Source organism: Phyllobates terribilis, unplaced genomic scaffold (genome assembly GCF_046119375.1).
Source record: "Phyllobates terribilis strain yellow unplaced genomic scaffold, ASM4611937v1 Scaffold_30__1_contigs__length_15301838, whole genome shotgun sequence".
Classification (NCBI taxonomy): Eukaryota; Metazoa; Chordata; class Amphibia; order Anura; family Dendrobatidae; genus Phyllobates; species Phyllobates terribilis.
Window position 1 is genome coordinate 8,719,776 of NW_027362790.1, and position 72,089 is coordinate 8,791,864.

Sequence of the window (72,089 nt, forward strand, 5' to 3'; positions counted from 1 at the left end):
GGCATGCCTTTAAGGATTGTACTCGTCGTGCGAACGAGGGCAAGGCAAGGGCATACTCTGAGGTGGTCTCGAACTCTCCGAGGCCTAAGAGTGTGGCACCTGAGGCCGCAGTTTCTTCCAGGGTGAAGGTAGTGGAACAGCGTGTGCAGACTGCTCCAGTGAGGGCGTCTGCTGACCTACTGGTGGAGCCCGGGAGAGTGGAAGAGGTTCTGGCAGCTGAGATGGACATTTCTTCCTATCAGGGGGGTTTCATTGACTCCTTTTGTGAAGAACGTGAGGGAGCCTTGGAAATCCCAGGGGACCCGGCTCTCAGTTGGAGCAGTGAAAGTATGGATGAAGAGGGAGCTGGAGGTCAAGGAGACTTCACTGAGACTGGGGTGAGGTCTTCTGAGGAACCGGACCGCGCTAAGAATAAAAGGGCCCGGTTGTCTGAACCATCAAGTAGCCAATGCGTGGCAAGTCCGGTGAGTGAGCGGGATTACCCAGTGGTTTCTCTTTCTCCTGCGTCAACGGCTTACCTGGAGGAGAATTTGGAGTCCACTATCTTTCAGCTAAGTGGGAGTTCGCCGGATGACAAAGGATAAGGAAGGCATGTTTTTTTGCTGAGACTGGTGTTTCTGGTTTTTGAGCCAAAGAATGGTCTCTAAACCAAATTGGGACATTGCGTCCCTTAATGTAAGACTTTTAAAGTCTAGAGTTAGAAGATCTGTGATACTGGACTTCTTACATAACCATTCTTTTGATATTATGTGTCTACAGGAGTGTGGTATAGAAGAACCCCTGGAAGACGCTGATTGGCCATATGGCCAGCATATCTGGTCTGGCTCTAGTGGGAATAAAAATGATGGAGTTGGGATAGTATTAAATAATAGAAATTTTGTTTTTGAATATTATAAGGTAATAGAGGTGGGTCGTTGCATCTCTGCAGTTGTGTGAGGGAGGGGGTGGAAAGTTAAAATTATAAATATTTATGGTCCTACAAAAAAAGAAGACAGGTTAAGTTTATTAGATAAATTATGTATAGAATTACCTGGTAGGATCCCTGTGATAGTAACAGGTGATTTTAACTGTGTAACTGAGGGGAAAGTTGATGCCTCAGGAAAAAGATTGGCAAACATTATTTCTGATTTTTTCTTTTTTGATGCTGCTGAGGTTTATTTGGGGAAGCCACCACCACCAACCTATAAAGCTGACAGGGGTGGGATAACATCTAGGATTGATAGGATGTTTTTTTCTAAAAATATAATATGTGATGGTTTTTCTCAATTTTCAGTTCCTTTTTCGGACCATGTGTGCCTGAAAGGTGAGTTTAGAGGGGATTTAAGGCGGGTGCATGGGAGAGGTGTGTGGAAATTGAATGTGAGTTTGCTTGAGGATGAGAGAATTGTGAATGATTTTAAGAAAAAATATAGTTGGTGTAAATCTCAAAAGAGTAAGTTTGAAAGTGTGTTGGTGTGGTGGGATTGGATGAAGTATGAAGTGCAAAAGTTTTTTCGTCGATGGGGCTATAAAAAGGCTGCCATGGTTAGGAGTCAATATAAAGATTTAATGATGAGGGTGGAATGGCTGGAGAAAATGAGGATGTGTGGTGTGGATGTGGATGATTTGTTAAGAAGTGCGAGAGAGGATTTGAAGAGGACTTTGGAGAGGAAGGGAAGGGAAATAATTTTTAGGTCAAAGGTGGTCCATCTTGATAAAGATGAAACGTGTTCAAGATATTTCTTTAAAAAAATAAATGGTAAGAAGGAGGGTATGGAGGAGATTTTTGATGTGGATGGTGTTTGTGTGAGTGGGGAGGATGTAATGAAGGAAGTGGTCACGTTTTATGCTGAGTTGTTTGGCAGGAAGTGGGTGGATGAGAGTTTGAAAGAAGAAGTGCTTAAGACTTTGGATTGTAAGGTGGATGAGGATGGATGTTCTGGTCTATGTGAGGCAGTGATTGAGGAGGAAGATAAGAAAGCGGTGTTTGGTGCAAGGAAAAATGTGACGCCTGGGAAGGATGGTTTGCCTGTGGAGCTATATGTTATGATTAGTGTTGAGCCACCCCCGTAGTGTTCGAGTTCGGTTCGGTTCGTCGAACACCGGGATGTTCGAGGAACTGTTCGTCGAACTGTTCGTCGAACACCTTAGAACACCGTCGAACACCGTTAAAACCAATGGCAGGCGAACAAAAACACATAGAAACACATAGAAAACACCTGCAAAGGTGTCCAAAAGCTGACAAACTGCTCAGAAGACACTCTCTTTAAAAAAGCCGGCCGGCAAATTCAGCAGCGGCATACACCGGTACCCGACAATTTAGACAAGAAGGAATAGAGCATCACACATAGATTAGATAGATAGAAACATGTCAGTCACACATATAAGAAGCACAGTGACAGTGTTGGTTACTGCACTTGTCATTTAGTGTAAAGGATTTATTAAAAAAAATATTAGTGTTTTCATGCACCGTCTCTTTAAAAAAGCCGGCCGGCAATTCAGCATCTGTACCCGACAATTTAGAACAGAAAGAATAGAGCTTCACACATAGATTAGATAGATAGAAACATGTCAGTCACATATATATGAAGTACAGTGATAGTGTTGCTTACTGTACTTGTCATTTAGTGTAAAGGATTTATTTAAAAAAATAATAGTGTTTTCATGCACTGTCTCTTTAAAAAAGCCGGCCGGCAATTCAGCAGCGGTACCCGACAATTTAGAACAGAAAGATAGAGCATCACACATAGATTAGATAGATAGAAACATGTCAGTCACATATATATGAAGTACAGTGATAGTGTTGGTTACTGTACTTGTCATTTAGTATTAAAATAAAGGATTTATTATTAAAAAAATTGGCGTGGGGTTCCCCTTAATTTTAGGCTCTAGCGGAGGTTAAGCAGACGGCTGGGGCAGATGTTTGAAGCCTGGGAAGGGGGTAATACCCACGGAGCTTCCCAGGCTACTAATATCAGCCCCCAGCTGAATACATAGCCTTTACTAGCTATTAAAATGGGGGACCCCCCAAAAAAAATGACGTGGGGTCCCCCCTAATTTAATAGCTAGCAAAGGCTAGGCAGACAGCTGGGGGCTGATATTAATAGCCCAGGAAGGGAGCCATGAATATTGGCCCCCTCCCAGGCTAGAAACACCAGCCGTCAGCCGCCCCAGAAATGGCGCATTCATAGGATGCGCCAATTCTGGCACTTAGCCTCGCTCTTCCACGCTGCCCTGGTGCGGTGGCAGGGGGTAATAGGGTTGGGGTTGATGTCAGCTTATAATGCCAGCTGACATCAAGCCCAGGTTAGTAATGGAGAGGCGTCTATAAGACACCCCCATTACTAACCCCATAGTCAAAGTTAAAAAAAACACAAACACCCAGAATAAAGTCCTTTAATTGAAATAAAGACACAATCCTTTATTGTTCTAAATTAAACCATACTTACCATCACGCCCATTCCAGCTGAAGCCAACGATCTCCTGCAATAAAAGAAAAATAATAAAGCAACCTCATCCTTACCTTTCCATGGTTCCCACGACAGCTTCAGCTCTGCTACATCGAGATGACAGGCTGGACCGCAGCAGAACGCTGCCATCCAGCCTGTCATCCCGCAGACACTGAGAAGCGCAGGCTTGCTTGCGCTGCTCAGCGTCTCTCTGTGACGACATCCAGATGAGCCGAGTTCATGTCCAATGAACTCGGCTCACCTCATGCACGTCACTGACAGCGTGGGAAAATTCTCACGCTGAAGCGCTGATTGCAGGAGAATTTTCCCACGCTGTCAGTGACGTGCAGTAGGTGAGCTGAGTTCATTGGACATGAGCTCACCTCATGCACATCACTGACAGCGTGGGAGAATTCTCCTGCACTCAGCACTTCAGCGTGAGAATTTTCCCACGCTGTCAGTGACGTGCATGAGGTGAGCCGAGTTCATTGGACATGACCTCGGCTCATCTGGATGCCGTCACAGCGAGACAGTGAGGAGCGCAAGCATGCCTGCGCTTCTCAGTGTCTGCGGGATGACAGACTGGATGGCAGCGTTCTGCTGCGGTCCAGCCAGTCATCTTGATGTAGCAGAGCTGAAGCTGTCGTGGGAACCATGGAAAGGTAAGGATGAGGTTGGTTTATTATTTTTCTTTTATTGCAGGAGATCGTTGGCTTCAGCTGGAATGGGTGTGATGGTAAGTATGGTTTAATTTAGAACAATAAAGAATTGTGTCTTTATTTCAATTAAAGGACTTTATTCTGGGTGTTGTGTTTTTTTTAAATACTTTACTAGAAATTCATGGCGGTCATGTCTAATACTGGCGTGACCCCATGAATTTTGGGCTTGGGGCCAGCTGATAATACCAAGCTAGCCCTAACCCCTTTATTACCCAGTGAGCCACCGCACCAGGGCCCTGGATGAGTTGGGTACAGCGCCAGAAGATGGCGCTTCTATGAACGCGCCATTTTCCGGGGTGGCTGCGGACTGCAATTTGTAGCGGGGGGGGCCCAGAAAGCTTGGGCCTCCCTGCGCTGCAGATTCCAGCCCCCAGCTGCCTAGTTGTACCTGGCTGGACACAAAAATAGGGCGAAGCCCCACGTACTTTTTTTTTAATTATTTCATGAAATTCATGAAATAATTTTAAAAAAATTGATGTTGGGCTTCGTCCTATATTTGTGTCCAGCCAGGTACAGCAGGCAGGAACGGGCTGCCCTCAACCACCAGCTGCCTATTTGTACCTGGCCGGACACAACAATATAGGGAAGGCCTTTTTTTCTTAATTATTTCATGAAATAATTTAAAGAAAATTGACGTGGGGCTTCGCCCTGTTTTTGTGTCCAGCCAGGTACAACTAGGCAGCTGGGGGCTGGAATCCGCAGCGCAGGGAGGCCCAAGCTTTCTGGGCCACCCCCGCTGCAAATTGCAGTCCGCAGCCACCCCGGAAAATGGCGCGTTCATAGAAGCGCCATCTTCTGGCGCTGTACCCAACTCATCCAGGGCCCTGATGCGGTGGCTCACTGGGTAATAAAGGGGTTAGGGCCAGCTTGGCATTATCAGCTGGCCCTAAGCCCGAAATTCATGGGGTCACGCCAATATTAGACATGACCACCATGAATTTCTAGTAAAGTATTTAAAAAAAACACAACACCCAGAAAAAAGTCCTTTAATTGAAATAAACACACAATTCTTTATTGTTCTAAATTAAACCATACTTACCATCATGCCCATTCCAGCTGAAGCCAACGATCTCCTGAAATAAAAGAAAAATAATAAAGCAACATCATCCTTACCTTTCCATGGTTCCCATGACAGCTTCAGCTCTGCTACATCGAGATGACAGGCTGGACCGCAGCAGAACGCTGCCATCCAGCCTGTCATCCCGCAGACACTGAGAAGCGCAGGCTTGCTTGCGCTCCACAGTGTCTCTCTGTGAGGGCATCCAGATGAGCCGAGTTAATGTCCAATGAACTCGGCTCACCTCATGCACGTCACTGACAGCGTGGGAAAATTCTCCTGCACTCAGCGCTTCAGCGTGGGAGAATTCTCACGCTGAAGCGCTGAGTGCAGGAGAATTCTCCCACGCTGTCAGTGACGTGCAGGAGGTGAGCTGAGTTCATTGGACATGAGCTCACCTTATGCACGTCACTGACAGCGTGGGAGAATTCTCCTGCACTCACCGCTTCAGCGTGAGAATTTTCCCACGCTGTCAGTGACGTGCATGAGGTGAGCCGAGTTCATTGGACATGAACTCGGCTCATCTGGATGTCGTCACAGAGAGACGCTGAGCAGCGCAAGCAAGCCTGCGCTTCTCAGTGTCTGCGGGTTGAGAGGCTGGATGGCAGCGTTCTGCTGCGGTCCAGCCTGTCATCTCGATGTAGCAGAGCTGAAGCTGTCGTGGGAACCATGGAAAGGTAAGGATGAGGTTGCTTTATTATTTTCCTTTTATTGCAGGAGATCGTTGGCTTCAGCTGGAATGGGCGTGACGGTAAGTATGGTTTAATTTAGAACAATAAAGGATTGTGTCTTTATTTCAATTAAAGGACTTTATTCTGGGTGTTTGTGTTTTTTTTAACTTTGACTATGGGGTTAGTAATGGGGGTGTCTTATAGACGCCTCTCCATTACTAACCTGGGCTTGATGTCAGCTGGCATTATAAGCTGACATCAACCCCAACCCTATTACCCCCTGCCACAGCACCAGGGCAGCGTGGAAGAGCGAGGCTAAGTGCCAGAATTGGCGCATCCTATGAATGCGCCATTTCTGGGGCGGCTGACGGCTGGTGTTTCTAGCCTGGGAGGGGGCCAATATTCATGGCTCCCTTCCTGGGCTATTAATATCAGCCCCCAGCTGTCTGCCTAGCCTTTGCTAGCTATTAAATTAGGGGGGACCCCACGTCATTTTTTTGGGGGGGTCCCCCATTTTAATAGCTAGTAAAGGCTATGTATTCAGCTGGGGGCTGATATTAGTAGCCTGGGAAGCTCCGTGGGTATTACCCCCTTCCCAGGCTTCAAACATCTGCCCCAGCCGTCTGCTTAACCTCCGCTAGAGCCTAAAATTAAGGGGAACCCCACGCCAATTTTTTTAATAATAAATCCTTTATTTTAATACTAAATGACAAGTACAGTAACCAACACTATCACTGTACTTCATATATATGTGACTGACATGTTTCTATCTATCTAATCTATGTGTGAAGCTCTATTCTGTCTGTTATAAATTGTCGGGTACCGCTGCTGAATTGCCTGCCGGCTTTTTTAAAGAGACGGTGCATGAAAACACTATTATTTTTTTTGATAAATCCTTTACGCTAAATGACAAGTACAGTAAGCAGCACTGTCACTGTACTTCATATATATGTGACTGACATGTTTCTATCTATCTAATCTATGTGTGATTCTCTATTCTTTCTATTCTAAATTGTCGGGTACCGCTGCTGAATTGCCGGCCGGCTTTTTTAAAGAGACGGTGCATGAAAACACTATTATTTTTTTTGATAAATCCTTTACGCTAAATGACAAGTACAGTAAGCAGCACTTTCACTGTACTTCGTATATATGTGGCTGACATGTTTATATCTATCTAATCTATGTGTGAAGCTCTATTCTTTCGGTTCTAAATTGTCGGGTACAGGTGTATGCCGTAGTGTTGAGCCACCCCCGTAGTGTTCGAGTTCGGTTCGGTTCGTCGAACACCCGTGTGTTCGCCGAACTGTTCGTCGAACTGTTCGTCGAACACCTTCGAACACCGTTAAAACCAATGGCAGGCAAACAAAAACACATAGAAACACATAGAAAACACCTTCAAAGGTGTCCAAAAGCTGACAAACTGCTCAGAAGACACAACTAACACATGGAAAAGTGACAAGTACATATAGTCATGCGAAAAGAAAAGAGGTGGAGGAGTAAAAGGAGGGGGAGACACAGATATAGGCATGTCATGCCCTTCTAAAATCCAAAAAGTGAGAAGCCGAGACGGCCAGTCCGCTCCTGCCCGTGCCACCTCCGTGTCGCCGGGTTTGTGCCAGAGCCGCGGTGAACCCTGACGGCCAGCCCCCCTCTCCCAATACTGGTGCCTGTCCGCTGGTGGGTCGAGAGAGCCCCCCTGTGGTGGAGGCAGCTCTAAGCTTTTTAATTTAAATTGTCCCTCTAATTTGAATGAATACACTTTAAATCCATTTACAAGGATCTATTGGAGGGCAAGTCTCATGCCAGCAGCCGCGTAATTCCAGCTCCAGTAGTGTCCACTAAAGCTGCTGCAGTTAAAAAGCTTTTATAAGGATCGAGCTCGGCTGTCCACCGCAAGGCATCCTAGTGCCAGTCCCAGCCCCTATGCCTTGGGGTGCCTCCTGATGCTCTTCACTAAGTATCCCGTGGTCCCGAAGCATTTCCTTTGAAAAAATTAAGTGTCCAAACTACAGGTGGTGTAGCTTGCTTAACAGCCGGGATAATCCGCTGACTAGCAGACACTGCTACTAGGCACAAAGTATTTCCTGGGCTAGATGCAGTTAAAAATTTGTAAGTAGATACTCTCGTTGGATGCTGAGAAAGCATTCCATAGAGTCTCCTGGCACGCCATATATGATTCTCTTAAAAAGCTTGGGGTAGGGGTCTAGGGGACCCTTTTATAGCCAAAATCACGGCCCTGTATCACAATACGTCACCTAGGCTGAAGATAAATGGAACTGTAGCACCGAGGGCTCGGTTGCTACAGACGTATTGCACCTCACCCAGAGGTGTGATATCTCACTCTCAGATAAGGATGGAGTGTGGATCAGGACCCGACACCTGCATGCATTACACCACATTGCCGTGGGGCAGGGCGACCAATATGCCCCTGAGATGGGCACGACAGTCCCTGTCCCTGGCTGGAGTGGGGGGAGGGAACACTGAGGAAGGGGAACCCTGCAGTGCAGGAGCAGGGAGGAAGCAGTTCCTGGGTGCATTGAGAAGGGAGTATAAAAGGTGGGCACCATCTTAGTTCAGTGCAGAGAAGTCTGAGCAGAGGTGGCAGGGAGCAGGGGCTCTGCATGAGCTCTGCTCCGGAGGCGGGCCTAGTAACAGAGGCCCAGGCCTGCAAGAGGGAGAAGGAAGGAAGAGGAGCGGAGAAGGCTCCAGGAACGAGGAATGAAGGGATCCCAGGGGTGCGGACGGGCGAGTCGCCACCGCACGCCCGAATCCACCTGCGTGGAGGGGTCAGGCCAAAGGGGGAGACCGGTCCCCGAACTAGTGGAGGCAGGAAACGACCCTCAGCTAGAAACCGGAGGCTCTGACATTTTATGTGGCGCAGCCCCTTGCTCCACCCGCTAGGAAGGCACCACATAGGGTCAGGGAAACTGGCGCCAAGTTTACCAAGAGGAGGCCCGAGGCAGCCGGACAGAAGTGTTGGTAAGAAAGGCCAGACAAAGGACACACAAAGGGGGTCCTGTGAAGCGCTCCAAAGTTATCTGGGAGTTGTCTGAGCCCCTCACCTGGTGAGCACAGTACGATGTGGGCAGCCGTTACCTGCAGACGTGGTCTGGATAATAAGAACTGTGAGTAAAGGCCCTGAACTGCATCACTGACTCCGTGTCGTTACTGCTGCTGCCCTGCACCATCACCCCCATCCTCCGCATACACTGCCCTGAGGCTATACTCCTCCCGTGGGGAGTTATGCTACGCTCTGCTGCACCCACAACACCAGCCTTAGCGGTCTGCCCTGTAGCGGCGGTTCACTCTGACCGCAATCCACGGGTGGCGTAGTCGGACATTTAAACATCAAAACCACATAAATAGTTCCGCCACTGGTTTGACCGCCCTGAGCCACGGAACCGGATCGCCGCCACGAAGACTACAACCACCAGCATCCACCAAAAAGGGTCCGGCTCCGGGTGTCCCAAGGCCCAGGGGGTGCGTCAGAACATTTTCATCACCTTTCACAATCACCAATGGGACAAGGCAGGGATGTCCTCTGTCCTCTCTCTTATACATCCTAGTGACGGAGCACCTGCTCTCATCAATTCGCCATAACCCCAATATTAGGTGGATTGAGGTGGGAGGCACCGAGTACAAGTGCTCTCTATTTGCTGATGATGTCCTAGTATATATCACTCAATCACATATATCCATCCCTGCTGTTATGGCTGAAATAGATCACTTTGTTACATGGTAAAATTTTAAAATCAATGCAGCGAAGTCTGAGGCCCTCGATGTCTCCCTCCCCAAATCCATATAGGATTCCATCCAGTCCAACTTTCCCTTTGCCTGGCCCTCACAGGGTATCAAATACTTAGGAATTCCTATTCATAGAGACCTCTCCCATCTATGTTATCTTAATTTTGGGCCCTTTATTGAACAATTCCATACAGACCACGGTTGGCAAGTTAGAACTGTAAGATTCACTACGTGAACCACTGGTGTTTTGTGGAAAAGCACATGTAAGATTCTGCAACAGTCTCTGCTGATACTCCTGCATGCGTGCATCCCTTTCTATGGCAGGAATAATTTCTGCAAATTTACTTTTGTACCGGGGATCTAACAGTGTGGCAACCCAGTAGTCAGGATTATTTCTAATTCTCACAATTCGAGGGTCATGTTGCAGGTAGTGCAGCAAGAAGGCACTCATGTGTGTTGCGCATCCAGGAGCACCAAGTCCCTGTTGTGTTGGTGGCGAGGTAACAATCATGCTTCCTTCCTCTGTCCTCTCCCCCCAACCTCGCACAACAGAAATGTGATCAAGGTCTCCCTCATCTGATGAGTCTTCCATCAGTTCGTCCTCCACTTCTTCCTGGGCTCCTGCACCTTCCTCACTAGTTTGGCTGCTACCATGCGCCCTGGTAAAATCATCTCCCCCACCCTCACATGCCTGCCGCCCTGGTGCTGCCGACCGTCTGGACCTTGCAGATGTTAGCCCTTCCGCATACAACTCCTCCTCCTCTACTTCCTCCACCTCCTCTTGTGCCACCACCTGACTCCGAATTCTGTTTAACATGTGCTCCAGCATGTAAATCACCGGAATAGTCATGCTGATAATGGCATCGTCAGCACTAAACATCTTCGTCGCCATTTCAAAACTGTGCAGAAGGGTGCATAGGTCCCTGATCTGAGACCACTCCTCCAGCGTGATTTGCCCCACCTCTGAATCTCGTTGGCCCAGGCTATACGTCAGAACGTATTGCACCAGGGCTTGTCGGTGCTGCCACAGTCGCTGCAACATGTGCAGAGTTGAATTCCACCGGGTAGGCACATCGCATTTTAGCCGGTGAAGTGGCAGGCCCAACGACTTCTGTAGAGATGTAAGTCGCTGAGCTGCGGGATGCGAACGGCGGAAGTGAGCACACAGTGACCGTGCCCTCTGCAGAAGGCCATCTAGTCTGGGATAGTGGGCTAAAAATTGCTGGACAACCAGGTTCAACACGTGAGCCATACAAGGCACGTGTGTGACATTGCCCCGGCGAAGGGCCGCACCCAGGTTTGCAGCATTGTCGCACACGGCCTTCCCTGGTTTCAGGTCCAGTGGAGACAACCATTCATGAAATTGGTTCTCCAGAGCTGACCACAACTCCTCAGCTGTGTGACTCACATTTCCCAGACATTTCAATGTAAAAACCGCCTGATGACGTTGAGCCCTACTGCCAGCATAGTAAGGAGGTGTGCAGGATCCCTTCTGCGCAGTTAGAAAGCTTGTGGCATGACCAGACAGGCTTTGGGTGCAGGTGGAAGACCGAGAGGAGGTTGAGGAGGCAGAAGCAGTGGAGGAAAAATTACATAAAGAGGATTGACGCACAACTCGTGGGGACGGCAAGACTTGGACAGCAGCCCCTTGTCCTGCTGTCACCATAGTTACCCAGTGCCCAGTCAGCGACATGTAACGCCCCTGTCCATGCCTACTCGTCCAAGTGTCTGTGGTGAAATGCACCCTGTCACACACAGAGTTTCTCAAAGAAGCGGTGATGTTGTGTGCGACATGCTGGTGGAGCGCAGGCACACCTTTCTTTGAGAAGTAGTGCCGACTGGGCATCTGGTACTGGGGCACTGCGACGGACATAAGGTCTCGAAAATCCTCTGTGTCCACCAGGCGGAAAGGCAGCATTTCTGTAGCCAAGAGCTTGCAGATGGTGAAATTCAACCTCTTAGCTTTCTCATGGCTAGGAGGAAATGGTCTTTTACTTGTCCACATCTGAGGGACCGAGGGCTGGCTATTGTGCTTAGACGGGGTTGATAAGGGTGTCCCCGGCAAACTGCCGGTCTGTGAGGAAGATGCAGGCGGACATGTTAGGTTGCCTTGATCCAAAGGTGGTGCTATCGATGTCGGACAGCGCTCAAGACCAGCTGGTGTTACCACCTCCAAAGAAAATGATGACCTGCCAATCACGCTGGCTGTTGCGGGTAAAGAGGTGGCAGGTCTGCGCCCCAAAACAGGTGTGACTGCTGTCCCCCCAGTCACAGAGGATGAAGAGGCCGCGGATGCACAAGATATGGCAGACGGTGGTTGGCCCGGCCGGCTAGACCGCATTGTAGCACACTGAGCTTCCCACTGCAACTTATGCTTCATGTCCATGTGCCGGTTCATGCATGAAGTACTCAAACTATGTATTTTTTGGCCTCTACTTAGCTTTTGCTGACAAATGTTACAGATAACACGAGTTGGGTCATCTTTATCGATCTGAAAAAATGCCCAGGCTATGCAAGGCGTAGCACCCATGCGACCTGAAGAGCCACCACGACTTGTGGTGAGAGGCAGAGTTGTGTTTGAGGATGCAGTTGTTGACGTGCTTCCAGTACTACGTCTCTGTCCAGGAAGGCGCAACCTGACCTCGTCGTCACTAGCATCTTCCTCCACCTCCTCTGCTGACCTCATCTCTTGGCTGACTGTGGGTTGACAGTAAGTGGGATCTCCGAACTCATCATCATCACCCTGTGCGTTATCACACCCGTCGTCCTCAGAGCCAACCTGTTCCTGCCCTGACAAAAAACTAAAGTTGTCGCTCCAATCAGGTATTTGAGTCTTATCATCGTCTTCCTCATTGTCTCCACCAACAGGAGTTACAGTTTGGGAATGAGGGTCTACATTATGGTCAGAACCTTCTGCGTCTGGTCCTGGATCCGACTCATAAAGATTCTGGGCATCAGTGCAGATCATTTCCTCGTCTGGATTCACAGAAGCGCTGGAGTCGACCTCTGATTCCCAGGCTATAGTATGAGTAAACAGCTCTGCAGACTCAACCATCTGTTCTACCTCATACTCAGACGGGCAGCTGGAGATTTGGGAGCTGTGAGGAAGCAAGTGCGATTTGGGTGACACCTTTGAGGACTGGAGTATTTGTGATGTTGAAGTTGATGTGGAGGAGAGCCCACTTAAAGGAGCACTTGATATCCGTTGAAGCACCTGCTGTTTTTGTGCCTCATCTGGAATTTGTAGCGATTGGCGTGGCCGTAAGAAAGGGATCTTATCACATTGTCCGCTAAAAGAAGTAGACATTTTAGTTTGGCTGGAAGATGGTCTTTCTTCTGCACCTACCCCACGGACACAACCTTTTTTCCCCTTCCCAACACGCCTATTCCCCTTTCCACCAGCAGCAGGCCTTTTTCCACTCATTTTGGTGGTTAACTAATTCACAACTCTGGAGTTGTTTGCACAAAAAAACAATGGATGGTAACCGAGCAGAGCTGAGTGGCCAAACTGTGGTATTAGGCCAAAACTATTGGCTGGGTTAGATGCAGAAAAAAATTATTTTTAATTTGCAACCTGATGGAGGTCAGTATAGATGGACTAATAGACCAAGTCCCACACACCGCTAGAAGCCCAAATATTTTTTCAGAGCTAGATGCAGAAATTTTTTTTATTCAATTTGCAACCTGATGGAGGTCAGTATAGATGGACTAATAGACCAAGTCCCACACACTGCTAGAAGCCCAAATATTTTTTCAGAGCTAGATGCAGAAAAAAATTATTTTTAATTTGCAACCTGATGGAGGTCAGTATAGATGGACTAATAGACCAAGTCCCACACACCGCTAGAAGCCCAAATATTTTTTCAGAGCTAGATGCAGAAAAAAATTATTTTTAATTTGCAACCTGATGGAGGTCAGTATAGATGGACTAATAGACCAAGTCCCACACACCGCTAGAAGCCCAAATATTTTTTCAGAGCTAGATGCAGAAAAAAATTATATTCAATTTGCAACCTGCTGGAGGTCAGTATAGAAGGACTAATAGAACAAGTCCCACACACTGCTAGAAGCCCAAATATTTTTTCAGAGCTAAATGAAGAAAAAAATTATTTTTAATTTGCAACCTGATGGAGGTCAGTATAGATGGACTAATAGACCAAGTCCCACACACTGCTAGAAGCCCAAATATTTTTTCAGAGCTAGATGCAGAAAAAAATTATTTTTAATTTGCAACCTGATGGAGGTCAGTATAGATGGACTAATAGACCAAGTCCCACACACTGCTAGAAGCCCAAATATTTTTTCAGAGCTAGATGCAGAAAAAAATTATTTTTAATTTGCAACCTGATGGAGGTCAGTATAGATGGACTAATAGACCAAGTCCCACACACCGCTAGAAAACCAAATATTTTTTCAGAGCTAGATGCAGAAAAAAATTATATTCAATTTGCAACCTGCTGGACGTCAGTATAGAAGGACTAATAGAACAAGTCCCACACACTGCTAGAAGCCCAAATATTTTTTCAGAGCTAGATGCAGAAAAAAATTATTTTTAATTTGCAACCTGATGGAGGTCAGTATAGATGGACTAATAGAACAAGTCCCACACGCTGCTAGAAGCCCAAATATTTTTTCAGAGATAAATGAAGAAAAAAATTATTTTTAATTTGCAACCTGATGGAGGTCAGTATAGATGGACTAATAGACCAAGTCCCACACACTGCTAGAAGCCCAAATATTTTTTCAGAGCTAGATGCAGAAAAAAATTATTTTTAATTTGCAACCTGATGGAGGTCAGTATAGATGGACTAATAGACCAAGTCCCACACACCGCTAGAAGCCCAAATATTTTTTCAGAGCTAGATGCAGAAAAAAATTATATTCAATTTGCAACCTGCTGGAGGTCAGTATAGAAGGACTAATAGAACAAGTCCCACACACTGCTAGAAGCCCAAATATTTTTTCAGAGCTAAATGAAGAAAGAAATTATTTTTAATTTGCAACCTGATGGAGGTCAGTATAGATGGACTAATAGACCAAGTCCCACACACTGCTAGAAGCCCAAATATTTTTTCAGAGCTAGATGCAGAAAAAAATTATATTCAGTTTGCAACCTGATGGAGGTCAGTATAGATGGACTAATAGAATGATGCTATGCCCAAAAGATTTTACTTCACTAGGTGCAGTAAAAAAATTGGTATTCTATACACAGGTGGTATATCTTGCAACACAGATAGGCTACTCCACTGACTAACACACTCTGCAATAGGCCAAAAAGGATTAGCTTTGCTAGATTCAGCCAAATGCTGTGAAAAAAACTTGCACAGCACTGGCACAGACCTGCCTGGCAAAAACTGATAGGAACTGATGTAACCTAGTCCTGAAAAGGACTCCAATTACAATTAGTCTTTACTCCCACAATCTATCTATTTAAGAGCACAGACCTGCCTGATAAAAGTCGTAGGAAATGCTGTAACCTAGTCCTTAAAAGGACTGCAATCACAACTATTCCCTACTCCCAAGCTATCTGTATATTTGTGCGAAAATTGGCTTGAAATTAACAAGGTATAGCGCACACAGCAACAGCGGTGCCGTCTAACACGCAGCTGCAGCAGTGAGAAAATGGTGGCGACGGGGAAAATGGCTTGGTCTTATAGGGCAAGGACATGTGACATACACTGCCAATCACACATGCCCTTGCTTGTGTGAAAAAAAGCACTTCGCTCCGTGTGTGCGCTGCTGATAGGCTGACAGATTGCACCTCCCCACTGCAAATGCGGGAAAGAGAAAAAAAAATGGAGATCTTCATTGTTCCTGCAGAGATCCATCCCCTGCCCCTCCCCCCGCCCGGCTGTACACTCAAACTGCGTATTAACATTAATTTTCATCATTACTGAGAAAAAATCCAGTTATGGTTTTGGTGCACGAACAGTTATCGAACATAACCTCGAACAGCCGAATTTTTCTCAAATTGTTCGTGTTCGCCGACCGGCTCGAACACCGCCCAAAACAGCTCGAATTTGAGATTGGCGAACAGTTCGAGTAGAACAACGCTCATCTCTAGTATGCCGCTGCTGAATTGCCGGCTTTTCATGTTTCACTGTTGGCACTGTTCCCATCGATTTGGGCAATCACTGTAATGCCACAACCACCATGGCTGTGGCATTACAGTGAGTGGCAGACAATCCCTGCATGATTGGTGCTCTAAATAGCGCCAGACATGCAGGACACGCTTTTGGTGCACGAACAGTTATCGAACATAACCTCGAACAGCCGAATTTTTTGCAAATCGTTCGGGTTCGTCGAACAACTCGAACACCGCCAAAAACAGCTCGAATTTGAGATTGGCGAACAGTTCTAGTCGAACACCGCTCATCTCTAGTTATGATGTGGGAAGTGATGGGTATGGATTTAGTGGAAGAGTGTCAGTTTATGTGGGAGAATGGGATGCTTGCGGGTTCAATGAAGGAGGGAGTGGTGGTCTTAATCCATAAGAAAGGGGATAAAAGGTGTTTGAGTAATTGGAGGCCAATTACGCTTCTGAACGCCGATTACAAGGTATTCAGTAAAATTTTGGCGTGTCGGATGCGTGTGGTTGTAGCTGATGTGATTGGTAAAGATCAAGTGTGTGCAGTGCCTGGTAGATGTATGACGGATAATCTGTGTCTTTTAAGAGATGTGTTGTGGGATTGTAAAGTAAGAAAGCAGAAGTGTATGGTGATGGCTGTTGACTTTGAAAAGGCGTTTGATCGCGTGTCTCATGTGTTTCTATTTGAGGTTTTGCGTAGAATGGGTTTTCCGGAGAAATTTGTGCGTGCCGTGAGAGGATTGTATGGGGAGGTGGTGAGTGAATTTCTGGTGAATGGGTTTTTGAGTGAGAAAGTGTGTATTAGGTCTGGTGTGAGGCAAGGTTGTCCCATGTCACCGGTATTATTTGTGTGTGTGATTGAGCCACTGCTGTGTATGATTCGGAAAGAGAAAGTGGTGCGTGGTTTGTTAGTGCCAGGGAGTGGTGGAATGACTGTGAAAGTCTTAGGATATATGGATGATGTAGTAGTGGTGAGTGAGAGTGTGGCCTCTATGGAGAGAGTAAAATTGTTGTTGAATTTTTTTTGTGGCGCGTCAGCGTTTCGTGTGAATTGGAACAAATGCATGTTTAAATGTTTTGGTGACAATAGGATTAAGATGGATGGTGTGGCTGGTGTGGATGGTGCAATTAAAGTGTTGGGAGTTTTTTTTAATGATGATTTGAAAGGTTATGAGAGTTGGGATGAATGTGGTGAGCGGATTGTGCGGAAGATGAATTTTTGGAAGTTACGTTCTTTGTCTTTGGTAGGGAAGGTTCTTATTATTAAGGCTGTTATTCTCCCTATTTTGCTTTATGTTTCTTGTATTTTTCCAGTGCCCTATAGGAAAATTAAAAAAGTGGAGAAACTATTTTTTGTGTTTTTTTGGGGCAGTAGGATGGAAAGACTTAAGAGAGAGATTTTGTTTAAGCAATATTTGTATGGGGGACTGAAGTTTCCGAATATTGAAGTGTTTCTAACATTGCATTTTATTAAGACTACGGTCATTTTGATTGGGAAGAATAATAAAGGGGCATTTATGTGTAAGTATTTGGCTGGATGGATGCTGTATGGTCTGAATTGGGTGAAGCGTGATAAGAATGTGCCTGTTGCTTTTAAGTGTCCTGAGTGGTATGGTTTGATTGAGAAGTTTGTGAGGAAGAATGATTTGTTAGCAGTTGCAATGAAAGACTTTATGTTGGTTAAGAAGGTGATGGGGAAGATGTGTGTGAATGAGTGTGAGAGTAATGTGGTGGGATTGCGTTCTATGGAAGTTGCGCGGGTATGGAAGAAGTTAAGCATTCAAGGTGTGTCGAATAGACAGCGAGATATAGTATGGATGGGCCTTCATAATATTTTGCCAGTGAGGGATTTTCAGAAGAAAAGAGATCTCATAAGATCTGCAGTATGTCCAAGGGATGGTTGTGGAGCGAATGACACGGTGAGGCACCTTATGTGGGATTGTAATTTTGCGTATGATGTGTGGAAAGGTGTGGGTGGACTGTGTAAAGGGGTTGCTGGTGTGAAGTTTATTGATTGGAGAGTGACTATGTTTGGTTTTGGTGCTAGTCGTCGTGGCCTAGAAAGGATGATGTGGTTTATTATGGTGTGTGTGCAGGAGAGCTTGTGGGATGTGAGAAATTTGTGTGTGTTTAAAAGAGTAAATTTAACAGTAAATGATTGTATTAGGTTGATCTTAGCAAGACTATATGTAATCTATTTGTGGGATACAAGAGAAGGTGGTGGTGGTGGAACAGATTCTGAAGGTGTGTGGAAATACCTTAAGTGGCAGGATATGGTTAAATACCGTTGATATTTTTTCTGGAAATTTCTCTGGCATAGGATTACTTGTTTGTATTTTTGTTGAATAATACTTTAATAAAGAAGCCACAATGATGTTTATGAAGTGGCAGTATAACTTATGACGAAGTCTGGTTAACTGTTTGCTTATATCTAAACCTGAGTGGTTTTAAAAAAAAAAAAAAAAAAATCTGTTCTTATCAGTTTAATATCTGATACGTCCCCTATCTGGGGACCATATATTAAATGGATTTTTAGAACAGGGAGATGGAAAAAGAGCTTGCTCTGTCCACTCCACGCATTGACCTGGTATTGCAGTATCTCCAGGACCGGTGCACCCCTTCTTTAATGCAGTTTCTAAAATCAGAAAGAATTGAATTCAATGTTTTTTGTTCATTTTGTTTGTTTGTCGGATTTTGGGATGGACTCTTTGGCTTTGCTTTTCTTCTCCTCATTGGATTTTTCATGTTCAAAGTTGCAGAAGCCAGATTACAAGCTCATTTTGGTTCAACTTCAGCAACTGTGCATTGCATTGCCATGTAATGTAATGCAATGCTATCTATCTAGCTCTCCCTCTTTACTTCCTTTTGGATAAACAGACATATTAGGCAAGCATTTTGGAGCTTTCACCTAAATAACTACAGGTGGTGAGATAAGCTGCACAATATAATTGACCTTTCAGTATATTGTTGCACACACACCATCTATTTAGCAAATGCCCTTGTTATCAACAGCAGCCTTTTAAACTCACCTGAGCTAACAGGTATGTGCGCTGGTTACTCTGCTGCGCTTAAAATTTCTTTTTTGGTTTGCTACAATGCCTTTTCTGAAATGTCTCCCTCTGCTGGAACACTGACTTCTTTCATTTAATGCCTGCAGACTATAAAAGAGAACCCAACCCAAAAAGTTTGGTTGATTAGTATGTGGCATTCTGTTAAACTGTTGCTTATGGCGGTCTCTGTGAGCTTCTCAGTGACATTCAGCCAGCCAGGTATCCTGCCTGCAGTAGATGGAATGTGGCAATGGAACGCTGGCTGCGCGTGTCATAATAGGCTCTGAGCCTTTATATACCTGCGCACAGCAGCAGCCACCTTCAGTCTGCTGCTGGACAGCCAGCAGCAGCAGGAGAGGTAAGTAATCAGCAGCCCTCCTGCTAAGGGTAGACAGCTGCTCGTTCCACCCCACCCCCCGCCTTAATTGGTTCTCCTCCCTTCCAACGGTGTTGAGGCGGGTGGGAACAGCAGGGGGTGAGGGTGCTGTGTTTAAAGAGGTGGAGTTATGCAGATGTAAAACGCGTGGATTGCAGCAGCAGCAAGCCGAAAAGTGCAGGCATGTAAGGGATCTAGAGGTTGACAACATGTCTTCTTAACGGGAGTCCAGGAGCTCATCTCCACAAATGGACTTTTCAGGATCCTTGGGTGGCTCCGTAGTTCGAAACCAATTCTGGTTATCGCTTCTCGGCCTTTTGGCTAGGATCAGGTGCAGTGATCTAACGGTTGCTGCCTTGGTCTCGGCTAGGAGGTGCCTGGGGTACCCGACTTGTTGGCCTTGGGGGATCGCTCTCTCTTAACGGAGGGAGCTTCACCCCCTTGCAGTTATTGGCAGGTCGGCTTAGTCCCCGGACAACGGGGAGCGATCGCGTCTTGTCTTCGGGGCGACCCGAGGAAATAAGGGCGTTTTCCTTTGCTGAGCTTTATCGCTTAGTGGGCTGTGTAAGTTCTTGTGGTACCCCTCCCTTGGTCTTGGGTTTGTTCCTGCTTTTGTGGGATTCATTCCCTTGTTACTATTGGGGGAGGGCTTAGTCCCTGAGGTCCGAAAATGCCTTTTTCATTTGGATTTGCGATGGGGGAGACTCCACTGTGACAGTCCTTTAGAATCATGGTGGATGAATGCCAGCGCCATGAGAAGAATCTGCAGTACATCGTGCATGAGATTCTTTTTGGGTTCTTCCACCTGGAGCGAGATAAGATCCTGTGTCTTTACGATCAGGAATTCCGTGGGCGATATACCATTTCCTTTATGGCTAAATCATGCTGTGATAATATCCATGCAGCACTGATGGTTGCGGACAAGGACGATGAGAGACTGAACGGGCTGAGCTTTGACTTCCTGTACGGTGAAGAGGAAGTACCCTTGGTGATCTTCATGTACAGCCAATTCGTCTCTGAGGGCGATATCGAAACCTTTTTGAAGCGTTACTGCAAGTCAGTGCGCTTCTCACATGATATCCTCAACTCCCAGCGCTTCTGGAATGGGAAGAGGAAATACCTGGTGAAGTTCCATCCAGATCAGAGCGGCATTGGTGGTCTTCACCACCCGCCTGCTAATTTTGCCATTGGTAATGTCAGGGGATTCCTACGCTACCCAGGAATGCCCCTTCAATGCCGGAATTGTCATGAATATGGGCATACACGAGAAAATTGTACAAGGGCTCATGTAGTCTTTTGCAACAAGTGCGGTACACCTCCGCTACGTGTGACTCTGAGATCGTATGTAACCTATGTGGGAAGGCAGGTCATGCCTTCAGGAATTGTCCGAGCAAAAAGTCAAAAACATATGACATGTTTAAATCAGGTCAACTGACTATCCAAGAATACTTCGGAGGGAGTATTACTACACCTGCCCCTGGACCTGGGTTGGCGCACGCTGATGGGTCCGGACCAAATCCTTCAACGGCTCCGCCAGAGGGCACGCTGGTAGTTCCACAGAAGGACGGTCGTAGGGGATCCATAAGATTAACCGAGGGTTCGCTCTCTGTGGAATTGATCGATGTTCTGGCTCTAGATGTTGCCGTATCTCAGAGTCAAGAGGAAGGGTCCTCATCCAGCATGAATGCACCACCGGCATTATGTGGAACTGAGGAGACCTCTAGTACCCCGATTAAGCAAGCACCCAGATTCGCCACACCATCATCGGTGATCTTGGGTAAGGGCAAAAAGGGTACGCTCCTTAATCGATCAACCAGTGTGTCGGAAAGAGAGACCTCTAGGGCGCGAAGTAAAAAGGACCCGGCTAAGACCCAGTCGAGCCCTGGTCCTCAAACCAGAAGTCGCAGTAGTTCCGTGACCAGAGCAGAGGACAAGACGACACAGAGGGATGACACCCGTTCCATAGACCAGACCGCCATGAGGACTGCAGATGCACAGGACTTGGAAAAGATGGACAGCTCCCAGCCTCTGAAAAGGCAACGGGAGGACGTAAAGCAACCTGATATCCAAAGAAAACACGGATGTCGAGGTCCAGATGAGGAGCCAAAAGTGGATGATGCCTTTTTGCCTGCTTCAGATCCCGGTAATATTAAACAAATCCTGACCCTGGAGATGCGGAGGAGGAGGTGCCGTGTATTGACTTCTTCCCATCTTCAGATCCTGATTCTTCTTAATGTCTGTTCCTCTTAAAATCTCCTCACTAAATGTGAGGTCCCTAAAGAGCCCTACACGTAGGGCTGCTTTATTTTCTTATTTAGAGACATTGGACTTTGATTTCTGCTTTCTACAAGAATGTGGTATACAGAGTCATTTAAATTATAAGGACTTAAAAGAAGACTGGAAACTGGGCGCTTCTGTGTGGTCCGGTGCTAACGACTGTCGTGCTGCCGGAGTTGGACTACTTTGCCGTGGACATTCTACCATCATTCAATCTGTGACTGAAATTATACCTGGCAGAGCTATTTTAATACATCTTGTTTTTAATGGACTTTCTTTACGTTTATTAAATGTGTACGCTCCTCCTGGGAAGCAGGAAAGGGCGGATTTACTTGAAATATTGCCATTATTTTGTGTTGGGTCAATCCCCCTGCTAGTGGGAGGAGATTTTAATTGTTTACGTGATGGGGAATCCCGGCAGGGTGGGGATGTGAATCGTAAAGACCGTACCTCCTATTTGTTGAAAAGTTTAATTGATGATTTTAGATTACAGGACTGCTGGAAGGAACTCTTGCCGGCGGATCCAGGTGTTACATGGTCCAATGGAAGAGTTTCTTCTAGAATTGATTTCATATTTGCTTCTACTGCCTTTAAACCTTGTAAATGTTTTCTTTTATCTAATTTATTCTCTGATCATAACGTTTTATCTGTGTTTTTAGAGTTAGCAGGGGAACAAAATACCTCAAGAGGCCCATGGAGATTAAATACAACTCTCCTAGAGGATATTGATATTCAAAAGAGGTTTGTGCAGGCCTACCAGTGCTGGCAATCAAAGAGAGACCCCCGCGCCTCGATGCTGGATTGGTGGGAGAGCATTAAACCTAAGATTAAATTATTTTTTATTAAGGCAGGGAAAATGAAAGCAAAAAAGAAAAAGCAGTGGTTTTATGTTTTTAATATGAGATTACAAGTACTCTTTAAACTAAAAGAAGTTGGTATTGATGTGGATGATGATATTGCAAATCTTAAATCTGAAATAAAAAATGCTCTTAATGAAAAAGGAAAACAAATAATTTTTAACTCCCATGTACAGCACCTGGAGGAAGGAGAGAAATGCTCTCGATTCTTCTTCAAAAAGGTAATGGGGAGGAGGGACGCAATCCTAAATCTTGAAGGTGAAAATGATATTAAGGGTATGTTAGGAAAAGCTTTTAATTTTTATCAACTTCTTTTTAACACTAAAGTTATAGATCCATCCTTTTTAGAGTATGCTATTAATTCCCTTGATTTTAAGTTAGATATTTTAGACCAGGGTGTTTTATCTAGGGATCTCACCAGTGAGGAACTTTTACAGATTTTTAAAAGTTTCTCCAGTGGGAAAGCCCCTGGGGAAGACGGTCTACCGATTGAGTTTTATCTGACTTTTTGGGGAATTTTAAAGAACGATATGTTTTTATTGTTTAAAGAAGCTTTTAATACTAATAAATTACCCCCATCTTGGAGGAGAGGTCTGGTATCTTTAATATATAAAAAAGGGGATAGGAGCCAACTTAAAAACTGGCGGCCTATTACGCTTTTAAACCTTGATTATAAAATTTTAGCTAAACTTATTGCAGTCCGTTTAAAACCCTTTATAGCCAAATTAATTCACCCTCACCAGGTATGTGGTGTTCCCGGAAGAACCATAGCTGAGTCCCTCAACATAATTAGGGATACCATATGGTATTCAAAAGAGAGAAGTCAAAACCTTGCTATTTTATCCTTAGACTTTGAAAAAGCTTTTGACAGGGTATCGCATGAATTTCTTTTTATGGTTCTTAAAAAAATGGCATTTCCAGAGAACATTTTAACCCGCATTATGCTTTTATATCATTCTTGTTTTAGTCAAATTTCTGTAAATGGGTTTTTAACGAAGGGGGTTCCTCTATTATCAGGGGTGAAACAAGGGTGCCCTCTCTCACCACTGCTCTTTATCTGTGTTATGGAACCACTATTAACCATACTGAGAAAAGATAAAGTAATTAAAGGGGTACCTATTCCCGGGAGTAGGGGTATGCAACTTAAAGCCCTAAGTTACATGGATGATGTTACCATACTATGTCCAGATTCCACATCTCTGAGGAGGGTATTGAGAAACACACAATTTTTCTGTGAAGCCTCAGGTTTTAAATTAAATATAGATAAATGTGACTGTTTTAATGTGGGGGGATGGGACTCCTCTTTGACCCCTGGGATAGTGATACAGAAAAATCACATAAAAATTTTAGGAATTATTTTTAACCAAGCCAATGAGGGGGACCCTAACTGGGACTCTGCAATGGATAAAATAGAAAAAAAGATCTCATTGTGGAATTTAAGGAACCTTAGTATGGAAGGTAAAATTCTAATTATTAAAGCCGTTTTAATTCCCATTATGTTGTATGTTGCAATGGTGTTTCCCCCTTCCAATTTACAAATCAAGAAAGTAACAAGAATTGTTTTTATGTTTTTATGGGGTTCAAAAATGGAAAAGTTAAAAAGAGATCTGATGTACAAATGTAAATCTAATGGAGGTAAAGATGTACCCAATTTTTTTACCTTTTTCCATATAAAGTATTTCTGCTTCTGTTTTAAGGTTTTTAAATCTGATGGCATTTTTAGTTATTTTTTAAAATATGCAGCAGGAATGATTTTTAAAAGGTGGTTTAGCCTACCTTTAAGTTCTCCTGTGCTCCTGTGCCCACCTAAACAGTATGTGATACTTGAGAAAACGGTCAAACTTTTAGGTCTCCAGGAACTGGAGCCTGATATATTGGGGGAACAAAGGAAGGTATCTATTGCTTGCAGACACTCTGAGGACACAATTCCTGTCTCCAATTTTTCACAGGCAAGGTCCAAAACGGTGTGGCGAAATGTGTACGGGAAATATCTTGCAAATGTACACAAGGACCTTGCCTGGGCTATCGTCCACCAGTGCCTCCCTACCCGTGAGTTTCAACATAGGCGGGGGCTGGTGGCGAGAGCCAAATGTCCAAGAGATATATGCGGGGAAAGTGAGTCTGTATTGCATCTCTTTTGGAATTGTCATTTTGCACAGGAGGTTTGGAGAAAGGTAGGCCCACTTTTAAAATGGGCATGTGGCCTGAAAGATTTTAATCACTTTTATGTCTTTTATGGTCTTTTTAAGTGTCCAAATTTTAAACAATTCCGAGTTGCCTGGATTATTATTAATTGTTTTAAAAATGCCATGTGGAAATTTAGAAATATTTTACTCTTCAAACATGATCATATTGATTCAACAGACTGTATAAAAATTGCTTTAAGTGAAATGTATATTTACTATCTCAGAGATAAAAAACTGTTTGGAGCAAAAGAAGCGGCTTCTATGTGGTGTGTACAATTATGGAACACAATTAGTGGTAATTAAATAAACCCAAGTGCATCTGTAATTATGATTTTCATAATTGTTACAATGGTTTTATGATGGTAAATTGTGTTTTTACAAAAAACTTGAATTGATTATTATCATGTTTTATCATTTTATTGTAATGTTATAAATGTTCTTTTTTAAAACCTTTGTAAATATACTTTTGAATCAATAAAATTGCGTTGAAACCTTATCTGTTCTTATCAGTTTAATATCTGATACGTCCCCTATCTGGGGACCATATATTAAATGGATTTTTAGAACAGGGAGATGGTAAAAGAGCTTGCTCTGTCCACTCCACGCATTGACCTGGTATTGCAGCATTTCCAGGACCAGTGCACTCATTCTTTAATGCAGTTTCTAAAATCAGAAAGAATTGAATTCAATGTTTTTTGTTCATTTTGCTTGTTTGTCGGATTTTGGGATGGACTTTTTGGCTTTGCTTTTCTTCTCATTGTATTTTTCATGTTAAAAGTTGCAGAAGCCAGATGACAAACTCATTTTGGTTCAACTTCAGCAACTCTGCATTGCATTGCCATGTACTGTAATGCAATGCTATCTATCTAGCTCTCCCTCTTTACTTCCTTTTGGATAAACAGCCATATTAGGCAAGCATTTTGGAGCTTTCACCTAACTAATTACAGGTGGTGAGATAAGCTGCACAATATAATTGTTCTTTCAGTATATTGTTGCACACACACCATCTATTTAGCAAATGCCCTTGTTATCAACAGCAGCCATTTAAACTCACCTGAGCTAACAGGTATGTGCGCTGGTTACTCTGCTGCACTTAAAATGTCTTTTTTGGCTTGCTCCAATGCCTTTTCTGAAACGTTGTCTCCCTCTGGTGGAACACTGACTTCTTTCATTTAACGCCTGCAGACTATAAAAAATAACCCAACCCAAAAAGTTTGGATGATTAGTCTGTGGCATTCTTTTAAACTATTGCTTATGGCGGTCTCTGTGAGCTTCTCAGTGCCGTTCAACCAGCCAGGTATCCTGCCTGCAGTAGATGGAATGTGGCAATGGAACACTGGCTGCGCGTGTCATAATAGGCTCTGAGCCTTTATATACCAGCGCACGGCAGCAGCCACCTTCAGTCTGCTGCTGGACAGCCAGCAGCAGCAGGAAAGGTAAGTAATCAGCAACACTCCTGCTAAGGGTAGACAGCTGCTCGTCCCCCCCTTAATTGGTTCTCCTCCCTTCCACCGGTGTTGAGGCGGGTGGCAACAGCAGGGGGTGAGGGTGCTGTGCTAAAATAGTTGGAGTCATGCAGATCTAAAACGCGTGGATTGCTGCAACAGCAAGCCGAAAAGTGCAGGCATGTAAGGGTTCTAGAGGTTGACAACATGTCTTCTTAACGGGAGTCCAGGTGGCCATCTCCACAAATGGACTTTTCAGGATCCGAGGGTGGCACCGTAGGCCGAAACCAATTCTGGTTATCGCTTCTCGGCCTTTTGGCTAAGATCAAGTGTAGTATCTGTTCTTATCAGTTTAATATCTGATACGTCCCCTATCTGGGGACCATATATTAAATGGATTTTTAGAACAGGGAGATGGTAAAAGAGCTTGCTCTGTCCACTCCACGCATTGACCTGGTATTGCAGCATTTCCAGGACCAGTGCACTCATTCTTTAATGCAGTTTCTAAAATCAGAAAGAATTGAATTCAATGCTTTTTGTTGCTTTTGCTTGTTTGTCGGATTTTTGGATGGACTTTTTGGCTTTGCTTTTCTTCTCCTCATTGTATTTTTCATGTTAAAAGTTGCAGAAGCCAGATGACAAACTCATTTTGGTTCAACTTCAGCAACTCTGCATTGCATAGCCATGTACTGTAATGCAATGCTATCTATCTAGCTCTCCCTCTTTACTTCCCTTTGGATAAACAGCCATATTAGGCAAGCATTTTGGAGCTTTCACCTAACTAATTACAGGTGGTGAGATAAGCTGCACAATATAATTGTTCTTTCAGTATATTGTTGTGACGCGCCCCCTGGGCCATATTCTTTAGGGGAATACCCGGAGCCGGATCAGATGGGGGTTGTAGTCTCCGAGTGGCTGTGACCCGGTCCGTGCCCAGGGTGTCAAGCTCAGAGTATGTGGCAGTCCTACAGATGTTACAAAGTTCGTTATGTCGACTACGCCACCCGTTGGATTGCGGTCACTACGGCCGCCGCTGCAGCAGGGTCCGCTGAGGCTGATGGTGTTGGTGCAGCTTTAGATGGTATAACCCCCAACGGGAGGGGTATGGCCTCAGGGGGTCAGGTGCAGAGGATGGGGGTTGTGGTGGTGCAGCGTAGATGATAATGAGAGACAGAGTCGGGTTGTGCAGTTCAGGGTTCTTTACTTACTGCAGATGTTCCGGTCACTCCGGCCTTGAGTGACCACCCGAGCCGTGCTGCGTCCACCAGGTCCTGGATTCAGCCAACCCCCAAGCAAGTCCGGAGCGTGTCCCTGAGCTCTCCTTCTTGTCCTTTCTTCTGGCCGTCCCCACCAGGGATCCACCTAGGTCCAGCTCCCTCGGGCCTTCTGTTGGGAGACCCTTGGCCTTGGGTTCCCTGACCCTACACGTGGTCTGCCTTCAGGGTGGATGTGGTGGGTGGCCGTGGCAGATCCTGCCCACGGCCTCCGGTCTCTGGCTGAGGTATACTTTAGCCCCCACCAGTTTGGGATCCGGTACCCTTTCGCCAACTCTTCACCCTGTGGTTGTACTTGGGTTCTCAGAGTTCCTTCTGTCTCCCCCTCTGGGTCTTTCTTGCTCCTCTCTCTCTCTCTCTCTCTGGGGCTGCTCTGCTCTTCTCCTCTCTTCCTCTGACTTCTCACAGACTGACCCTGATCTTAGATGGTGCCCACCTTAAATACTCCCTCTATGTGTGAGCTCAGGTGACCAGCACCCAATGAGCTCCTAACCTTACCCAGGCTGCTCCCCCTATCTGCCCCTACACTACTTGGGATGTACCACCCCCCTCCCACTCCAGCCAGGAACAGACTCGGTCGTACCTGCACATTTCTAAGTGGGAGTATCGGTGGTCTGTTCCTCGGAAATGGGATGTGTGTAGTGCATGCAGCTGACTGAGCTCAGTTCCACACTCCATCCTTACCCGGGAGTGGAATATCACACCTCTGGGTTGAGGTGCAATACCCCTGTAGCAGCCGAATCCTCAGGGTGCTACAGTTGCACACACACCATCTATTTAGCAAATGCCCTTGTTATCAACAGCAGCCATTTAAACTCACCTGAGCTAACAGGTATGTGCGCTGGTTACTCTGCTGCACTTAAAATGTCTTTTTTGGCTTGCTCCAATGCCTTTTCTGAAACGTTGTCTCCCTCTGGTGGAACACTGACTTCTTTCATTTAACGCCTGCAGACTATAAAAAATAACCCAACCCAAAAAGTTTGGTTGATTAGTCTGTGGCATTCTTTTAAACTGTTGCTTATGGCGGTCTCTGTGAGCTTCTCAGTGCCGTTCAACCAGCCAGGTATCCTGCCTGCAGTAGATGGAATGTGGCAATGGAACACTGGCTGCGCGTGTCATAATAGGCTCTGAGCCTTTATATACCAGCGCACGGCAGCAGCCACCTTCAGTCTGCTGCTGGACAGCCAGCAGCAGCAGGAAAGGTAAGTAATCAGCAACACTCCTGCTAAGGGTAGACAGCTGCTCGTCCCCCCCTTAATTGGTTCTCCTCCCTTCCACCGGCGTTGAGGCGGGTGGGAACAGCAGGGGGTGAGGGTGCTGTGCTAAAATAGTTGGAGTCATGCAGATCTAAAACGCGTGGATTGCTGCAGCAGCAAGCCGAAAAGTGCAGGCATGTAAGGGATCTAGAGGTTGACAACATGTCTTCTTAACGGGAGTCCAGGTGGCCATCTCCACAAATGGACTTTTCAGGATCCGTGGGTGGCACCGTAGGCCGAAACAAATTCTGGTTATCGCTTCTCGGCCTTTTGGCTAAGATCAAGTGTAGTATCTGTTCTTATCAGTTTAATATCTGATACGTCCCCTATCTGGGGACCATATATTAAATGGATTTTTAGAACAGGGAGATGGTAAAAGAGCTTGCTCTGTCCACTCCACCCATTGACCTGGTATTGCAGCATTTCCAGGACCAGTGCACTCATTCTTTAATGCAGTTTCTAAAATCAGAAAGAATTGAATTCAATGCTTTTTGTTGCTTTTGCTTGTTTGTCGGATTTTTGGATGGACTTTTTGGCTTTGCTTTTCTTCTCCTCATTGTATTTTTCATGTTAAAAGTTGCAGAAGCCAGATGACAAACTCATTTTGGTTCAACTTCAGCAACTCTGCATTGCATAGCCATGTACTGTAATGCAATGCTATCTATCTAGCTCTCCCTCTTTACTTCCTTTTGGATAAACAGCCATATTAGGCAAGCATTTTGGAGCTTTCACCTAACTAATTACAGGTGGTGAGATAAGCTGCACAATATAATTGTTCTTTCAGTATATTGTTGCACACACACCATCTATTTAGCAAATGCCCTTGTTATCAACAGCAGCCATTTAAACTCACCTGAGCTAACAGGTATGTGCGCTGGTTACTCTGCTGCACTTAAAATGTCTTTTTTGGCTTGCTCCAATGCCTTTTCTGAAACGTTGTCTCCCTCTGGTGGAACACTGACTTCTTTCATTTAACGCCTGCAGACTATAAAAAATAACCCAACCCAAAAAGTTTGGTTGATTAGTCTGTGGCATTCTTTTAAACTGTTGCTTATGGCGGTCTCTGTGAGCTTCTCAGTGCCGTTCAACCAGCCAGGTATCCTGCCTTCAGTAGATGGAATGTGGCAATGGAACACTGGCTGCGCGTGTCATAATAGGCCCTGAGCCTTTATATACCAGCGCACGGCAGCAGCCACCTTCAGTCTGCTGCTGGACAGCCAGCAGCAGCAGGAAAGGTAAGTAATCAGCAACACTCCTGCTAAGGGTAGACAGCTGCTCGTCCCCCCCTTAATTGGTTCTCCTCCCTTCCACCGGTGTTGAGGCGGGTGGGAACAGCAGGGGGTGAGGGTGCTGCGCTAAAATAGTTGGAGTCATGCAGATCTAAAACACGTGGATTGCTGCAGCAGCAAGCCGAAAAGTGCAGGCATGTAAGGGATCTAGAGGTTGACAACATGTCTTCTTAACGGGAGTCCAGGTGGCCATCTCCACAAATGGACTTTTCAGAATCCGAGGGTGGCACCGTAGGCCGAAACCAATTCTGGTTATCGCTTCTCGGCCTTTTGGCTAAGATCAAGTGTAGTATCTGTTCTTATCAGTTTAATATCTGATACGTCCCCTATCTGGGGACCATATATTAAATGGATTTTTAGAACAGGGAGATGGTAAAAGAGCTTGCTCTGTCCACTCCACGCATTGACCTGGTATTGCAGCATTTCCAGGACCAGTGCACTCATTCTTTAATGCAGTTTCTAAAATCAGAAAGAATTGAATTCAATGCTTATTGTTGCTTTTGCTTGTTTGTCAGATTTTTGGATGGACTTTTTGGCTTTGCTTTTCTTCTCCTCATTGTATTTTTCATGTTAAAAGTTGCAGAAGCCAGATGACAAACTCATTTTGGTTCAACTTCAGCAACTCTGCATTGCATAGCCATGTACTGTAATGCAATGCTATCTATCTAGCTCTCCCTCTTTACTTCCTTTTGGATAAACAGCCATATTAGGCAAGCATTTTGGAGCTTTCACCTAACTAATTACAGGTGGTGAGATAAGCTGCACAATATAATTGTTCTTTCAGTATATTGTTGCACACACACCATCTATTTAGCAAATGCCCTTGTTATCAACAGCAGCCATTTAAACTCACCTGAGCTAACAGGTATGTGCGCTGGTTACTCTGCTGCACTTAAAATGTCTTTTTTGGCTTGCTCCAATGCCTTTTCTGAAACGTTGTCTCCCTCTGGTGGAACACTGACTTCTTTCATTTAACGCCTGCAGACTATAAAAAATAACCCAACCCAAAAAGTTTGGTTGATTAGTCTGTGGCATTCTTTTAAACTGTTGCTTATGGCGGTCTCTGTGAGCTTGTCAGTGCCGTTCAACCAGCCAGGTATGACACGCGCAGCCAGTGTTCCATTGCCACATTCCAGCTACTTCAGGCAGGATACCTGGCTGGTTGAACGGCACTGAGAAGCTCACAGAGACCGCCATAAGCAACAGTTTAAAAGAATGCCACAGACTAATCAACCAAACTTTTTGGGTTGGGTTATTTTTTATAGTCTGCAGGCGTTAAATGAAAGAAGTCAGTGTTCCACCAGAGGGAGACAACGTTTCAGAAAAGGCATTGGAGCAAGCCAAAAAAGACATTTTAAGTGCAGCAGAGTAACCAGCGCACATACCTGTTAGCTCAGGTGAGTTTAAATGGCTGCTGTTGATAACAAGTAGAGATGAGCGTTGTTTGACTCGAGCTGTTCGCCAATCTCAAATTCGAGCTGTTTTGGGCGGTGTTCGAGCCGTTCGGCGAACACGAACGATTTGAGAAAAATTCGGCTGTTCGAGGTTATGTTCGATAACTGTTCGTGCACCAAAATCATAACTGGATTTTTTCTCAGTAATGATGAAAATTAATGTTAATACGCAGTTTGAGTGTACAGCGGGGCGGGGGGGGGGGCAGGGGATGGATCTCTGCAGGAATAATGAAGACCTCCATTTTTTTTTCTCTTTCCCGCATTTACAGTGGGGAGGTGCAATCTGTCAGCCTATCAGCAGCGCACACACGGAGCGAAGTGCTTTTTTTCACACAAGCAAGGGCATGTGTCATTGGCAGTGTATGTCACATGTCCTTGCCCTATAAGACCAAGCCATTTTCCCCGTCGCCACCATTTTCTCACTGCTGCAGCTGCGTGTTAGACGGCACCGCTGTTGCTGTGTGCGCTATACCTTGTTCATTTCAAGCCAATTTTCGCACAAATCTACAGATAGCTTGGGAGTAGGGAATAGTTGTGATTGCAGTCCTTTTAAGGACTAGGTTACAGCATTTCCTACGACTTTTATCAGGCAGGTCTGTGCTCTTAAATAGATAGATTGTGGGAGTAAAGACTAATTGTAATTGCAGTCCTTTTCAGGACTAGGTTACATCAGTTCCTATCAGTTTTTGCCAGGCAGGTCTGTGCCAGTGCTGTGCAAGTTTTTTTCACAGCATTTGGCTGAATCTAGCAAAGCTAATCCTTTTTGGCCTATTGCAGAGTGTGTTAGTCAGTGGAGTAGCCTATCTGTGTTGCATTGCAAGATATACCACCTGTGTATAGAATACCAATTTTTTTACTGCACCTAGTGAAGTAAAATCTTTTGGGCATAGCATCATTCTATTAGTCCATCTATACTGACCTCCATCAGGTTGCAAATTGAATATAATTTTTTTCTGCATCTAGCTCTGAAAAAATATTTGGGCTTCTAGCAGTGTGTGGAACTTGTTCTATTAGTCCATCTATACTGACCTTCATCAGGTTGCAAACTGAATATAATTTTTTTCTGCATCTAGCTCTGAAAAAATATTTGGCCTTCTAGCAGTGTGTGGGACTTTCTCTATTAGTCCATCTATACTGACCTCCATCAGGTTGCAAATTAAAAATAATTTTTATCTGCATCTACCTCTGAAAAAATATTTGGGCTTCTAGCTGTGTGTGGGACTTGTTCTATTAGTCCATCTATACTGACCTCCATCAGGTTGCAAACTGAATATAATTTTTTTCTGCATCTAGCTCTGAAAAAATATTTGGCCTTCTAGCAGTGTGTGGGACTTTCTCTATTAGTCAATCTATACTGACCTCCATCAGGTTGCAAATTAAAAATAAATTTTATCTGCATCTACCTCTGAAAAAATATTTGGCCTTCTAGCAGTGTGTGGGACTTTCTCTATTAGTCCATCTATACTGACCTCCATCAGGTTGCAAATTAAAAATAATTTTTATCTGCATCTAGCTCTGAAAAAATATTTGGCCTTCTAGCAGTGTGTGGGACTTGGTCTATTAGTCCATCTATACTGACCTCCATCAGGTTGCAAATTAAAAATAATTTTTTTCTTCATTTATCTCTGAAAAAATATTTGGGCTTCTAGCAGCGTGTGGGACTTGTTCTATTAGTCCATCTATACTGACCTCCATCAGGTTGCAAATTAAAAATAATTTTTTTCTGCATCTAGCTCTGAAAAAATATTTGGCCTTCTAGCAGTGTGTGGGACTTTCTCTATAAGTCCATCTATACTGACCTCCATCAGGTTGCAAATTCAAAATAATTTTTTGTCTGCATCTAGCTCTGAAAAAATATTTGGCCTTCTAGCAGTGTGTGGGACTTTCTCTATTAGTCCATCTATACTGACCTCCATCAGGCTGCAAATTAAAAATAATTTTTATCTTCATCTACCTCTGAAAAAATATTTGGCCTTCTAGCTGTGTGTGGGACTTGTTCTATTAGTCCATCTATACTGACCTCCATCAGGTTGCAAACTGAATATATTTTTTTTCTGCATCTACCTCTGAAAAAATATTGGGCTTCTAGCTGTGTGTGGGACTTGTTCTATTAATCCATCTATACAGACCTCCAACAGGTTGCAAACTGAATATAATTTTTTTCTGTATCTACCTCTGAAAAAATATTTGGGCTTCTAGCTGTGTGTGGGACTTGTTCTATTAGTCCATCTATACTGACCTCCATCAGGTTGCAAACTGAATATATTTTTTTTCTGCATCTACCTCTGAAAAAATATTTGGCCTTCTAGCAGTGTGTGGGACTTTCTCTATTAGTCCATCTATACTGACCTCCATCAGGTTGCAAACTGAATATATTTTTTTTCTGCATCTACCTCTGAAAAAATATTGGGCTTCTAGCTGTGTGTGGGACTTGTTCTATTAATCCATCTATACAGACCTCCATCAGGTTGCAAACTAAATATAATTTTTTTCTGCATCTAGCTCTGAAAAAATATTTGGCCTTCTAGCAGTGTGTGGGACTTTCTCTATTAGTCCATCTATACTGACCTCCATCAGGTTGCAAATTAAAAATAATTTATATCTGCATCTAGCTCTGAAAAAATATTTTTTTCCTTCTAGCAGTGTGTGGGACTTTCTCTATTAGTCCATCTATACTGACCTCCATCAGGTTGCAAATTAAAAATAATTTTTTGTCTGCATCTAGCTCTGAAAAAATATTTGGCCTTCTAGCAGTGTGTGGGACTTGTTCTATTAGTCCATCTATACTGACCTCCATCAGGTTGCAAACTGAATATATTTTTTTTCTGCATCTACCTCTGAAAAAATATTTGGGCTTCTAGCTGTGTGTAGGACTTGTTCTATTAGTCCATCTATACTGACCTCCATCAGGTTGCAAACTGAATACAATTTTTTTCTGCATCTACCTCTGAAAAAATATTTGGGCTTCTAGCAGTGTGTGGGACTTGGTCTATTAGTCCATCTATACTGACCTCCATCAGGTTGCAAATTAAAAATAATTTTTTTCTTCATTTATCTCTGAAAAAATATTTGGGCTTCTAGCAGCGTGTGGGACTTGTTCTATTAGTCCATCTATACTGACCTCCATCAGGTTGCAAATTAAAAATAATTTTTTTCTTCATTTATCTCTGAAAAAATATTTGGGCTTCTAGCAGCGTGTGGGACTTGTTCTATTAGTCCACCTATACTGACCTCCATCAGGTTGCAAATTAAAAATAATTTTTTTCTGCATCTAGCCCAGCCAATAGTTTTGGCCTAATACCACAGTTTGGCCACTCAGCTCTGCTCGGTTACCATCCATTGTTTTTTTGTGCAAACAACTCCAGAGTTGTGAATTAGTTAACCACCAAAATGAGTGGAAAAAGGCCTGCTGCTGGTGGAAAGGGGAATAGGCGTGTTGGGAAGGGGAAAAAAGGTTGTGTCCGTGGGGTAGGTGCAGAAGAAAGACCATCTTCCAGCCAAACTAAAATGTCTACTTCTTTTAGCGGACAATGTGATAAGATCCCTTTCTTACGGCCACGCCAATCGCTACAAATTCCAGATGAGGCACAAAAACAGCAGGTGCTTCAACGGATATCAAGTGCTCCTTTAAGTGGGCTCTCCTCCACATCAACTTCAACATCACAAATACTCCAGTCCTCAAAGGTGTCACCCAAATCGCACTTGCTTCCTCACAGCTCCCAAATCTCCAGCTGCCCGTCTGAGTATGAGGTAGAACAGATGGTTGAGTCTGCAGAGCTGTTTACTCATACTATAGCCTGGGAATCAGAGGTCGACTCCAGCGCTTCTGTGTATCCAGAAACAAGAGGGGATTGTAGGGAGAGAAAATAGGAAGCGCAGGCTTCTAAGTGTAGTAGTTAGATTCCAAGGGTATATACTCAGTATAAATCCACTCACCTATTTGGTATCTTGAGGTAAAGCATGTAAATCCAATCAGTGGATCACTCCATTCCTCTTTCCATTCAGTTTGCTGCAGAAATCTGGGAGCTGATGAGAGCACTGGACAGAGCTTTCATAGGCAATACCACTTTGTAAATGTTTTTTCCCAGCAATATGCGCTCCTGAAGGATGATGATGGAACTTGATATTCGGATTCAAAGAATTTTTATTTCAAACTAAAATACAACCGGTTTCGACTTCTTTGAGTCTTCCTCAGGTATAACATCATGCATATAAACAGATCTATCTACACACATTTTATAGCAGATATCCCTGCTTGTCATTTTGGGTGGAGACTGAAAGATCTGTTTTTCAGACACACCCAGATACTCAGATATGCAGGATTTTGCACTCTGAGGAATCTAACAAAACCCATATACTAAATGACTTTCATACAGTTTAAAAAAAAAAAAAAAAAAAAAATTTTTTACACACAAATTTTTTCTTTTTTTTTTTTTTTTCTCCTTTCCTTCCTTCCTTCACACAGAAAGTATTTTCTTTTCTAAAAACACTATAAATATAATTATAATTTTACCATATATAAAATGTCTTCTAAAATGTTATTGAACATACTAAAAGTTTGATTTCATACAGAAATGTAAAATCCTGCAAAAATGTACATTATGACAAAATTTAAAACCTTTTCTTTCTTCATATTAAAACCATTATCAAATACAATTTAGTAGAAAAAAACAAAATATATATATATATACACATATATATATACATACATACACATATATACACATACATGCACACATGCATATATACACACGAAAAAATATATATATATATGCATGCACATGCATACCTGTCGACATTTGCATGTCAAATACCCTCTATAATATCATTTAATCCATCTGGGTATAATGTACCCAGACGGAAGATCCAATATGATTCTTTCCGGTTTAAATTTTGTACCCTATTAGTACAATTCTCAGGTATTTGCTCCAACGGGGTCACGGAAATATTAAATATTTTATTATGCTTCAAACATAAGTGCCGAGATAAGCTCTGTTTTAAAAACCCATTTTTGGTATTGTGCCTGTGGCCATTCATACGGGATCGTAGGGACTGGATGGTCCGACCCACGTATTGCAGGCCACAGGTACAGGTAATGACATATATTACAAAATCACTATCACATGTTAATTTTTGTGTGATTGCTATAGTTTCACCCGTACTGTACGATGTAATGTACTGAGTCATATGATTGATGATTTTGCAGGTACAACATTTTCGGGAGCCACATCGATGGACCCCCGATTTGAAAGCATCCGTTTTATTTGTCCTAGTTTTTTCTTTTTTCTTAATACATTCCTGTTCCCCATCTTTGGTCATTCTGAGATTACTAGGGGCAATTATACCCTTCACTGTTTGGCCCCTACGAAAGGTAATATTGGGTCTATCTGGTAGAAGTTTTTTCAAAAATGTATCCTTTTTCAACAAGTACCAGTATTTATTTAAAATGTTTCTTATCTCCGTATTACTACGATTGAAAGCGGTAATAAAGTTATACTGCCACCCATCTTTTTTTCTTTCCTTATTCTTATTAATTATCTGCTTGGGCTTTTCTCCTCCTTCCTTCGTTATCCCCTCCTCCACATCCTTATTTTTGTTATTCTCTCTAGATAAGCACTCCTGCTGAGTTCTTGCTAGATTAGTTCTGTATGCTGCCATAATTAATCGTTTTGGATATTTCTTATCTGTAAACCTATTGATCAGAATTTTTGATTGTTCCACATAATCTTCCTTATTTGTATTATTTCTCCTAATTCGACGAAATTGGCTATAAGGAATGTTTTGCTTCCATTTTTGATGGTGTGCGCTCCGAAAATCAAGGAAGCCATTAGTATCAGTTTTCTTAAAGTACGTTTTAGTGCTGATTTTTTTATTTTTATGGGATATTTCTAAATCGAGGAAATTTATTTTTTCTTTATTGACCTGTGCAGAAAACGTGATCCCCCAGTCATTCCTATTTAATGTCGTGATGAATTCTCGAGCTTCAACCTCAGTACCTTTCCAAAAAATGATTAGATCGTCAATATAGCGACGATAATATAATATGTTGTTACAGTGGGGGTGCTGACACAAGGGCGATGAGGACTCGAAGCATCCCATGAAAAGATTTGCAAAACTTGGGGCTACCCGAGTCCCCATCGCTGTGCCAAGCCGCTGTATATACAATTGCCCCTGGAAAGTGAAAAGGTTATGTTCCAATATAAATTTTAGACCCATTATTAAAAATCGTCTCTGATTTTCTGGCATATCTACTATCCCATTCAAATAATGTGAAACTGAATTGATTCCCAATATGTGTTCAATATTGGAGTAGAGAGCATGTACGTCTAAGGTTATGAACATGTAATCTTCTTCCCATGCAAAATGTTCACATTCTTTTATTAATTGACTGGAGTCTAGGAGAAAAGAGGGTAATTTTCTAACTAGATCCTGTAAGTGCAGATCGATGTAATGTGACAGTTGACTGGTTAGTGACCCTATACCCGAAATAATCGGTCGTCCGGGAGGTTTCACAGGGTCTTTATGCACCTTTGGCAGGTGATAAAAGAGGGCTTTATTTGGATTTTTGTTAGTCAGGAATCGTTTTTCCCTTTTATTTATGATGTCTTGTTTGAAGGCAGTGTCTATCAACCTATGATATTCTTCAATATGTTTTTTGGAAGGGTCAACATCTAATTTTGTCATAATGTACATTTTTGCAGGATTTTACATTTCTGTATGAAATCAAACTTTTAGTATGTTCAATAACATTTTAGAAGACATTTTATATATGGTAAAATTATAATTATATTTATAGTGTTTTTAGAAAAGAAAATACTTTCTGTGTGAAGGAAGGAAGGAAAGGAGAAAAAAAAAAAAAAAAGAAAAGAAAAAATTTGTGTGTAAAAAATTTTTTTTTTTTTTTTAAACTGTATGAAAGTCATTTAGTATATGGGTTTTGTTAGATTCCTCAGAGTGCAAAATCCTGCATATCTGAGTATCTGGGTGTGTCTGAAAAACAGATCTTTCAGTCTCCACCCAAAATGACAAGCAAGGATATCTGCTATAAAATGTGTGTAGATAGATCTGTTTAGATGCATGATGTTATACCTGAGGAAGACTCAAAGAAGTCGAAACCGGTTGTATTTTAGTTTGAAATAAAAATTCTTTGAATCCGAATATCAAGTTCCATCATCATCCTTCAGGAGCGCATATCGCTGGGAAAAACATTTACAAAGTGAATCCAGACGAGGAAATGATCTGCACTGATGCCCAGAATCTTTATGAGTCGGATCCAGGACCAGACGCAGAAGGTTCTGACCATAATGTAGACCCTCATTCCCAAACTGTAACTCCTGTTGGTGGAGACAATGAGGAAGACGATGATGAGACTCAAATACCTGATTGGAGCGACAACTTTAGTTTTTTGTCAGGGCAGGAACAGGTTGGCTCTGAGGACGACGGGTGTGATAACGCACAGGGTGATGATGATGAGGTTGGAGATCCCACTTACTGTCAACCCACAGTCAGGAAAGAGATGAGGTCAGCAGAGGAGGTGGAGGAAGATGCTAGTGACGACGAGGTCAGGTTGCGCCTTCCTGGACAGAGACGTAGTACTGGAAGCACGTCAACAACTGCATCCTCAAACACAACTCTGCCTCTCACCACAAGTCGTGGTGGCTCTTCAGGTCGCATGGGTGCTACGCCTTGCATAGCCTGGGCATTTTTTCAGATCGATAAAGATGACCCAACTCGTGTTATCTGTAACATTTGTCAGCAAAAGCTAAGTAGAGGCCAAAAAATACATAGTTTGAGTACTTCATGCATGAACCGGCACATGGACATGAAGCATAAGTTGCAGTGGGAAGCTCAGTGTGCTACAATGCGGCCTAGCCGGCCGGGCCAACCACCGTCTGCCATATCTTGTGCATCCGCGGCCTCTTCATCCTCTGTGACTGGGGGGACAGCAGTCACACCTGTTTTGGGGCGCAGACCTGCCACCTCTTTACCCGCAACAGCCAGCGTGATTGGCAGGTCATCATTTTCTTTGGAGGTGGTAACACCAGCTGGTGTTGAGCGCTGTCCGACATCGATAGCACCACCTTTGGATCAAGGCAACCTAACATGTCCGCCTGCATCTTCCTCACAGACCGGCAGTTTGCCGGGGACACCCTTATCAACCCCGTCTAAGCACAATAGCCAGCCCTCGGTCCCTCAGATGTGGACAAGTAAAAGACCATTTCCTCCTAGCCATGAGAAAGCTAAGAGGTTGAATTTCACCATCTGCAAGCTCTTGGCTACAGAAATGCTGCCTTTCCGCCTGGTGGACACAGAGGATTTTCGAGACCTTATGTCCGTCGCAGTGCCCCAGTACCAGATGCCCAGTCGGCACTACTTCTCAAAGAAAGGTGTGCCTGCGCTCCACCAGCATGTCGCACACAACATCACCGCTTCTTTGAGAAACTCTGTGTGTGACAGGGTGCATTTCACCACAGACACTTGGACGAGTAGGCATGGACAGGGGCGTTACATGTCGCTGACTGGGCACTGGGTAACTATGGTGACAGCAGGACAAGGGGCTGCTGTCCAAGTCTTGCCGTCCCCACGAGTTGTGCGTCAATCCTCTTTATGTCAAAGTTCCTCCACTGCTTCTGCCTCCTCAACCTCCTCTCGGTCTTCCACCTGCACCCAAAGCCTGTCTGGTCATGCCACAAGCTTTCTAACTGCGCAGAAGGGATCCTGCACACCTCCTTACTATGCTGGCAGTAGGGCTCAACGTCATCAGGCGGTTTATACTTTGAAATGTCTGGGAAATGTGAGTCACACAGCTGAGGAGTTGTGGTCAGCTCTGGAGAACCAATTTCATGAATGGTTGTCTCCACTGGACCTGAAACCAGGGAAGGCCGTGTGCGACAATGCTGCAAACCTGGGTGCGGCCCTTCGCCGGGGCAATGTCACACACGTGCCTTGTATGGCTCACGTGTTGAACCTGGTTGTCCAGCAATTTTTAGCCCACTATCCCAGACTAGATGGCCTTCTGCAGAGGGCACGGTCGCTGTGTGCTCACTTCCGCCGTTCGCATCCCGCAGCTCAGCGACTTACATCTCTACAGAAGTCGTTGGGCCTGCCACTTCACCGGCTAAAATGCGATGTGCCTACCCGGTGGAATTCAACTCTGCACATGTTGCAGCGACTGTGGCAGCACCGACAAGCCCTGGTGCAATACGTTCTGACGTATAGCCTGGGCCAACGAGATCCAGAGGTGGGGCAAATCACGCTGGAGGAGTGGTCTCAGATCAGGGACCTATGCACCCTTCTGCACAGTTTTGAAATGGCGACGAAGATGTTTAGTGCTGACGATGCCATTATCAGCATGACTATTCCGGTGATTTACATGCTGGAGCACATGTTAAACAGAATTCGGAGTCAGGTGGTGGCACAAGAGGAGGTGGAGGAAGTAGAGGAGGAGGAGTTGTATGCGGAAGGGCTAACATCTGCAAGGTCCAGACGGTCGGCAGCACCAAGGTGGCAGGCATGTGAGGGTGGGGGAGATGGTTTTACCAGGGCGCATAGTAGCAGCCAAACTAGTGAGGAAGGTGCAGGAGCCCAGGAAGAAGTGGAGGACGAACTGATGGAAGACTCATCAGATGAGGGAGACCTTGATCACATTTCTGTTGTGCGAGGTTGGGGGGAGAGGACAGAGGAAGGAAGCATGATTGTTACCTCGCCACCAACACAACAGGGACTTGGTGCTCCTGGATGCGCAACACACATGAGTGCCTTCTTGCTGCAGTACCTGCAACATGACCCTCGAATTGTGAGAATTAGAAATAATCCTGACTACTGGGTTGCCACACTGTTAGATCCCCGGTACAAAAGTAAATTTGCAGAAATTATTCCTGCCATAGAAAGGGATGCACGCATGCAGGAGTATCAGCAGAGACTGTTGCAGAATCTTACATGTGCTTTTCCACAAAACACCAGTGGTGCACGTAGTGAATCTCACAGTTCCAACTTGCCAACCGTGGGACCGTCAAGTGTTCAGCACTCAAACCGTAACAGAACCACAGTATCTGCTGGTAACATCAATTTTGCGGAATCATTTCACCACTTTTTTAGCCCATCCTTTGCAAGGCCACAGGAGACAAGAAGTCTGACACATAGTCAACGCCTAGAGACGATGGTACAGGAGTATCTCCAAGTAAACATTGAAGCCATGACTGTGTCACTGGACCCTTGCTCTTTTTGGGCTTCCAATCTGGATAAATGGCCGGAGCTAGCCACTTACGCCTTGGAGATCTTGTCATGCCCCACAGCCAGCGTTCTCTCTGAACGTATGTTCAGCGCTGCTGTTGGTGTGCTGACAGATAAGCGCACGCGGCTCTCCACTGATAATGTAGACAGACTCCCGTTCATAAAGATGAACAAATCATGGATCCGAAACGACTTTTCTACCCCTGTGTCATCCTGGGGAGAGTAAAAGCTTGATGATTGGTTAAAATCACCCTACCAACCGTTTTAAGCTTTCAAATTACTAATCATGTTTATCTGTATCTTGGCTGGAAAATAATTTGGGCTTTGTAGCAGTGTGCAGCACTGATTCTATTAGGCCATCTATAATAAGCTCCACCAGATTTAAAATTACTAATCATGTTTATCTGTATCTTGACTGGAAAATAATTTGGGCTTTGTAGCAGTGTGCAGCACTGATCCTATTAGGCCATCTATACTAAGCTCCACCAGATTTAAAATTAATAATAATTTTTAGCTGCATCTAGCCCGGAAAATAATTTTGGGGCTCCGAGATGCGCAAGACACATAAGTGCCTTCTTGCTGCACTACCTGCAACATGACCCTCATATTGTCAGAATTCGAAGTAATCATGACTACTGGGTTGCCACACTCTTAGATCCCCCAAACTTTTCGATCAACCTTTTCATTTTAATAAAGACCAAAAAACTGGTCATTTTTGAAATTATAAGCATTAGCAGGTTATTAGAAACTGAAATCAAACAGTTTTCAACTCAAAACTTTATTCTAGGTGATGTTACATTTTCACATAGGACCCCTTGTTCGAAAGGAGCTTCTGAACTCTCTCGTCCATTGAATTTGTCAGGTTTTGGATGGTTTCTGCTTCAATTGTTTTGCATGAGGACAGAATACCCTCCCAGAGCTGTTGCTTAGATGTGAACTGCCTCCCGCCATCATAGACACTCCTTTTGATGATGCTCCAGAGGTTCTGAATGGGGTAGAGGTCAGGGGAGCATGGGGGTCACACCATAAGTTTGTCCCCTTTTATGCCCATATCAGCCAGAGATGCAGATGTTTTATGTGCAGCATGAGATGGTGCATTATCATGCAAAAAAATGATCTTGCTGTGAAATACACGGTTCTTCTTCTTGAACCATGGCAGGAAGTGCTGTTTGAGAAAATCCACATACATTATGGAGTTCATCTTTAGCGCCTTCAGGGATCCTAAAGGGGCCGACAATCTCTCTCCCCATGATTCCAGCCCAAAACATTACTCCACCTCCTCCTTGTTGGCGCTGTAGCCGTGTTTGCGTGGGGTGTCTATCAACCAGCCATCCTCCACTCTATCTGACTCGCCCCCTGGGCCGTGTGCTGCTGCTGCTGTGCAGGGAGAATACCCGGAGCCGGATCGCTGGGGGTTGTAGTTCTCCGTGGCGGTGACCCGGTCCGTGCCCAGGGTGGTCAAACCAGTGGCAGTCTATTTGTATTGTAATAAGTGTCCGACTACGCCACCCGTGGATTGCGGTCAGTGGGGACCGCCGCTGCACTGCAGACCGCTGAGGCTGATGTTGTTTGTGCAGCTGAGTATGGGATGACTCCCCACGGGAGGAGTATTGCCTCAGGGCAGCTAGTGTGGATAATGATGGGAGTGATGGTGCGAGTGTCCCAGTACTGATGGTGCTGGTGCGGCGATGAAACACAGAGACTTGTGGTGCAGTTTCCAAAGCTTTACTCACTGTTGTTGCTCAGATCACTTCGGCCAGCAGTGACCGCCCGAGCCGTGCTGCGTCCACCAGGTGAGGGACTCGGTCAACTCCCAGGCAATTCCAGAGTGCGGTTCAGAGCTCCCCTCTCTTCCTTTCTACTGGCCGTCCCCACCAGTGACCCACCTTTGTCCAGCTTCCTCGGGCCTTCTGTTGGTGAAACCTCTCTCCGGTTTCCCTGACCCTATGCGGTATGCCTTTCTGGTGGATGTAGTGAGGGGTCGCACCAAAATGTGGTGACAACCTCCGGTTTTGGCTGAGGATTAGTCGCCTCCACCAATTCGGGTTCCGGTACCCTGCTCTGCCAACCCTTCACCCAGTATCTCCTCTGGGAATATGGGGTTCCTTCTGCCTTCGTGTCTCTGGGCCTTTCTCTGTGTTCCTCGCCTCCTTTCTCCTTCTGTTTCAGTTCCTTTCTTACTCTCCTTGCTGTTCCTTCTCTTCTCTCCCTCTCTGCTGTCTCAGGCCTCTACTCCAGGCCTGGCTCTGGAGCTGGGCCCAGACTGAGCCACAGCTCCCTGTCAGCCCTCTCTGGCTGAGCTCCTCTCTGAACTGACCACTGATCTAAGATGGTGCCCACCTTATATACCTCCTTCTATGTGTGAGCCCAGGTGACTAGCAACCAATGGGCTCCTATCTATGCCCAGAAACCCACCCCTATCTGCTCCTACACCACTGGGTTTTCCTCCCCCTCCCCACTCCAGCCAGGAACAGAAGCTGTCGTGCCTGCACTCTGTCTAGTGGGAGCACCGTTGGTCTGTTCCTCGGAAATGGGGTGTGTGTGGTGCATGCAGCCTACTGAGCCCCGGTCCACACTCCATCCTTACCCGGGAGTGGAATATCACACCTCTGGTTCGAGGTGCAATACCCCTGTAGCAGCCGAGTCCTCGGGGTGCTACATTCCCCCCTGGTAAATCACAGCACGTCCTCGGGCTGGAAAAGAGCAAAGACAATTTAAACATACAAAATTTTTAGAATGCATTCGTATATAAGACAATAACTTTTCACTCATCCCTTTATGGGAGGTATTCTTCTCTTTTTAACGTTACTGGTACCCCTTTTCATAAAACATCTTGCTAATGCCACTGGAACTCTTTTAGCATATAAAACATCACATAAAACATTTGTATTATTATTCTAGCAGCATATAAAACTTTTCAATATAAAACTTTTTCAAGTAGAACATTCTTGAGTTCTGGCCGCTGTGCAACTTGCGACCAGGAAAAGGTGCAACAGTCCATTTAATCCTGAGGTTGACGTTGCGGTTTTTGTATAAAACCAGTGGGGGGCGCTTTAAGAAGCGCAACTATTTACAAGGGATTGGCCGCTCTCAGTCCTCAGCCAGTGGGGATAAGGGAGTGGCTGCTCACAGTCCTCAGCCTGGTAAAGGATATTGGGGTAACACGCACACAGGAAACTTTTTATCAAGAAACAGTTCCACACTAGTCCCAACGGGGACCACACTTCAATTCGCAACAGTTCTTGTACCCTGACGGGTAACTATGTACAGTTCCATTTTACCGTTTACTGGTAACGGTGTCCTCCTAATGCTTCTTCCTTGTACTCTTCAGACCCGTCCGGATCCTCAGGGTAGTCCATGTCTGGGCGGTACTGCAGTTCCTCCTCCGTGAGACGGTGGACATGGAGAGCATACAGTCCCTTTGCGCCCTTGTGCCGGGTGTAGGTGACCACGTCGCCGGGGTACAGGTCACGTCCGTGATGTCCCTCTGGCAGGTGGCTTTCAACGTCCCTTCTCGTGACGAAGACGTCGGTGTCAGCCTCCGGGTCTCTGATGAAGCCCCAGCCATGCTCCAGCTGGAACTTGACTACGGTCCCGGTGGCTCTGGGTCCGCGGATGGCATGGGTGTCTTGTCGGGCCCTCCTCTTTTGCTCCGCGCTCCTGGCCTGGAGTCGCTGCTCCCTGATGCGCCTCTGCCGCCGCTCTCTTTCATAGGTGGCTAGCTGCTGACGGCAGCACCACCAGGCGCTGGACTTCTTCCGCCAGGGTCTCCTGGGTGAAGCCCATGAGGTTCTCGCCAGTGGGGTCCCATGCAAACTGGGCATCCTCCGGCAGGGGTGGAGCGATGTTGGCGGGCTCCGGGGCCGGGATCAGAGGCTCACTCAAGGGTCGCTCTTTCCGGAGACGGGGGTTGGCGAACTCCGGAGGCCATTCAAAGGGTAGCCCGTCCGGGCTGGTATGTTGGGCATACAGGTCCGCGCCCAAGGATGGCACTATGGGCTTCGGACGGGTGGCAGCGCCCGGGGGCACTCGGCCTTGCGACCAGGCCGGCGGTCGCTTGTCGGTCGTGCCCGGGGGTGGCTCCGCCAAGGTAGGGGGCGCTGGTGAGGCAGCGGCGCCCGGGTGTGCTGGGCCTTGCGTCCTGGCTTGTGACGTTTCACGTTGTACGGCGCCAGGGTTCAGAGGGCACAGCGCGGGGCGGGGCGTGACGATGGTGCTTGCTGCCTGAGGCCTAGCTGGTGGCGGTGGAGGCGTGGTGTCAGGTACGGTCCCCGGGGCTTCGGGTCCCGCAACGGAGAGTGAGGGCAGGCTGGTGTTCCCCGGGCTTGGGGTGGTGGCGTCCCCATTGCTTGCCTCAGTCTCCGTGGCCTCCTCCGCGGCGTCATCTGCAGCTGCCGGTCCCTCTTCTCCGCGCCCAGCAGTCAGCGCGTTGCCCGGTCCCGGCGGAGTCCTCTGCTGGTCACCTCCGTGCTGCTGGGCCATCTCCTCTCTCCACCCGGCAAACACATCCCGCTGCGCCCGGACCATTCTCCTGTTCAGATCTTCCAGCGCTGCGCGCGCACGGTCCGGGTCTCTAGGCAGCTGGGCCAGCAGTTCCGTCAGGCTGCAGGGTGGTTCAGCTTGCAGCAGGCTGCGGGCCAGGGTGCTGGTGGGGTTTTCTGCTCCCTCCATCTCCGGGTGCAGCAGGTCCAGACTGATCCAGGCCGCACCCAGCCCCTCAGTTTTCTTTCCTATCCGCCCCCATGGGGGTTGGTCTTGGGGGCATCTGCTGACAATCACCTTCAGGGGCAGCCCCCCCACGTTGATGGACATCCCCACTGCTGCATTCATTGCTGGTGGGGGCGGGCTCCTCCTTTGGCGCCATTCTGGGACCTGGCCCACGTTGGGAGGCGGCTTCCTGCTGTCTTTTGGTGCGCACATAATGGCGTCCACTCTGCCAGGGCGGGAAAAACTGATGAAGATGGCGGGAAATGGTCCAAAATGGCGTCTGATGGCGGGAATCAGCTCCGGATGGCGGGAAACGACTCCGGACGGCGGGAAACTTCTGGAAATGGCGGGAGACTTCCTTTTAAGGTACATGTGCAGTTTTCTTCAGGCACGCAATACCCGCTTGTGGCGGGTTGGTAATGATCCTGCCGACTACGCCAAAGTTGACTCGCCCCTGGGCCGTGTGCTGCTGCTGCTGCTGTGCAGGGGGAATACCCGGAGCTGGATCGCTGGGGGTTGTAGTTCTCCATGGCGGTGACCCGGTCCGTGCCCAGGGTGGTCAAACCAGTGGCAGTCTATTTGTATTGTAATAAGTGTCCGACTACGCCACCCGTGGATTGCGGTCAGTGGGGACCGCCGCTGCACTGCAGACCACTGAGGTTGATGTTGTTTGTGCAGCTGAGTATGGGATGACTCCCCACGGGAGGAGTATTGCCTCAGGGCAGCTAGTGTGGATAATGATGGGAGTGATGGTGCGAGTGTCCCAGTACTGATGGTGCTGGTGCGGCGATGAAACACAGAGACTTGTGGTGCAGTTTCCAAAGCTTTACTCACTGTTGTTGCTCAGATCACTTCGGCCAGCAGTGACCGCCCGAGCCGTGCTGCGTCCACCAGGTGAGGGACTCGGTCAACTCCCAGGCAATTCCAGAGTGCGGTTCAGAGCTCCCCTCTCTTCCTTTCTACTGGCCGTCCCCACCAGTGACCCACCTTTGTCCAGCTTCCTCGGGCCTTCTGTTGGTGAAACCTCTCTCCGGTTTCCCTGACCCTATGCGGTATGCCTTTCTGGTGGATGTAGTGAGGGGTCGCACCAAAATGTGGTGACAACCTCCGGTTTTGGCTGAGGATTAGTCGCCTCCACCAATTCGGGTTCCGGTACCCTGCTCTGCCAACCCTTCACCCAGTATCTCCTCTGGGAATATGGGGTTCCTTCTGCCTTCGTGTCTCTGGGCCTTTCTCTGTGTTCCTCGCCTCCTTTCTCCTTCTGTTTCAGTTCCTTTCTTACTCTCCTTGCTGTTCCTTCTCTTCTCTCCCTCTCTGCTGTCTCAGGCCTCTACTCCAGGCCTGGCTCTGGAGCTGGGCCCAGACTGAGCCACAGCTCCCTGTCAGCCCTCTCTGGCTGAGCTCCTCTCTGAACTGACCACTGATCTAAGATGGTGCCCACCTTATATACCTCCTTCTATGTGTGAGCCCAGGTGACTAGCAACCAATGGGCTCCTATCTATGCCCAGAAACCCACCCCTATCTGCTCCTACACCACTGGGTTTTCCTCCCCCTCCCCACTCCAGCCAGGAACAGAAGCTGTCGTGCCTGCACTCTGTCTAGTGGGAGCACCGTTGGTCTGTTCCTCGGAAATGGGGTGTGTGTGGTGCATGCAGCCTACTGAGCCCCGGTCCACACTCCATCCTTACCCGGGAGTGGAATATCACACCTCTGGTTCGAGGTGCAATACCCCTGTAGCAGCCGAGTCCTCGGGATGCTACACATCCATCTGGACCATCGAGCGCTGCACGGCACTCATCCGTGAACAAAACAGTTTTGAAATCAGTCTTCATGTAATGTTTGGCCCACTGGAGCCGTTTCTGCTTGTGTGAAGTGGATAGAGGAGGTCGACAGGATGGCGTATGCACAGCTGCAAACCTCTGAAGGACCCTGCATCTTGTTGTTCGGGTGACGTTGGAGGCACCAGCAGCTTCAAAAACTTGTCTGCTGCTATGACAAGGCTTTTTTGCCGCTGCTCTTTTAACCTGACGTAATTGCCTGTAGGAAAGAGTCCTCAATTTGCCCTTATCAGCACGCACACGTGTGTACTGTGAATCAGCTACATACTTCTTGATTGCCAAGACACTTCATCCTGATCATCGCACAATGTTGATTGTAGTCATGCCTTGACCTAAACACTCCACAATTTGTTGCTTCTCAGCAGCCGACACATCCTTTTTCTTTCCCATTTTGGCAGAAAATGTAGGCTGCTTAATAATGTGAGACAGCCTTTGTAATGCACACGCCCGGGCTGAGCGGCGTGTGATTGTAGTGATTCCACTGGACTGTGCCGGAGAGTGAATGCCTGGAGGGGCGTAACTAGGTATTCACCCGATCCGACCAGGGTCGCACGACGGCATACGACGCCAGTGCACCAAGGAGGAACCGAGCAGAGGGACCAGGTGCTACTCCAGGACAGACCCCGGACACGGCTGTTGACCCACACAGGGGAATACAGGAACAGACTGGTAGGCTGGCACACAGACTGGTGGGTATAGGCAGGCACGACTGGTATGCAGGCAGGCGGGTATGCAGGCAGGGGGGTACAGGCAAGCACAGCTAGAGTACAGACAGGGAGGCACTAGCAGGTAGGAACACAGGCGGGATAGGACCCAGTACACACTGGGACTCAGGAACAATACAGGCAGAGGGGTACAGGCAAGCACAGCTAGAGTGCAGACAGGGAGGCACTAGCAGGTAGGGACACTGGCGGGATAGGACCCAGTACACACTGGGACTCAGGAACAGAACCACAGATGTGGCGGACAAACACAGCAGAGTGAGGCCGCCCAGAGAGGTGAGCGAGAACAGGGCAGGACAAGGCCGCCTGGAGCGGTGAGCAAGAGTAGAGCAGGACAAGGCCGCCAGGAGCGGTGAACAAAGGGTCAGAGCTGAGCGAGACTGCCGGAGCAGTGAGCAAGAGTAAAGCAGGACGAGGCCGCCTGGAGCGGTGAGCAAGAGTGGAGCAAGACTGCCGGAGCAGTGAGCAAAAAGATAAGAGCGGAGCGAGACTGCCGGAGCAGCGAGCAAAAGGGTCCGAGCGGAGCAAGGCTGCCGGAGCAGCGAGCAAAGGAGTCAGAGCAGGCTAGAACCGCCGGAGCGGTGAGCAAAGGAGTCAGAGCAGGCTAGAACCGCCGGAGCGGTGAGCAAAGGAGTCAGAGCAGGCTAGAACCGCCGGAGCGGTGAACAAAGGAGTAGGAGCAGGCTAGAACCGCCGGAGCGGTGAACAAAGGAGTAGGAGCAGGCTAGAACCGCCGGAACGGTAAGCAAGGCAGAGCAGGGGGGACAGGGCTCTGTTCACACGGAACAGACAGGAAGAGAAAGGCAGAGCCAGATACCCACAGGATACTTGCAGTGAAGTAGCGAGTGGACCACAAACTCACAAACGGGAGTACAGAGACAACAAGCAGGAGTTAGGTACGAGTTCAGACTCTGCAGAAAAAGGAAGGGAATGGACATAGAGGCAAAACAGGTAAAGGATAGGAAAGAGTTCAGACTGGAACTGAGTGTACGGAGGAGACCGACACTGCAGCGGGATACAGGAGCGGGTCTGGGAATACGGCCCCCAGAGAGGCGGAACGAACAGGCAAGGAGCGTGTTCAGACAGGACAGACGAGATACAGGAACGGATCTAGGTAATCAGCCCCTAGAAGGCGGGAGGAACAGGCTAGGAGCGTGTTCAGACAGGACAGACAAGATACAGGAACGGATCTAGGTAATCGGCCCCTAGAAGGCGGGAGGAACAGGCTAGGAGCAAGTTCAGACAGGCCTGGAAATACAGCCTCCAGGAAAGGCAGCAGGCAAGAGTACACAGACAGGACTCAGTTCAGACACGGGAACTGATACCGCAAGGCAGGAGACATAGACAGGACTCAGTTCAGACACGGGAACTGATACCGAAAGACAGGAGACAAAGATCAGGACCTGGCATCTTCAGAGTGAAGGCACACACTGAAAGAAACACTATGCTCAGGCGCCATCTTGAGGAAGAAGGTGGTATAAATACCCAAAGATGGACAGCAATAGGCTGAAGGTGCAACAGGGGCGTGTCCGCAGCAGGTACAAGAAACAGGAAGTTCAGCGGGCGTCGCCCTATGCAGCCAAAACAGACAAACAGACAGCAAGGAGGGAAGCCAGAGAGACATTCTGGACAGGAGATCAAGTGCGCGCTCTTGCACAGTGGGAGATGGACCACTATGCAAGGACGCCGCCAGGTATGTTACAGCCTTCTTAAGTAGTCTTGCCTTTCATTGGACACACCTGCCAAACTAATTAGCACAGGTGTCTGCAATTGCTTACAGTGATATAAAGAGCCCTGACACACATCACCATCAATGAGTTTAACTGACAAACAAACAAATTCTTCCCTTATCACTCCTAAACACTTTTTGCATAATAATTTGGAACGCAGTGTACATGTGCTTTTCCACAAAACACCAGTGGTTCACGTAGTGAATCTTACAGTTCTAACTTGCCAACCGTGGTCTGTATGGAGTTGTTCAATAAAGGGCCCAAAATTAAGATAACATAGATGGGAGAGGTCTCTATGAATAGGAATTCCTAAGTATTTGATACCCTGTGAGGGCCAGGCAAAGGGAAAGTTGGACTGGATGGAATCCTATATGGATTTGGGGAGGGAGACATCGAGGGCCTCAGACTTCGCTGCATTGATTTTAAAATTTGACCATGTAACAAAGTGATCTATTTCAGCCATAACAGCATGGATGGATATATGTGATTGAGTGATATATACTAGGACATCATCAGCAAATAGAGAGCACTTGTACTCGGTGCCTCCCACCTCAATCCACCTAATATTGGGGTTATGGCAAATTGATGAGAGCAGGTGCTCCGTCACTAGGATGTATAAGAGAGGGGACAGAGGACATCCCTGCCTTGTCCCATTGGTGATTGTGAAAGGTGATGAAAATGTTCTGATGCACCTGACGCACCCCCTGGGCCATATTCTTTAGGGGAATACCCGGAGCCGGATCAGATGGGGGTTGTAGTCTCCGAGTGGCTGTGACCCGGTCCGTGCCCAGGGTGTCAAGCTCAGAGTATGTGGCAGTCCTACAGATGTTACAAAGTTCGTTATGTCGACTACGCCACCCGTTGGATTGCGGTCACTACGGCCGCCGCTGCAGCAGGGTCCCCTGAGGCTGATGGTGTTGGTGCAGCTTTAGATAGTATAACCCCCAACGGGAGGGGTATGGCCTCAGGGGGTCAGGTGCAGAGGATGGGGGTTGTGGTGGTGCAGCGTAGATGATAATTAAAGACAGAGTCGGGTTGTGCAGTTCAGGGTGTTTACTTACTGCAGATATTCCGGTCACTCCGGCCTTGAGTGACCACCCGAGCCGTGCTGCGTCCACCAGGTCCTGGATTCAGCCAACCCCCAAGCAAGTCCGGAGCGTGTCCCTGAGCCCTCCTTCTTGTCCTTTCTTCTGGCCGTCCCCACCAGGGATCCACCTAGGTCCAGCTCCCTCGGGCCTTCTGTTGGGAGACCCTTGGCCTTGGGTTCCCTGACCCTACACGTGGTTTGCCTTCAGGGTGGATGTGGTGGGTGGCCGTGGCAGATCCTGCCCACGGCCTCCGGTCTCTGGCTGAGGTATGCTTTAGCCCCCACCAGTTTGGGATCCGGTACCCTGTTGCCAACTCTTCACCCTAGGGTTGTACTTGGGTTCTCAGAGTTCCTTCTGTCTCCCCCTCTGGGTCTTTCTTGCTCTCCTCTCTCACTCTCTCTCTCTCTTGGGCCTGGGGCTGCTCTGCTCTTCTGCTCTCCTCCTCTGGCTTCTCTGCAAAGACTGGCTGACTGACCTCTCACAGACTGACTGACCCTGATCTTAGATGGTGCCCACCTTAAATACTCCCTCTATGTGTGAGCTCAGGTGACCAGCACCCAATGAGCTCCTATCTTTACCCAGGCTGCTCCCCCTATCTGCCCCTACACTACTGGGATGTACCACCCCCCTCCCACTCCAGCCAGGAACAGACTCGGTCGTACCTGCACATTTCTAAGTGGGAGTACCGTTGGTCTGCTCCTCGGAAATGGGATGTGTGTAGTGCATGCAGCTGACTGAGCTCAGTTCCACACTCCATCCTTACCCGGGAGTGGAATATCACACCTCTGGGTTGAGGTGCAATACCCCTGTAGCAGCCGAATCCTCAGGGTGCTACACACCCCCTGGGCCTTGGGACACCCAGAGCCGGACCCTTTTTGGTGGATGCTGGTGGTTATAGTCTTCGTGGCGGCGACCCGGTTCCGTGGCTCAGGGTGGTCAAACCAGTGGCGGAACTATTTATGTGGTTTTGATGTTTAAATGTCCGACTACGCCACCCGTGGATTGCGGTCAGAGTGAACCGCCGCTGCAGGGCAGACCGCTGAGGCTGGTGTTGTGGGTGCAGCAGAGCGTAGCATAACTCCCCACGGGAGGAGTATAGCCTCAGGGCAGTGTATGCGGAGGATGGGGGTGATGGTGCAGGGCAGCAGCAGTAACGACACGGAGTCAGTGATGCAGTCCAGGGCCTTTACTCACAGTTCTTATTATCCAGACCACGTCTGCAGGTAACGGCTGCCCACGTCGTACTGTGCTCACCAGGTGAGGGGCTCAGACAACTCCCAGATAACTTTGGAGCGCTTCACAGGACCCCCTTTGTGTGTCCTTTGTCTGGCCTTTCTTACCAACCCTTCTGTCCGGCTGCCTCGGGCCTCCTCTTGGTAAACTTGGCGCCAGTTTCCCTGACCCTATGTGGTGCCTTCCTAGCGGGTGTAGCGAGGGGCTGCGCCACATAAAATGTCACAGCCTCCGGTTTCTAGCTGAGGGTCATTTCCTGCCTCCACTAGTTTCGGGGACCGGTCTCCCCCTTTGGCCTGACCCCTCCACGCAGGTGGATTCGGGCGTGCGGTGGCGACTCACCCATCCGCACCCCTGGGATCCCTTCATTCCTCGTTCCTGGAGCCTTCTCCGCTCCTCTTCCTTCCTTCTCCCTCTTCCAGGTCTGGGCCTCTGTTACTAGGCCCGCCTCCGGAGCAGAGCTCATGCAGAGCCCCTGCTCCCTGCCACTTCTGCTCAGACTTCTCTGCACTGAACTAAGATGGTGCCCACCTTTTATACTCCCTTCTCAATGCACCCAGGAACTGCTTCCTCCCTGCTCCTGCACTACAGGGTTCCCTTTCCTCAGTGTTCCCTCCCCCCACTCCAGCCAGGGACAGGGACTGTCGTGCCCATCTCAAAGGCATATTGGTCGCCATGCCCCACGGCAATGTGGTGTAATGCATGCAGGTGTCGGGTCCTGATCCACACTCCATCCTTACCTGAGAGTGAAATATCACACCTCTGGGTGAGGTGCAATACCTCTGTAGCAACCGAGCCCTCAGGGTGCTACAGTTCCATTTATCTTCAGCCTAGGTGACGTATTGTGATACAGGGCCGTGATTTTGGCTATAAAAGGGTCCCCTAGACCCCTACCCCAAGCTTTTTAAGAGAATCATATATGGCGTGCCAGGAGACTCTATGGAATGCTTTCTCAGCATCCAACGAGAGTATCTAATTACAAATTTTTAACTGCATCTAGCCCAGGAAATACTTTGTGCCTAGTAGCAGTGTCTGCTAGTCAGCGGATTATCCCGGCTGTTAAGCAAGCTACACCACCTGTAGTTTGGACACTTAATTTTTTCAAAGGAAATGCTTCGGGACCACGGGATACTCAGTGAAGAGCATCAGGAGGCACCCCAAGGCATAGGGGCTGGGACTGGCAGTAGGATGCTTTGCGGTGGACAGCCGAGCTCGATCCTTATAATAGCTTTTTAACTGCAGCAGCTTTAGTGGACGCTACTGGAGCTGGAATTATGCGGCTGCTGGCATGAGACTTGCCCTCCAATAGATCCTTGTAAATGGATTTAAAGTGTATTCATTCAAATTAGAGAGACAATTTAAATTAAAAAGCTTAGAGCTGCCTCCACCACAGGAGGGCTCGCTCGACCCACCAGCGGACAGGCACCAGTATTGGGAGAGGGGGGCTGGCCGTCAGGGTTCACCGCGGCTCTGGCACAAACCCGGCGACACGGAGGTGGCACGGGCAGGAGCGGACTGAACGTGTCGGCTTCTCACTTTTTGGATTTTAGAAGGGCATGACATGCCTATATCTGTGTCTCCCCCTCCTTTTACTCCTCCACCTCTTTTCTTTTCGCATGACTATATGTACTTGTCACTTTTCCATGTGTTAGTTGTGTCTTCTGAGCAGTTTGTCAGCTTTTGGACACCTTTGAAGGTGTTTTCTATGTGTTTCTATGTGTTTTTGTTTGCCTGCCATTGGTTTTAACGGTGTTCGAAGGTGTTCGACGAACAGTTCGACGAACAGTTCGGCGAACACACGGGTGTTCGACGAACCGAACCGAACTCGAACACTACGGGGGTGGCTCAACACTAATAGTAATGTTTCAGTTCTGAGACCTGCACCTGACTGACCCTGCGATGCACTATCGGTACCCCAGATGGGAATACCCATTTAATATTAGGGCTCAGTTTTTAGGATAGAGCGCACTATTGTTTGTTGTTCTTGAATTTATGGAAATACATCTTTATTATTATGGTTCATTTCCTTAGATCGTGTGCAAAACTGTTTGTTGTTTTAATATGTTTTCTGACCTCACAAAATGACCTTATTTTCATTGTATTAATTGGTTATACGTTTTGTCTTTGTTTTGTTACATTATAATTTTGCACTTTACATAATTGACCAAAGGATTTAACTAAATGACTCTTATGAAAAATAGATTTAATTAGCGAAATGTTTAGTGGGAATATTTTACAAAACTTTTATGTTAAGGGCATTGACCATGCTCTGGTTATTCTTTACCAATGTGTGTGTGAGATGAATAAAAGGCACTTAATGCAGAAATTCAACATAGACTATATTTCTATTTCCCATATTTCATATTTAGTGCCGAAGTTCAAGAAAGACCATAATACTAAGTGCCTTATCATCATCTCAAACACATTGGTCAAGAATAACCAGAAAATTACCAATCCTTTTAATCATAGTTTAACGTTTTGGAAGAATTTACGTTAAAGTTTGTCACCCCTTATATCATAAATAATAAATAAACAGAAATTGCTTTTCTAATAGAATAACACGTCCAGAAGAGATTCCTTTTCAGCAGTCACCTCATTATCATAGCCAGCAGGATTACAATGAGAGATAACAGAATCCACCATTCACATTAGGTCGTGTCACAGCTCACCTCTTCCCCTTTCCTGCACAATGACATCTGCATGTCACTAAACATGAGAACATGTATAGAAAACTCTCCCTAGGAATTAGAGTCCCCTGTTTTGTCTTGTGATATATATACATCCATATGTCTATTGTTCATATCTCCAAACAGGCAAGAAAGCAGATTTCCATAAATGTACAGAAAACAGAATACAATAATCTGAAGTCAGAAATACAGATTATAAAAAAATGATCACAATCTGGTTTCAATTAGTTTAAAAAATGTACGTGACTCATTCCCTTAAAGAAAAATAAGCAAAATATGCCTAAAAAGAATATTGGATAGTTTAAGAAATGTTTAATAGGTTAGAGTAGAGTAGGGCCCTGCCAAAAGAGTCTACCTTGTTGTGGTGGCAGGCTTAAAAAATCTTTTGGCCAAAACAAAAGCTGATGGCTGTGCATGTGATATGGTGTTCGATGGGAACTGTTTATGTGTGATTGGTGAAACCAAGGTGCAGAAGCAGAGTTTTTCCAAGAGTGGGAGGTGGGACGGTGGAAAGTTCGAGGGGTGGAGGCGGGGCTGGTGTGGAGTCTCAAGGGTGCCCGGAAATGTTGCCAGTATGGGGTGTTGAAATTCCTCCTGGAAACCCTGCTTCAGTATATAGCAAAAATCACAGTCTCCTACTCTCCACAGGCATGTGTTCAAAGGAGTATGTTACGGATCCGGGTGGTGGAACCTCTGTGCTGTGGTGCAAGGAGGGACCAGAGGGGTGTAACTAGGTATCAACTCGGACTGACCAAGGTCATACGGCGGCTCAATCGACTCCGTGACCAGGGAAGGACCGAGCAGAGGGACCAGGTGGTACTCTGGGACCGACCTTGTATGAGAGCAGGTGACTCCCACGGGTCAGAAGGCAGGAACTGACCGGTACAGCAGATGAGCACGGCAGGCAGGCTGACGGGTGATCCGGGTAGGCGGACTGGCAGACACGGCAGGTAACAAGCAGGAGCCTCCAGGTAGGCTGGCTGGTAGGCACGGCAGGTAACAGGCAGGTGCTTCCAGGTAAGCGGGCTGGCAGGCACGGCAGGTAACAGGCAGGTGCTTCAATGTAAGCAGGCGGGCAAGGCCCATAGACAGACTGACGGACTGTAGACAGACTGTCGCGCTGGAGAGTAGACAAGCTGGCGGACTGGACTTGTAGTCAGGCTGGCGGGCTGGACTTGTATTCAGGCTGGCGGGCTGGACTTGTAGCCAGGCTGGCGGGCTGGACTTGTAGTCAGGCTGGCGGGCTGGACTTGTAGTCAGGCTGGCGGGCTGGACTTGTAGTCACGCTGGCGGACTGGACTTGTAGTCAGGCTGGCGGGCTGGACTGGTAGTCAGGCTGGCGGTGGGACCTGAGGGCTGAAGCAGAGTTTAACACACAAAGCTACAACCTTGCACGGGCACCTCCATCTTGGAGGAGGTGCCTTTTATATGAGAGGTCCTCCGGCCATTGGCCGAGGACTCCTTAGGACGGCGCGCGGCCCCTTTTAGAAGGAGGGAGTGTGCGCGCGCCCTAAGCACAGTGTTAGAGGCAGATGATGGCTGAATAACGCAGCCATCATTTGTCGGCTCAGTTCCCAAGTCCACATCAAAGAACGGGACCTGGGATTTGTGTTATTTTTTTCTATAAACCATTTTGTTTTTTACTTTTTTTACTTTAGTCCCTTTACAGAATGTGAACCTGGTTGAGCTTTATTGCACGATGCTGCGAGGCATGATTTACAATTGCAGCTGTGGGGGCCATTGTGTAGAGTTGGTTGACTAAAAGAGCCCCCTACCTTTATTTGACAACCTAGATGCCACTGATACTATAGGTTGCGGCATCAAAGGCGTTAATTAAAGATAACAGCTAGGATCACAGACATTGACTGCTCAGTTCCTGCGGGAGCCCCTCAGTGATACAGCTGGAATGGTGCCAGCACCGGAGGTGAGTATAGCTCCTATTATTTTACTTTGTGGAAACATAGTGATTGAGAAGGGTTGGTCCTAGTAGTGAATATCAGAGAGAGACTTGCGGCCTAGCCGGAAAACCCAGTGATCCCCGCTAGGGCCAGAGCTTCATAGAGAACTTACATGGAAACTCACACGACTGGGCACACCACCTTTGTGAAGAGAACATTAACGTTAAATAGTGAAAGACTTTCTCTGCTATCCCAAGCTTACTGATATTAGTTCTACTGTTGATTTGCCTTGTTACTAACACTTTACAGTTTAAAGTATATACCGTATATACTCGAGGATAAGCCAACTGTTTCAGCACACTGAGCTCATCATCTTTCCTTCATCTCGCATATCTTCCCCACCTGATCTTTCTATCACAATAAATGACATCACACTTTCCCTTGTCCCTGGAGTAACCCTTGACTCTGCCCTGTCCTTCAAACCCCACCTCCAAGCTCTTGCCACCTCCTGTGGCCTCCAGCTCAAAAGTATTCCCAGAATCCATCCTTTCCTCAACCCTCAATCTATTAAACTGCTTGTTCATGCCCTCATCATCTCCCGCCTCGACTACTGCAGCACCCTCCTCTGTGGCCTACCTGCTAACACTCTCGCACCCCTCCAGTCCATCCTCAACTCTGCTGCTCGACTGGTTCATCTCTCGCCTCACTATTCCTCTGCTACCCCCATTTGCAAATACCTTCACATGCTAATAATAATAATAATAATAATAATAATAATAATAATAAAAAGTAATTTTTCATTTAACTTTGCATGAAGCCCTGTGGGTTATACATAATTTCTGAATACAGTTTTGAATATTTTGAGGTGTATACATGACATATAGGTCCCTCAAAATCTTTTCAAATGTGTAGATGGTCCTGAAAAACTGAGGGATGGGACATTTCATTGGCATACAAAATTCAAAGTTCAAAAATGAGACTTTTTCTAAATATTTATCAAATTTCCGATATTTTTTATATAAATGTCTATCATATTGACCTAAATTTACCACGAACGTAAACTACAATGTGTCAAGAAAAAAATTATTACCACATAAAATGGCACATATTAGTTTAAAAAATTTGGCTTGGTCAGGAAAGTAAAAACTACCTTAAGTGGGAAGGGGTTAAAGAGTTATTCCCAATATATGTAATAACTCTGAAGTGGAGCAGACTCCACAATACAAACTGTTTATTTTATTAAAATAAATACATTTCTTAGACCCGATGAGGCTTGTTTGGTTGCATTAAAAATCCACTTGCTTTTGAGCCGAAACATTGGCACCTGTTCACACGGGCCAATAAATACACCATTTTTTATGTAATTTTCTATTAAGTGCTACCATCTTTTTTGCTTAATTATGTGCCGACACTGGGGTATCGTGTGCCGGGACCCTTGGAGCTCTCACAGCCATAAAAACTGAACGGCCGTGCAGTCCCTCCGCCTCTTGTGGGACGTGCTGGTGAAGGTGCGTACGCAATGACATCATCGCGCACGTGTCTGCATAGAGGGCCAAGATGCCAGTACAGAAGTGCAGCTGCAGGGGATTATATGAGAGGTAAGTATCAATTATTTTTTTTTTTTAATAGAATTAATTAAATGGTCTTGGGGGAGAGCTCATGATGAACTGGGAGTGGAGGTTGGGGAAAGCACTTGGAGAATAGGGAGTGGGGGAAGGGGAGAGCACATGATGAATTGGGAGTGGGGGGGAAGAGAGCACATGGTGAATTGGGGGTGGGGAGAGCAAGTGATGATTTTGGAGTGGGGGTGGGGAGAGCAAATGGTGAAGTGGGGGGTGGGGAAAGCACATGATGAACTGAGAGTCGGGGGTGGGGAGAGCACATGGAGAATTGGAAGTGGGGATTGAGGAGAGCACATGGTGAACTGGAATTAAGGGGTGGGGAGAGCACATGGTGAACTGGGAGTGGGGGGTGGGGAGAGTGATGTTCCAGTGGCTTACTGGGTTCGTGCACCTGTCTTGTCTTGAAGCAGGAGTTCATGAGTTCGAATCCACCGAGATCTTTTTTGAGCTCACACCTGGACCGGGGAGAGTCAGTGGATGTTGTATACCTTGACTTCTCCAAAGCGTTTGATACCGTGCCACACAAAAGGTTGGTATATAAAATGAGAATGCTTGGTCTGGGGGATAATGTGTGCAAGTGGGTAAATAGCTGGCTGAGTGATAGAAACAGAGGGTGGTTATCAATGAAGTAAGCTCAGGGGGTGTCAGGGTTACTAGCGGGGTGCCTCAAGGGTCTGTCTTGGGCCCTATATTATTTAATATATTTATTAATGATCTAGTGGAAGGGTTGCATAGTAAAATAGCAATATTTGCAGATGATACTGTAGCACCCCGAGGACTCGGCTGCTACAGGGGTATTGCACCTCGAACCAGAGGTGCGGTATTCCACTCCCGGGTAAGGATGGAGTGTGGAACGGGGCTCAGTTAGCTGCATACACTACACTCACCCCATTTCCGGGGGACAGATCAACGGTACTCCCACCAGATAGATGTGCAGGTACGACAGCGTCTGTCCCTGGCTGGAGTGGGGAGGGGGGAGGAATATCCCAGTGGTGTAGGAGCAGACAGGGGAGGGACTCTGGGCATAGGTAGGAGCCCATTGGGTGCTGGTCACCTGGGCTCGGGTGTCAGAAGGGAGTATAAAAGGTGGGCACCATAATAGAACGGAGGAGAGGTGCAGAGGAGTGCAGTCTGAGAGAGTTCAGCCAGAGAGGGCTGACAGGGAGCTGTGGCTCAGTCCGGGCCCAGCTCCAGAGCCGGGCCTGAAGTGGAGGCCTGAAGCAGAGAGAGAGAGAGAAGTAAGAGGAAGAAGGAACATAAACACCAGGAAAGGCCCAGAGACGCAAGAAAAGAGGGAACCCTAAGATCCCACGGAATAACGGGTGAAGGGTTGGCAGAACAGGGTACCGGATCCCAAACTGGTGGAGGCCAATTATCCTTAGCCAAGAACCGGAGGTCGTGGTCAAGTCTTGGCGCGACCCCTCACCATATCCACCAGGAAGGCATACCGTATAGGGTCAGGGAAACCGGGAAAGGCTTCGCCACCAGAAGGCCCGAGGGAGCCGGACAAAGGTGGGTCCCTGGTGGGGACGGCCAGTAGGAAGGAAGAGAGGGGAGCTCTGGACCACGCTCTGGAATTGCCTGGGAGTTGGCCGAGTCCCTGACCTGGTGGACGCAGCATGACTCGGGCGGTCTTGACTGCGCACAAGGGACCTGATAAAGAACTGTGAGTAAAGCATTGAAAACTGCAGCTGTACGTCTCACTGATTCCTTGTCGCATTAGCACTATTAGGACGGGGACTACTATAACATCACTACCATCATCCCCGCTTCGCCTGCTGCCCTGGGGCCATACCCCTCCCGTTGGGGGTTATACTATCCACGCTGCACACCCGTACCACCGGCCTCAGCGGTCTGCCCTGCAGCGGCGGCTTCATAGCCGCAATCAACGGGTGGCGTAGTCGAACAATATAACATCTTATTCTAAGTTCTGCCACTTGGTTTGACACCCTGGGCACGGACCGGGTCACCGCCACGAGGACTACTACCCCTATCAGATCCGGCTCCGGGTATTCCTCGCATGCGCAACGCTGCACAACATGGCCCAGGGGGTGCGTCAATACTAAACTTTGTAAAGTAGTTAATACAGATGAGGATAGGGCACAGCTACAGGAGGATTTAGATAAATTGGGGAGTTGGGCCAAAAAATGACAAATGGGGTTCAATGCCGATAAATGTAAGGTCATGCACATGGGAAAGAAAAACAGCAGTCACCCATACATATTAAATGGGAAACCGTTGGGGAAATCTGACATGGAGAAGGACCTGGGCGTCTTGGTTAACAGCAAATTAAATTGGAGTGCCCAGTGTCAGGCAGCAGCTGCGAAGGCAAATAGAGTCATGGCATGCATCAGAAGAGGAATAGGGGCATATGATGAGAACATTGTTCTTCCTCTGTATAAAGCGCTGGTAAGGCCGCACTTAGAATATTGTGCACAGTTCTGGGCTCCGGTGCTCAGGAAAGACATATTGGAGTTAGAGAGGGTACAAAGGAGGGTGACTAAGGTAATAAAGGGAATGGAGGGACTAGAATACCCAGAGAGGTTGTCAAAATTAGGCCTATTTACGTTGGAAAAGAGAAGGCTTAGGGGAGACCTCATAAACATGTATAAATACATCAGGGGGCAGTACAGAGATCTCTCCCATGACCTGTTTATACCAAGGATGGTGACAAAGACGAGGGGGCACACTATGCGTCTGGAGGAAAGGAGGTTCCTGCACCAGCATAGAAGGGGATTCTTTACGGTCAGAGCCGTGAGACTCTGGAACTCTCTTAGAGAGGAAGTGGTGATGTCCAACTCACTTAATGAGTTCAAGAGAGGCCTGGATGCCTTTCTTGAGAACAATAAAATTACATCTTATGCTTAGTGATAGTTAATTAATCCAGGGATTTAATCTGACTGCCAGATTGGAGTCGGGAAGTGAATTTTTCCTCAATGATGTAAATTGGCCTATACCGCATGTTTTTTTTTTGCCTTCCCCTGGATCAACACTGCGGAATAGCTGCAGTGCACAAGAAATAGACTGAACTGGATGGACGCTTGTCTTTTTTCGGCCTTATAAACTATGCAACTATGAGAGCACATGGTGAATTGGGAGTGAGGAGTGGATAGAGCACATTATTAATTGGGGGTGGGGAGAGCACATGGTGGATGGGGAGAGCAAATTATGAATTGAAGGTGGGGGGTGGAGAGAGCAAATGCTGAATTGCGACTGTGGGGTGGGGAGAGCACATGGTGAATTGGGGGTGGGGGGTGGGGAGAGCATATGCTGAATGGGGGGTTGAGGAGAGGAAATGATGAATTGGGAGTGGGTGGGGAGAGCAAATTATTAATTGAGAGAGGTGAGTGGGGAGAGCAAATGGTGAATTGGGAGTGTGGAGAGCACATGGTGAATTGGGGGTGGGGAGAGCAAATGTTGAAGTGGGGGTGGGGAGAGAAAATGGTGAATTGGGAGTGGGGAGAGCAAATGGTGAATTGGGAGTGGGGGGTGGGGAGAGCAAATGGTGCAGTGGGGGTGGGCAGAGCTAATGGTGAATTGGGAGTGGGGAGAGCAAATGGTCAATTGGGAGGGAGTGGTAGTGAGAGCTAATGGTGAATTGGGAGTGTGGAGAGCACATGATGAATTGGGGGTGGGAAGAGCAAATGGTGAATTGGGAATAGGGGGTGGGGAGAACTAATGATGAATGGAGCAAATAGTGAATTGGGAGTGGGGGGTGGGGAGAGCAAATGTTGAATTGGAAGTGGGGGGTAGAGAGCTGATGGTGAATTAGGAGTGCGGGTGGGGAGAGCAAATGGTGAATTGGGAGAGGAGGGTGGGGAGAGCAAATGGTGAATTGGGAGAGGAGGGTGGGGAGAGCTAATGGTGAATTGGGAGTGGAGGGTGGGGAGAGCAAATGGTGAATTGGGAGTGGAGGGTGGGGAGAGCAAATCATGAGTTGGGAGTGCGGGTGGGGAGAGCAAATGGTGAATGGGGAGTGGGGGTGGGGGAACAAATGGTGAATTGGGAGTGCGGGGTGGGGAGAGCTAGTGGTGAATTGGGAGTGGGGAGAGCCAATGGTGAATTGGGAGTGGGGAGAGCTAATGGTGAATTTGGAGTGGGGAGAGCAAATGTTGAATGGGGGGTGGGGAGAGCTAATGGTGAATTGGGAGTGGGGGAGAGCAAATAATGAATTGGGACTGGGGGAGAGCAAATGATGAATTGGGAGTGGGGGAGAATAAATGATTATGAATAGAGGTTGGGAGAGAGCACGAACATGACATAATGAATTGGAGTGGAGGGGTTCATGTAAATATAATGAATTGGGGGAGCGGGAGGTACAGAGTGGGGGGTGTTGAGGATGCAGGAGTGTGACTGGTAATGAATTGGGAAAGAGTACAGGTACTATTTAATTTGTATATTTATGGGATGGAGAAAGTGGCTATTTACAGCTAGTGGGGGGACCGTGGTGGATTGCAATTTGTATTTGGAATGGTGGGTTGCATAATAACTAATTATATATTAATGGTGGGTGCACATCTGTATTCAGCTGCGTAATGTAGAAATTGGGGAATGTGCTCTAGATAACTGTGTGCTATTTTATGCAGAGACGAGTCCTGGCTGGAAGAAGTCGGTCTGTGCTGGATGAAAGCGAAGATGAAGGACTTCAACTAGAGATGTCACTTGTGAGTCAGTGTGTTCTCTGTACAATGACACTATACACTATATACTAATGTACAGAGCTCCTGTGTATGTCACTGGTGATCACTGTATTACCTGTACACTATACACTATATGCAGAGCTCCTGTGTATAATGTCACTGGTGATCACTGTATTACCTGTACACTATTACCTGTACACTATATACACAGCTCCTATGTATAATGTCACTGGTGATCCCTGTATTACCTGTACACTGACACTATATGCAAATCTCCTGTGCATAATGTCACTGGTGATCACTGTATTATCTGTACACTGACACTATATACAGAGCTCCTGTGTATAATGTCACTGGTGATCACTGTATAAACTGTACACTGACACTATATGGAGAGCTCCTGTGCATAATGTCACTGGTGATCACTGTACACTATATACACAGCTCCTATGTATAATGTCACTGGTGATCCCTGTATTACCTGTACACTGACACTATATGCAGAGCTCCTGTGCATAATGTCACTGGTGATCACTGTATTACCTGTACACTGACACTATATGCAGAGCTCCTGTGTATAATGTCACTGGTGATCACTGTATTACCTGTACACTGACACTATATACAGAGCTCCTATGTATAATGTCACTGGTGATCCCTGTATTACCAGTACACTGACACTATATGCAAATCTCCTGTGCATAATGTCACTGGTGATCATTGCATTACCTGTACACTGACACTATATACAGAGCTCCTGTGCATAATGTCACTGGGGATCACTGTATTACCTGTACACTGACACTATATACAGAGCTCCTGTGTATAATGTCACTGGTGATCACTGTATTACCTGTACACTGACAATATATGCAGAGCTCCTGTGCATAATGTCACTGGTGATCACTGTATTACCTGTACAATGACACTATATACAGAGCTCCTGTGTATAATGTCACTGGTGATCACTATATTACCTGTACACTGACACTATATACAGAGCTCCTGTGCATAATGTCACTGGTGATCACTGTATTACCTGTACACTATATACACAGCTCCTATGTATGATGTCACTGTTGATCACTGTATTACCTGTACACTATATGCAGAGCTCCTGTGTATAATGTCACTGGTGATCACTGTATTACCTGTACACAATATACACAGCTCCTATGTATAATGTCACTGGTGATCCCTGTATTACCAGTGCACTGACACTATATGCAGAGCTCCTGTGCATAATGTCACTGGTGATCATTGCATTACCTGTACACTGACACTATATACAGAGCTCCTGTGCATAATGTCACTGGTGATCACTGTATTACCTGTACACTGACACTATATACAGAGCTCCTGTGTATAATGTCACTGGTGATCACTGTATTATCTGTACACTGACACTATAAACAGAGCTCCTGTGTATAATGTCACTGGTGATCACTGTATTACCTCTACACTTACACTATACACCGTCTACTATGTAGAGAGCTCCTGTGTATAATGGCACTTATGGTAATATTAGTATTTTTTTTTTTTTTTATTAATGATCAGTATTGTAGTATTCAGTCACTATGTGGTGGTAATATGTGGTCCGGTCATGGTGTGGCGGTATTTGTCCCTTACACTGTGTGCAGAATTATTAGGCAAGTTGTATTTTAGAGGATTATTTTTATTATTGATCAACAACTATGTTCTCAATCAACCCAAAAGACTCATAAATATCCAAGCTTAATATTTTTGGTAGTTGGAGTGGGTTTTTTTTAGATTTGGCTATCTTAGGAGGATATCTGTGTGTGCAGGTAACTATTACTGTGCAGAATTATTAGGCAACTTAATAAAAACCAAATATAATCCCATCTCACTTGTTTATTTTCACCAGGTAAACCAATATCAGTGCACAAAATTTAGAAATAAACATTTCTGAAATGCAAAAACAAAAAACAAAAAAATTAGTGATCAATACAGCCACCTTTCTTTATGATGACACTCAACAGCCTCCATCCATAGATTCTGTCAGTTGCTTGATCTGTTTTCGATCAACATTGCGTGCAGCAGCCACCACAGCCTCCCAGACACTCTTCCGAGAGGTGAACTGTTTTCCCTCCCTGTAGATCTCACATTTTATGATGGACCACAGGTTCTCTATGGGGTTCTCTATGGGGTTCAGATTAGATGAACAAGGGGGCCATGTCATTATTTTTTCTTCTTTTAGACCTTTACTGGCCAGCCACGCTGTGGCGTAGTTGGATGCATGTGATGAAGCATTGTCCTGCATTTAAATCATGTTTTTATGAACGATACCGACTTCTTCTTGTACAACTGCTTGAAGAAGTTGTCTTCCAGAAAGTGGCAGTAGGTCTGGGAGTTGAGCTTCACTCCATCCTCAACCTGAAAAGGTCCCACAAGTTCATCTTTGATTATACCAGCCCATACCAGTACCCCACCTCCACCTTGCTGGCGTCTGAGTCGGAGTGGAGCTCTCTGCCCTTTACTGATCCAGCCTCTGGCCCATCCATCTGGCCCATCAAGAGTCACTCTCATTTCATCAGTCCATAAAACCTTTGAAAAATCAGTCTTAAGATATTTCTTGGCCCATTCTTGACATTTTATCTTATGTTTCTTGTTCAAAGGTGGTCGTTTTTCAGCCTTCCTTACCTTGGCCATGTCCCTGAGTATCGCACACCTTGTGCTTTTTGATACTCCAGTAACGTTGCAGCTCTGAAATATGGCAAAGCTGGTGGCGAATGGCATCTTGGCAGCTTCACGCTTGATTTTCCTCAATTCATGGGCAGTTATTTTGCGCCTTTTTTGGCCAACACGCTTCTTGCGACCCTGTTGGCTATTTGCCATGAAATGCTTGATTGTTCGGTGATCACGCTTCAAAAGTTTGGAAATTTCAAGACTGCTGCATCCCTCTGCAAGACATCTCACAATTTTGGACTTTTCAGAACCCGTCAAATCTCTCTTCTGACCCATTTTGCCAAAGGAAAGGAAGTTGCCTAATAATTAAGCACACCTTATATAGGGTGTTGATGTCATTAGTCAACACCTCTCCTCATTACAGAGATGCACATCACCAGATTTACTTAATTGGTAGTTGGCTCTCAAGCCTATGCAGCTTGGAGTAGGACAACATGTATAAAAAGTATCATGTGATCAAAATACTTATTGGCCTAATAATTCTGCACACAGTGTATATGTGGTATTATTTGGTGACCATCTGGTGGTAATATGTGGTCTGGTCATGGTGTGGTGGTATTTGTTCCTTGCTTGTGGTATTATTCGGTCACTATGTGGTGGTAATATGTGGTCTGGCCATGGTATGCCGGTATTTGTTCCTTGTATGTGGTATTATTTGATCACTATGTGGTGGTAATATGTGTTCTGGTCCTGGTGTGGCAGTATACCTTGTATGTGGTATTATTTGGTGACTATGTGATGGTAAATCGTGGTCCGGCCATGGTGTGATGGTATTTGTTCCTTGAATGTGATATTATTAGTCATTTTAAAAAATGTATGTGGCACATTCCTTTAAAGAAAAAGAAATAAAAATATACCTAAAAAGAGTATTGGATATTTTAAGAAAGGTTTAATAGGTTAGAGTAGAGTAGGGCCCAGCCAAAAGAGTCTAACTTGTCGTGGTGGCTGATTAAAAAAATCTTTTGGCCAAAACAAAAGTTGCTGGCTATGTATATGATATATGGTTCAGTGGGAACTGTAGATCTGTGATTGGTGAGGGCGTGGTGCAGAAGTGGAGTTTTTCCAAGATTGGGTGGTGGGACTGTGGAAGTTTCGAGGGGTGGAGGTGGAGCTGGGGTGGAGCCTGGGCGGAGTCTCAAGGGAGCTTGAAAATGTTGCCAATATTGGGCCCTGAAATTCCTGGTGGCAGCCCTCTATCTATCTATCTGTCTATCTAAATAACAAAGTAAGGCTATGTGTGTTGTAATCTGCAACAAGAACTAAGGAAAGATAGGGGAAAGCTGTCCCTACAGTAAGACTAAGCTGAATCCCTATGATGTAGCGGGCTGCCTGTTCCTAGTGAACAGACGCACGTTTGTCCTCGGCTAGTCTGAACGAAGACCTATAGAATTAAGGGAGGGGTCCCTAAAGAACTAAGGACTGGGACAAAAATGGGACACCTCCTAAACAGAAATTGTTGTAGAACACAAAAGACAAATTGACAAAAAGTACTAGAGGTCCAAGAGGACCAAGCAAACTGACAGAGATAGGCACCGAAGCACCAGGCTAGCAAAACAGTCAAACAACACTGAAGTCCAGCAAAGCCAGAAGGGTGGAGCTGGAATATATAGGCAGATGGTCACGTGACCGCAAAACACAAGATAGCAAAAACTAACAGGAGGGTTCTAACAGTACCCCCTCTTCTATAAGGATCCTCCGGATCCTCCAGGCCCAGGCCTATCAGGAAACCTCCTGTGGAAAGCTTTAACAAGCCTAGGAGCAGAGACATCATCCGTCCTTACCCAGGAGTTGTCTTCGGGACCGAAACCCTTCCAGGAGACAAGATACTGTAATTTCCCTCTATGCCATCTAGAATTCAAAATACGAGAAATTTCATATTCGCCCTCTTCCACCACAGGAGGAACTGTGACAGTGTCGTCCCTATTAGATACGTCAGCCTTTTTCAAGAAGGAAACATGAAACACAGGATTAATCTTCCAGGAAGTAGGGACATCCAACCTAACAGCAGACGGGTTAACAACCTGAAGCACTTTAAATGGACCCACAAACTTAGGACCCAGTTTTTTAGAGGGAATCCTCAACCGCAGGTTCTTCGAGGACAACCAAACCATGTCACCCACAGTAAACAAAACCTGTTTATGTTTCCTGTCAAAATACTTCTTGGACTTTTTGTTAGCCTCTTGAAGGTTACAACGTACATTAGTCCAAACTGTCTCCAAATCACCGGAAAAATTCTCCTCCTCCGGCACCGCCGACCCCAATTTGGAGAACGAACCAAAAGACGGATGTCTCCCAGTACAACAAAAAAAAAGGAGAACACCCAGCAGAGGAGGATGTATGACTGTTAAGAGCAAATTCTGCGAGTGGCAGAAACTTCGACCACACCTCTTGATTGTCCGCCACAAAGCAATGCAAAAACTGCTCAACATCCTGGTTCTTTCTTTCAGTCTGTCCATTAGACTCAGGATGATAACCAGACAAAAATGATAAATGGACTCCCAACCTGTCACAAAAAGCACGCCAAAAGCGAGCCACAAACTGAGGTCCTCTATCAGAAACAATATCCGTGGGAACGCCATGGAGCTTGACAATCTCCTTAACAAATGCCTTAGCGAGTGTCTTGGCGCAGGGCAACTTAATGAATGGAACCAAATGACACATCTTACTAAAACGGTCCACGACCACCCAGATGACAGTAAAACCCTCGGACACAGGAAGATCAGTAATAAAATCCATAGTGAGATGCGACCAAGGCGCACTAGGAACCTCCAGAAGGCAAAGCAACCCTGCAGCAGGAGTATGTGAAGCCTTTGACCTAGCGCACACAGTACCCTGACGCACCCACTTGATGACTTCCTTCTGCCATCCAGGCCACCAAAAACTGTGACTGATCAGTCTCTTAGTCTCAGAAATTCCTGGATGACCTGCCAACCGAGACTCATGACACTCCACAAACAAATCTCTCCTAAAGGCTCCAGGCACGAACAACCTCACCATGGGGAGTGTTAGATGGAGCATCATCTTGAGCTTTCAGAATCCCATTCTCCAAAACGGAGTCCAAAGCCGCCACCACAACTCCTTTCTGTAAAATGCTCTCCTCCTCCTCGGCACCGACCGTAGGAGAGAAGCTGCGAGATAAAGCATCGGCTTTAACATTCTTAGTACCAGGGATATAGGTAACAGAAAAATGAAACCGAGAAAAAAAAAGTGCCCACCTAGCTTGACGGGCATTCAAGCGCTTGGCAGCATCCAGATAAACCAAATTCTTATGATCTGTGAAAAGCTGAATAGGAAATCTAGCGCCTTCCAAAAAATGACGCCAATGTTCAAACGCGAGTTTAATAGCCAGCAACTCCCGATTTCCAACATCATAATTCAGTTCGGTTTAATACATGTGAGGAATGTGTAAGAAATAGACATTCCTTACAAGTACTAAAGCTGTCAAACAGTCGCAAATCATGCACACGGGAGTGATTCAAACATAACACCGAGCAGCTGTAACTACTCGGTGCTCGGCCCAAGCATACTCGCCGAAAGGGTTAACAGAACATACTCGCTCAACACTAATAATTATCCATCATGCAATACCATCAGTTAAGCGTCTGACTGACTCTAAATTTATTATTCAGCGGTGTAATGCGCTAACGCAGAAAGACCCAGCAAGACTGGCACCAAACCAGCAAATCCGCAGGGACAGACGCACTTGGCGTCTTTAGGACCGGGAACACTTTTCACTCAGCTCCCAGTGATGGAAGGGGGACTTTGGCAGAGCCTTCCCAGCTCCACTGTCGCCAGCCAGCTGGCATCTGGTGACACGGCCGGTGCCTAGTCAAGAACCGGGTGGGTACCTCTGTAAGAACACCTAGGAAAAATTAAAAGGGAAAGAGAAGACTCCTAAGACAAAACGCTGGAAAGATAACAACTAATAATGATATCACCCCTCACCACCACAGCACATTGAAACTGTAATAAACAGCAAAGGACTGAGAAGGGAACAGGGTTAAATAGCCCACCTAATGATCACATGTTGAATACCTCTCAATCATCCCAAGACAACCACTCCCTACTAACTTGCAAAGCAGCTTGGACCCAATCCCACCACTGCCTAGTGCCAGACACAGCAGTATAGTGTGTTGCCTGGCAACCGGGGGAACACAGCATCCCATGTTAACCGGGCATTATATCAGTGGGAGATACGGCGTCCCGCATCCTCACAAATCCTACTACTCCAGAGCACAATGCTCCATACGATTGAGACGGTTTTCCTGCATGCGTAGTAGCTTCGCCTGCAGAGTCAGGACAATGGTGACCCCTGCGACCGGAGTAGCGTAGCACTGGACTTGATCCATTCCCAGATGGGAGCACAGAACCACAATACCTGAAAAGTAGGACAATGACCCCAAACATAAAGCCAATTTGACTAAGTACTATCTACAGTATAAAAAAGAACAACGAACCTGGAAGTGATGATATGGCCCCCACAGAACACTGATCTCAAAATCATCAAGTCTGTCTTGGATTACATAGAGAGACAGAAGTATTTATTTCCAAGCCTACATCCACAGAAGATCTGTGGTTATTTTTTAGTGAGCCAAGATATTGGGAACAGTCTCCTTGTTGAGGTCCTTCACAAAACTGTATGCAAGTATACTTAATGCTTTGATGTTGTTTTACAGCATTTTTCCATACCTGTTTAAAAATACTGCACAGTACTGTATGTACCCATTTGACTGACTGGTTATAGCTGCATGTAGTGGCGTAACTAGAGTCCAATGGGCCCAAGTGCAAGATCTGGACCGGGTCCCCCTTCCATCTTGAATGAATTATTATATTATATTATATATATATATATATATATATATATATATATATATATATATATACTAGATGGTGGCCCGATTCTAACGCATCGGGTATTCTAGAATATGTATGCGGCCGACCGGGCGCGACTATTCAGCGAAGCACTTTTTAAATGGGTTGTGCACTACTTTAAATTAACCCCCCAATGTATCCCCCTGGGGCCCCTAATGAATTTTGGAGGACCGGGGAGCGAGGCTGCCGGTCGGCGTACTTCTGCTGCGAGCAGCCGGGAGATGACCGGCTAGCACAGGGTGAGCGTGTGAGGGAGATGACCGGCTAGCACAGTGTGAGCGTGTGAGGGTGAGCGTGGGAGCGGGTGAGCGTGGGAGGGTGAGCGTGGGAGCGTGTGAGGGTGAGCGTGGGAGCGGGTGAGCGTGGGAGGGTGAGCGTGGGAGGGTAAGCGTGGGAGCGGGAGCGTGGGAGCTGGAGCGTGTGAGGGTGAGCGTGTGAGGGTGAGCGTGGGAGCGGGTGTGAGCGTGGGAGGGTGAGCGTCCGAGGGTGAGCGTCCGAGGGTGAGCGTCCGAGGGTGAGGGTCTGAAGGTGAGCTTCCGAGAGTGAGCGTCCGAGCGTGAGCGTCAGAGCCTGAGCGTGAGCGTCCAAGCGTGAGCGTCTGAGGGTGAGCGTCAGAGCGTGAGCGTCTGAGGGTGAGCGTCAGAGCGTGAGCGTCTGAGGGTGAGCGTCAGAGCGTGAGCATCTGAGGGTGAGCGTCAGAGCGTGAGCGTCTGAGGGTGAGCGTCAGAGCGTGAGCGTCAGAGCGTGAGTGTCTGAGGGTGAGCGTCCGAGCGTGAGCGTCCGAGCGTGAGCGTCTGAGGGTGAGCGTGTGAGGGTGAGCCGCTAACGGCCGCCATCTTGTTCTGAAATCCCGCGTCGCTGATTGGCCGCGACCTGACCAATCAGCGATGTGGGATTTCCTGGACAGACAGACAGAAAGACAGACAGACGGGATAAGACAAT

The 72,089-nt window shown here is 46.6% G+C and overlaps 4 non-coding genes and 1 pseudogene across 4 annotated transcripts; all 5 read left to right on the top strand.

Annotated features, from left to right (window-relative positions):
* The first annotated feature begins 18,120 nt into the window (after positions 1-18,120).
* On the top strand, positions 18,121-18,328 carry LOC141179815 (U2 spliceosomal RNA; annotated as a pseudogene).
* A 6,585-nt stretch (positions 18,329-24,913) lies between these two features.
* LOC141179870 (U2 spliceosomal RNA) lies at positions 24,914-25,102 on the top strand. The gene has a single exon (XR_012255816.1). It is a non-coding gene; the product is annotated as a U2 spliceosomal RNA (small nuclear RNA).
* A 1,095-nt stretch (positions 25,103-26,197) lies between these two features.
* LOC141179487 (U2 spliceosomal RNA) lies at positions 26,198-26,388 on the top strand. The gene has a single exon (XR_012255498.1). It is a non-coding gene; the product is annotated as a U2 spliceosomal RNA (small nuclear RNA).
* Positions 26,389-28,682: 2,294 nt separating this feature from the next.
* LOC141179632 (U2 spliceosomal RNA) lies at positions 28,683-28,873 on the top strand. Its single transcript, XR_012255629.1, has one exon. It is a non-coding gene; the product is annotated as a U2 spliceosomal RNA (small nuclear RNA).
* A 1,098-nt stretch (positions 28,874-29,971) lies between these two features.
* Positions 29,972-30,162, top strand: LOC141179488 (U2 spliceosomal RNA). Its single transcript, XR_012255499.1, has one exon. It is a non-coding gene; the product is annotated as a U2 spliceosomal RNA (small nuclear RNA).
* Positions 30,163-72,089: the final 41,927 nt, after the last annotated feature.